Source organism: Henckelia pumila, chromosome 1, assembly GCF_033568475.1.
Source record: "Henckelia pumila isolate YLH828 chromosome 1, ASM3356847v2, whole genome shotgun sequence".
NCBI classification, from domain to species: domain Eukaryota; kingdom Viridiplantae; phylum Streptophyta; class Magnoliopsida; order Lamiales; family Gesneriaceae; genus Henckelia; species Henckelia pumila.
In genome coordinates this window covers 136,477,381-136,538,429 of record NC_133120.1, presented here as the reverse complement: position 1 = coordinate 136,538,429, position 61,049 = coordinate 136,477,381, and the positions used below count along the sequence as shown (strand labels likewise).

General features: G+C 38.0%; 1 protein-coding gene and 1 long non-coding RNA gene across 2 annotated transcripts; both read right to left on the bottom strand.

Moving 5' to 3' along the window:
• Positions 1 to 2,635: 2,635 nt before the first annotated feature.
• Positions 2,636 to 8,933, bottom strand: LOC140876337 (uncharacterized). Its single transcript, XM_073280291.1, has 2 exons — positions 7,841 to 8,933; positions 2,636 to 2,790 (listed from the first exon to the last, which is right to left on the bottom strand). The coding sequence occupies exons 1-2, from the start codon at positions 8,931 to 8,933 to the stop codon at positions 2,735 to 2,737; spliced, it is 1,149 nt and encodes a 382-aa protein (XP_073136392.1). The 3' UTR covers positions 2,636 to 2,734.
• Positions 8,934 to 29,868: 20,935 nt separating this feature from the next.
• Positions 29,869 to 31,130, bottom strand: LOC140874367 (uncharacterized). Its single transcript, XR_012148133.1, has 4 exons — positions 31,026 to 31,130; positions 30,808 to 30,935; positions 30,651 to 30,700; positions 29,869 to 29,933 (listed from the first exon to the last, which is right to left on the bottom strand). It is a non-coding gene; the product is annotated as an uncharacterized lncRNA (long non-coding RNA).
• Between the last annotated feature and the right edge of the window lie 29,919 nt (positions 31,131 to 61,049).

The following is a 61,049-nucleotide window of genomic DNA, read 5'->3' as shown; positions in this document are numbered from 1 at the left end:
AAAATAGCAGGAGCATTAGTCAAACCAAAAGGCATAACTAAAAATTCAAAGTGTCCATATCTAGTGCGAAATGCTGTTTTCGGAACATCTTGTTGTCTAACTCGTACTTGGTGATATCCAGAGCGAAGATCAATTTTGGAATACACCGCCGTACCTTGCAACTGATCAAACAAGTCATCAATTCTTGGAAGCGGATATTTGTTCTTGATGGTTGACTTATTCAATTGTCTGTAATCAATGTACATTCTCATCGTGCCATCTTTCTTTTTAACAAAAAGAACAGGAGCACCCCAAGGTGAAGAACTTGGGCGAATATAACCTTTACTCAACAATTCATGTAACTGTTCTTTCAATTCTTTTAACTCAACAGGAGCTAATAGATATGGTGCTCGAGATATAGGTTCAGTTCCTGGCATAAGTTCTATACTGAACTCAATTTCTCGTTCTGGTGGAAATCCAGGAATTTCCTCAGGAAATACATCAGAAAATTCACAGACAATAGGAATGTCAGATATTGACCGCTCACCTTGAGACAGATCGACAGCATAAACAAGAAAACCTTCATTTCTTGAGTCCAACAGACGAGTCATTTCGATAGAAGAGACTAAAGGAATCTTAGCTCGAGAACCTCGACCATAGAAATTACACTTAGGAGCAAAACTAGGTCTAAATCGAACTACGCCTCTAAAACAATCAACAGTGGCTTTATTAGAAGTCAGAACATCCATACCCACAATACAATCGAAATCATGCATAGGTAGGACTATAAGATTCAGGTACAACACATTATCAGCATAGAGCAACACCGCATTAAACACAGCATTATCAGTTATGATCATTCTTCCCATTGGAGTAGCAACTGATAAATTTCCATTCATACTAGTGGTGCAAAGATCATGCGAAGCGACAAATGCATGAGAGATAAACGAATGTGATGCTCCCGTATCAAAGAGTACTCGTGCTGCAAAACCACATAGAGTGCAATTACCAGTAATTACAGTACCTGGAGCTGCCTGTGCCTCGTCCTCTGTCAAGGCAAATACACGAACTGGTGGCTGATTTTGCTGACCACCTTGACCTCTTGATTGCTGATGTGGCTTGCTCGACTGCTGAGAAGAGGGGGATGGTGCAGAAAATTTGCCACTAGGTGTTCCACTACCTGCCTGCACTGATTTTCCTATCTGACTGGGGCAAACTCGAGCAAAGTGTCCTGGTCTACCACAAACATTGCAAAGTCCTTGAACTCCCACACATTGATTGCTGAAATGTTTCCCACCGCAGTTATCACAATAAGGACCAGTGTAGCGTTGTCCACTCTGCTTTCCAGAACCTTCAGAACTAGTAGAACTAGAGCCAGATTTCTTGAATTGTTTCCCTTTTGGACGTAAAGATGAAGTACTAAAATGACTTGAAGATTGCTTGCCAGATTGGTGCTGGATAGGAGTCTTGTTTCCACTTCTCCTTCGAAAACTTGCCTCAGCCCTTTTTGCCAATTCCACAGCTTTGTGATAATTCATTGGCTTTCCAGTCGAGACAAATGGATGCAAGCGATCATCTAATCCTTCAGTGAAGCTTTCAACAATAGCTCCCTGACTAGCAGCAACATGAGGAGCATACTTCAACAGTTCGTAAAAAGTATCAACATGAGGAGCATACTTCAACAGTTCGTAAAAAGTATCAGCATAGTCTTCAACCGACATATTTCCTTGTTTCAAGTTATGGAATTCAGTTGATTTGGCACTATAGAATGATGGAGGACAATAACTTTTCCTGAACTTGAGCTTGAATACATCCCAAGATGGCGTTACTTTCTGAGATTCCAAAGTCATCAAGGTAGTAGCCCACCACATCTTAGCACGATCCTTCAACTGGTGGAGTGCTAGCTTCAAACGTTGCGCCGACGGATATTCAATCAAATCAAAGAGATCTTCAATCTCGGTAATCCAGATTTCAGCTTTTTCAGGTCCCTCATTACCAAAATAACGAGGTGGATGCATGGTATGGAAACGGGCAACTAACTCATCCATCCTAAGTTGTTCCAATCGTCCAGTAGCTTGATTAACCTCGGTATTAACATCAATGCGAGGTCTCCCACGACCACGCCCACGTTCAACATTATTACCACTTTCAGCCATTCTATAAATATAAATCATAATAAGAATTAGAATGAAAATAAACATATCACATATGCACATAAACATGCTGAAAAGTAGCAACAACAAGCGCAAAAATCAACTTTAGTGTCTAGACTCGAGTGTCCTAGACTCTAGTTTGAGCATATCCCAGTTTATGCTTTGATACCATGTTGTGAGGCCCGGTTACTCTAATTATATTTAATTATCAAACAATTAAGAAATTAATAGACAAAGCAGCGAAAAAAAAGATTTAAAATAAATTTTGGGCCAATAAAAATTTCGGCATGACCTCCCCGTAAGTAGGACATCCCAGAAATACTCAGACAGCAGTTTATATAAAATAACTAAAACTAGGACCTCAACAAACTTAAACATCACACAACCAAGTGCCGGCCAGGCACGAAAACAAATTAAAACAGTTAACACATACATGAGCCGACAAGGCTCGATAACAATTTAAAACATAGCAGGAACTCTCAAATACAACACAAACAATCGGGGCATCTCCCCGGAGAATATAAAAATGACTCTGACATAATACATAATATAACTCCGATAATACATAATATAACTGGGAGACAAGACATGATCCAACCTCCTCAACGAGCTCCGCCAGCGGACCCTCCGCCTGGTGCTGAAAAGTCACTTGGGTAGCCTACCATGGTGCCAAACAGCAGCCACAGTAGCCCCCCATAATTAACTGAGGTTAGGATTCTGGTATGAAACAGTTAGGCAGCAACAACAAAACATATAAACTATGCATAAACACATTATAAAATGTAGTATGCAATGCATCAACTGGGTTCAAAGTAAACGGGATAACAGGAGCCAACAAACGGTACGATAACAACTGGAACAATGCTCGAGCTAGAACACAGGGGAGCTACATCGTTATGTAACTAAACCGCCCTGCCAAGTATGCGAGGTATGTCGTGCTGGGTGAAATTAAACACCCACGACTCGGCCTCTATACAGCTGATAACGATACAACAGATAGGCACAATAACGAATAACATACGATGTCAAGATTCCAAGTGCATATCACACAGAAAATGCATCAAGGAATAGACAATCATAATTTCGGTCTCAGGGATACTAGGCATAAAAAGCCACCAGCTGATTCCCGAAATAACAATACGTGTGCCCAGAGTACAATACAACATGATAACGGGTAACAAAAATGATAGGGCTCAACGTGTGATGTAGTGAATATCATGCCCTATTCTAAATGCCACAAAATATATCAAATAATTTAACATATAAACAACGAGGCATTTAAATTCACATAATCCATATAGTTCACGTAATCAACATAATATCGGCAAAACAATATTTATATTTTTACCGTTGTATGTTACCAACCATAACATACCTATACCAATTCAAACGAAGGTCCTCAACTCTAATTCCCAAAGTTTCGGCCTACAACACAATTTATATTCCATAATATATCAAAACAATGCGATATAACCAACTAATTCAAATTAAATCCAAGAGGGTAAACTCCCAAAGTCGGCAGCCTGTTATACCTCGACTAAACCAGCTGGAATTTGGGTTTAAAAGCTTCAATATTCGAAGCTAGACTGATCTGGAACCGAACAAATATTGTATCACGGCGGTGACACGACGGCAGCTCGCCGGAGGACCCAAAACGCAACTGAAACGAGTCGAAATGGTGAGCTAGCGTTTGGACATGAACTAGGTTCCGAGTCCTACAGTTACTAAGCTTAAAAGGACTGAAACTCACCAGAAATTAGTCCGAGAAGAACCCACGAAGAACAGATCACGAACAGAGCTTCGGCATTGCACAGAAGCAGGTCACGAACTGGAATTGATTTGGGTTCAAACGGGCATCAAATTCAGAGATTCTTAGCTTGAATCGAAGCCACGGATGTAAGGAAGAAAACCCAACAAACGAATCGAATTTTGGACTCCGAACGAGAAAGTTATGAGCGAAATACGCAGTCTGCACAGTTGGTGACGGGAGTGACGGGATTTGGGGTTAGGGATGAACTTTATTTTCTCTTTCTTCCTTTTGTTTTATGCGTGTATATGTATATATGTAAGGGTGTGTGTTTGCCTCTATTTAATTATTATTTGGGCAACTTGACACAGTCCAGATATTTTAACGCTCGTGTATTATTTTAGCTCTAATATGTATTTTATATCGTTTAAATCTCGATATTCAAAAATACATATTTTTAATACACTTACTAATTTATTTGGCATAAATAATTATTTTAATTTAGCATCTCAATAATAATTCTAATTATGCCAAATTACCAGATAATTAACTTCTGGGTCTTACATTTCTCCACCACTAAAAACAAATTTCGTCCTCGAAATTTTAGTTTACACACATACATCTGAAACGCAATACACCACAAATCCATGCTAGGAATCAAACAAATATGGGTAAGAAGTTCTCATCTTCTCCTTTGTCTCCCAAGTTGATTCCTCTACCCCATGCCTCGACCACTGAACTCGAACTAGTGGTACAATTTTGTTGCGAAGTACTTTCTCCTTGCGATCCAAGATACACATAGGATACTCTATATAAGACAATGCTGGATCCAGTTCAACCTCATCAGGCTGAATGACATGAGACGGATCGGGCTCATACTTACGCAACATAGATACATGAAACACATCGTGGATGCCATCCAAAGATTATGGCAACTCCAACCGATAAGCACAAGACCCAATACGTTAAACAATTCTATAGGGACCAATGTATCGAGGTGACAACTTACCTCTCATACCAAAGCGAACAACACCTCTAAACGATGAGATTTTCAGAAATACAAAATCTCCAACTTGAAATTCCAAAGATCGACGACGTTTATTTGCATAGCTTGCTTGTCGATCTTGGGCAGCTTTCATTCTTTGACGGATCAACTGAACTTTGTCATGCATTTCCTGAACAATCTCGGGTCCAGTCAATTGCTTTTCACCGAACTCATCCCAACAGAGAGGTGATCTACATCTACGACCATACAAAGCTTCAAAAGGAGCCATACCTATAGTCACTTGGAAACTGTTATTGTAAGAAAATTCCACTAATGGTAAAGCTTCTTGCCAACTGTCTTTAAAATCCATAATTACAGCTCTAAGCAAATCCTCAAGAGTTTGGATTGTACGCTCAATTTGACCATCGGTCTGAGGATGGTATGCAGTACTCATCGCAAGTCGTGTACCCATTTCTTTTTGAAAGCTAGTCCAAAACTTTGAAGTAAATCTAGGGTCACGATCAGAGACTATTGCAACTGGAACTCCATGCAGTCTCACAATATTCTCAATAAACAAACGAGCCATTTTCTTATACGAGTAAGTCCTTTCATGCGGAATAAAGTGAGCTGACTTGGACAATCTATCAACCACTACCCAAATGGCATCGAAGTGACGAGAAGTACGTGGCAAATGAGTGACAAAATCCATAGCCACATGTTCCCAGTTCCACTGAGGAACTTCAAGACTGTGTAGTAATCCTCCTGGTCTCATACGTTCTGCCTTGACTTGCTGACAGACCATACAACGAGATACAAACTCAGCTACATCCTTCTTCATGTTCTTCCACCAAAATTGAGGTCTGAGAATATGATACATTTTCTTGCCTCCTGGGTGGACGCTATAACGAGTACAATGAGCTTCAATAAGGATGGCTGTGCGCAAGTCAGGAATATCTGGGACAACTAATCTTCCATTCAATCGAAGAGAGTCATCTAAATAAATTGAAAATCCAGATTGATGTCCTTGAGTCACTAAATCATAAGATTTCTGAATCTGGTCATCTGACTTTTGGGCAGCTTTAATAATCTGAATTAACTCAGGTTCAACAGAAATCTGAGAAACACAGATAGCATTCCCTTGGATCTGAAAATTCAAACCAGAAGTGCAGATATCCTCGTGCAACTTAGAAATATAGATTGAGGAGAGTTGAGCATCATTATCGACTTTACGACTCAAAGCATCAGCAATGACATTCACTTTTCCCGGATGATATTGGATCTCACAATCATAATCTTTCAAAAGATCCATCCAACGTCTTTGTCTCATATTCAAATCAGATTGAGAAAATAAATATTTGAGACTCTTATGATCTGAATAAATTACAAATTGTTCTCCAAATAGATAATATCTCCAGATTTTTAGAGCGAAGACAATAGCAGCCAATTCCAAATCATGGACAGGATACCTAGATTCGTGTGTCTTCAACTGACGAGAACCATAAGCCACTACTCGGCCATGTTGCATCAAGACACAACCTAATCCTCGAGACGAAGCATCTGTGCAAACAACAAATCCTCCAGAACCACTTGGAATTGTAAGTACTGGTGCAGAAGTCAATCTCTTCTTCAACTCAACAAAACTTGACTCACATTCATCAGACCAAATAAATTTCTGATTTTTCTGAGTCAACAAAGTGATAGGTTTAGCAATCTTTGAGAATCCTTCAATGAATCTACGATAATAACCAGCTAAACCCATAAAACTCCGAATCTCTGGCACATTCGTCGGTCTTGGCCAATTCAATACTGCTTCTACTTTACTTGGATCAACAGAAATACCATGTTCAGAGATAACATGGCCTAGAAAGACAACTCTGTCTAGCCAGAATTCACACTTGGACAACTTTGCATATAATTGTTTCTTTTGAAGAATTCGAAGAATTAACCTCAAGTGCTTGGCGTGTTCTTCTTCGTACTTAGAATAAATAAGAATATTGTCGATGAAAACAATGACAAACTTATCGAAATATTTTCTGAATACACGATTCATCAAGTCCATAAAAATAGCAGGAGCATTAGTCAAACCAAAAGGCATAACTAAAAATTCAAAGTGTCCATATCTAGTACCTTGCAACTGATCAAACAAGTCATCAATTCTTGGAAGCGGATATTTGTTCTTGATGGTTGACTTATTCAATTGTCTGTAATCAATGTACATTCTCATCGTGCCATCTTTCTTTTTAACAAAAAGAACAGGAGCACCCCAAGGTGAAGAACTTGGGCGAATATAACCTTTACTCAACAATTCATGTAACTGTTCTTTCAATTCTTTTAACTCAACAGGAGCTAATCGATATGGTGCTCGAGATATAGGTTCAGTTCCTGGCATAAGTTCTATACTGAACTCAATTTCTCGTTCTGGTGGAAATCCAGGAATTTCCTCAGGAAATACATCAGAAAATTCACAGACAATAGGAATGTCAGATATTGACCGCTCACCTTGAGACAGATCGACAGCATAAACAAGAAAACCTTCATTTCTTGAGTCCAACAGACGAGTCATTTCGATAGAAGAGACTAAAGGAATCTTAGCTCGAGAACCTCGACCATAGAAATTCCACTTAGGAGCAAAACTAGGTCTAAATCGAACTACGCCTCTAAAACAATCAACAGTGGCTTTATTAGAAGTCAGAACATCCATACCCACAATACAATCGAAATCATGCATAGGTAGGACTATAAGATTCAGGTACAACACATTATCAGCATAGAGCAACACCGCATTAAACACAACATTATCAGTTATGATCATTCTTCCCATTGGAGTAGCAACTGATAAATTTCCATTCATACTAGTGGTGCAAAGATCATGCGAAGCGACAAATGCATGAGAGATAAACGAATGTGATGCTCCCGTATCAAAGAGTACTCGTGCTGCAAAACCACATAGAATGCAATTACCAGTAATTACAGTACCTGGAGCTGCCTGTGCCTCGTCCTCTGTCAAGGCAAATACACGAACTGGTGGCTGATTTTGCTGACCACCTTGACCTCTTGATTGCTGATGTGGCCTGCTCGACTGCTGAGAAGAGTGGGATGGTGCAGAAAATTTGCCACTAGGTGTTCCACTACCTGCCTGCACTGATTTTCCTATCTGACTGGGGCAAACTCGAGCAAAGTGTCCTGGTCTACCACAAACATTGCAAAGTCCTTGAACTCCCACACATTGATTGCTGAAATGTTTCCCACCGCAGTTATCACAATAAGGACCAGTGTAGCGTTGTCCACTCTGCTTTCCAGAACCTTCAGAACTAGTAGAACTAGAGCCAGATTTCTTGAATTGTTTCCCTTTTGGACGTAAAGATGAAGTACTAAAATGACTTGAAGATTGCTTGCCAGATTGGTGCTGGATAGGAGTCTTGTTTCCACTTCTCCTTCGAAAACTTGCCTCAGCCCTTTTTGCCAATTCCACAGCTTCGGGATAATTCATTGGCTTTCCAGTCGAGACAAATGGATGCAAGCGATCATCTAATCCTTCAGTGAAGCTTTCAACAATAGCTCCCTGACTAGCAGCAACATGAGGAGCATACTTCAACAGTTCGTAAAAAGTATCAGCATAGTCTTCAACCGACATATTTCCTTGTTTCAAGTTATGGAATTCAGTTGATTTGGCACTATAGAATGATGGAGGACAATAACTTTTCCTGAACTTGAGCTTGAATACATCCCAAGATGGCGTTACTTTCTGAGATTCCAAAGTCATCAAGGTAGTAGCCCACCACATCTTAGCACGATCCTTCAACTGGTGGAGTGCTAGCTTCAAACGTTGCGCCGACGGATATTCAATCAAATCAAAGAGATCTTCAATCTCGGTAATCCAGATTTCAGCTTTTTCAGGTCCCTCATTACCAAAATAACGAGGTGGATGCATGGTATGGAAACGGGCAACTAACTCATCCATCCTAAGTTGTTCCAATCGTCCAGTAGCTTGATTAACCTCGGTATTAACATCAATGCGAGGTCTCCCACGACCACGCCCACGTTCAACATTATTACCACTTTCAGCCATTCTATAAATATAAATCATAATAAGAATTAGAATGAAAATAAACATATCACATATGCACATAAACATGCTGAAAAGTAGCAACAACAAGCGCAAAAATCAACTTTAGTGTCTAGACTCGAGTGTCCTAGACTCTAGTTTGAGCATATCCCAGTTTATGCTTTGATACCATGTTGTGAGGCCCGGTTACTCTAATTATATTTAATTATCAAACAATTAAGAAATTAATAGACAAAGCAGCGAAAAAAAAGATTTAAAATAAATTTTGGGCCAATAAAAATTTCGGCATGACCTCCCCGTAAGTAGGACATCCCAGAAATACTCAGACAGCAGTTTATATAAAATAACTAAAACTAGGACCTCAACAAACTTAAACATCACACAACCAAGTGCCGGCCAGGCACGAAAACAAATTAAAACAGTTAACACATACATGAGCCGACAAGGCTCGATAACAATTTAAAACATAGCAGGAACTCTCAAATACAACACAAACAATCGGGGCATCTCCCCGGAGAATATAAAAATGACTCTGACATAATACATAATATAACTCCGATAATACATAATATAACTGGGAGACAAGACATGATCCAACCTCCTCAACGAGCTCCGCCAGCGGACCCTCCGCCTGGTGCTGAAAAGTCACTTGGGTAGCCTACCATGGTGCCAAACAGCAGCCACAGTAGCCCCCCATAATTAACTGAGGTTAGGATTCTGGTATGAAACAGTTAGGCAGCAACAACAAAACATATAAACTATGCATAAACACATTATAAAATGTAGTATGCAATGCATCAACTGGGTTCAAAGTAAACGGGATAACAGGAGCCAACAAACGGTACGATAACAACTGGAACAATGCTCGAGCTAGAACACAGGGGAGCTACATCGTTATGTAACTAAACCGCCCTGCCAAGTATGCGAGGTATGTCGTGCTGGGTGAAATTAAACACCCACGACTCGGCCTCTATACAGCTGATAACGATACAACAGATAGGCACAATAACGAACAACATACGATGTCAAGATTCCAAGTGCATATCACACAGAAAATGCATCAAGGAATAGACAATCATAATTTCGGTCTCAGGGATACTAGGCATAAAAAGCCACCAGCTGATTCCCGAAATAACAATACGTGTGCCCAGAGTACAATACAACATGATAACGGGTAACAAAAATGATAGGGCTCAACGTGTGATGTAGTGAATATCATGCCCTATTCTAAATGCCACAAAATATATCAAATAATTTAACATATAAACAACGAGGCATTTAAATTCACATAATCCATATAGTTCACGTAATCAACATAATATCGGCAAAACAATATTTATATTTTTACCGTTGTATGTTACCAACCATAACATACCTATACCAATTCAAACGAAGGTCCTCAACTCTAATTCCCAAAGTTTCGGCCTACAACACAATTTATATTCCATAATATATCAAAACAATGCGATATAACCAACTAATTCAAATTAAATCCAAGAGGGTAAACTCCCAAAGTCGGCAGCCTGTTATACCTCGACTAAACCAGCTGGAATTTGGGTTTAAAAGCTTCAATATTCGAAGCTAGACTGATCTGGAACCGAACAAATATTGTATCACGGCGGTGACACGACGGCAGCTCGCCGGAGGACCCAAAACGCAACTGAAACGAGTCGAAATGGTGAGCTAGCGTTTGGACATGAACTAGGTTCCGAGTCCTACAGTTACTAAGCTTAAAAGGACTGAAACTCACCAGAAATTAGTCCGAGAAGAACCCACGAAGAACAGATCACGAACAGAGCTTCGGCATTGCACAGAAGCAGGTCACGAACTGGAATTGATTTGGGTTCAAACGGGCATCAAATTCAGAGATTCTTAGCTTGAATCGAAGCCACGGATGTAAGGAAGAAAACCCAACAAACGAATCGAATTTTGGACTCCGAACGAGAAAGTTATGAGCGAAATACGCAGTCTGCACAGTTGGTGACGGGAGTGACGGGATTTGGGGTTAGGGATGAACTTTATTTTCTCTTTCTTCCTTTTGTTTTATGCGTGTATATGTATATATGTAAGGGTGTGTGTTTGCCTCTATTTAATTATTATTTGGGCAACTTGACACAGTCCAGATATTTTAACGCTCGTGTATTATTTTAGCTCTAATATGTATTTTATATCGTTTAAATCTCGATATTCAAAAATACATATTTTTAATACACTTACTAATTTATTTGGCATAAATAATTATTTTAATTTAGCATCTCAATAATAATTCTAATTATGCCAAATTACCAGATAATTAACTTCTGGGTCTTACATTTCTCCACCACTAAAAACAAATTTCGTCCTCGAAATTTTAGTTTACACACATACATCTGAAACGCAATACACCACAAATCCATGCTAGGAATCAAACAAATATGGGTAAGAAGTTCTCATCTTCTCCTCTGTCTCCCAAGTTGATTCCTCTACCCCATGCCTCGACCACTGAACTCGAACTAGTGGTACAATTTTGTTGCGAAGTACTTTCTCCTTGCGATCCAAGATACACATAGGATACTCTATATAAGACAATGCTGGATCCAGTTCAACCTCATCAGGCTGAATGACATGAGACGGATCGGGCTCATACTTACGCAACATAGATACATGAAACACATCGTGGATGCCATCCAAAGATTATGGCAACTCCAACCGATAAGCACAAGACCCAATACGTTAAACAATTCTATAGGGACCAATGTATCGAGGTGACAACTTACCTCTCATACCAAAGCGAACAACACCTCTAAACGATGAGATTTTCAGAAATACAAAATCTCCAACTTGAAATTCCAAAGATCGACGACGTTTATTTGCATAGCTTGCTTGTCGATCTTGGGCAGCTTTAATTCTTTGACGGATCAACTGAACTTTGTCATGCATTTCCTGAACAATCTCGGGTCCAGTCAATTGCTTTTCACCGAACTCATCCCAACAGAGAGGTGATCTACATCTACGACCATACAAAGCTTCAAAAGGAGCCATACCTATAGTCACTTGGAAACTGTTATTGTAAGAAAATTCCACTAATGGTAAAGCTTCTTGCCAACTGTCTTTAAAATCCATAATTACAGCTCTAAGCAAATCCTCAAGAGTTTGGATTGTACGCTCAATTTGACCATCGGTCTGAGGATGGTATGCAGTACTCATCGCAAGTCGTGTACCCATTTCTTTTTGAAAGCTAGTCCAAAACTTTGAAGTAAATCTAGGGTCACGATCAGAGACTATTGCAACTGGAACTCCATGCAGTCTCACAATATTCTCAATAAACAAACGAGCCATTTTCTTATACGAGTAAGTCCTTTCATGCGGAATAAAGTGAGCTGACTTGGACAATCTATCAACCACTACCCAAATGGCATCGAAGTGACGAGAAGTACGTGGCAAATGAGTGACAAAATCCATAGCCACATGTTCCCAGTTCCACTGAGGAACTTCAAGACTGTGTAGTAATCCTCCTGGTCTCATACGTTCTGCCTTGACTTGCTGACAGACCATACAACGAGATACAAACTCAGATACATCCTTCTTCATGTTCTTCCACCAAAATTGAGGTCTGAGAATATGATACATTTTCTTGCCTCCTGGGTGGATGCTATAACGAGTGCAATGAGTTTCAATAAGGATGGCTGTGCGCAAGTCAGGAATATCTGGGACAACTAATCTTCCATTCAATCGAAGAGAGTCATCTAAATAAATTGAAAATCCAGATTGATGTCCTTGAGTCACTAAATCATAAGATTTCTGAATCTGGTCATTTGACTTTTGGGCAGCTTTAATAATCTGAATTAACTCAGGTTCAACAGAAATCTGAGAAACACAGATAGCATTCCCTTGGATCTGAAAATTCAAACCAGAAGTGCAGATATCCTCGTGCAACTTAGAAATATAGATTGAGGAGAGTTGAGCATCATTATCGACTTTACGACTCAAAGCATCAGCAATGACATTCACTTTTCCCGGCTGATATTGGATCTCACAATCATAATCTTTCAAAAGATCCATCCAACGTCTTTGTCTCATATTCAAATCAGATTGAGAAAATAAATATTTGAGACTCTTATGATCTGAATAAATTACAAATTGTTCTCCAAATAGATAATGTCTCCAGATTTTTAGAGCGAAGACAATAGCAGCCAATTCCAAATCATGGACAGGATACCTAGATTCGTGTGTCTTCAACTGACGAGAACCATAAGCCACTACTCGGCCATGTTGCATCAAGACACAACCTAATCCTCGAGACGAAGCATCTGTGCAAACAACAAATCCTCCAGAACCACTTGGAATTGTAAGTATTGGTGCAGAAGTCAATCTCTTCTTCAACTCAACAAAACTTGACTCACATTCATCAGACCAAATAAATTTCTGATTTTTCTTAGTCAACAAAGTGATAGGTTTAGCAATCTTTGAGAATCCTTCAATGAATCTACGATAATAACCAGCTAAACCCATAAAACTCCGAATCTCTGGCACATTCGTCGGTCTTGGCCAATTCAATACTGCTTCTACTTTACTTGGATCAACAGAAATACCATGTTCAGAGATAACATGGCCTAGAAAGACAACTCTGTCTAGCCAGAATTCACACTTGGACAACTTTGCATATAATTGTTTCTTTTGAAGAATTCGAAGAATTAACCTCAAGTGCTTGGCGTGTTCTTCTTCGTACTTAGAATAAATAAGAATATTGTCGATGAAAACAATGACAAACTTATCGAAATATTTTCTGAATACACGATTCATCAAGTCCATAAAAATAGCAGGAGCATTAGTCAAACCAAAAGGCATAACTAAAAATTCAAAGTGTCCATATCTAGTACCTTGCAACTGATCAAACAAGTCATCAATTCTTGGAAGCGGATATTTGTTCTTGATGGTTGACTTATTCAATTGTCTGTAATCAATGTACATTCTCATCGTGCCATCTTTCTTTTTAACAAAAAGAACAGGAGCACCCCAAGGTGAAGAACTTGGGCGAATATAACCTTTACTCAACAATTCATGTAACTGTTCTTTCAATTCTTTTAACTCAACAGGAGCTAATCGATATGGTGCTCGAGATATAGGTTCAGTTCCTGGCATAAGTTCTATACTGAACTCAACTTCTCGTTCTGGTGGAAATCCAGGAATTTCCTCAGGAAATACATCAGAAAATTCACAGACAACAGGAATGTCAGATATTGACCGCTCACCTTGAGACAGATCGACAGCATAAACAAGAAAACCTTCATTTCTTGAGTCCAACAGACGAGTCATTTTGATAGAAGAGACTAAAGGAATCTTAGCTCGAGAACCTCGACCATAGAAATTCCACTTAGGAGCAAAACTAGGTCTAAATCGAACTACGCCTCTAAAACAATCAACAGTGGCTTTATTAGAAGTCAAAACATCCATACCCACAATACAATCGAAATCATGCATAGGTAGGACTATAAGATTCAGGTACAACACATTATCAGCATAGAGCAACACCGCATTAAACAACATCATCATTTATGATCATTTTTCCCATTGGAGTAGCAACTGATAAATTTCCATTCATACTAGTGGTGCAAAGATCATGCGAAGCGACAAATGCATGAGAGATAAACGAATGTGATGCTCCCGTATCAAAGAGTACTCGTGCTGCAAAACCACATAGAGTGCAATTACCAGTAATTACAGTACCTGGAGCTGCCTGTGCCTCGTCCTCTGTCAAGGCAAATACACGAACTGGTGGCTGATTTTGCTGACCACCTTGACCTCTTGATTGCTGATGTGGCCTGCTCGACTGCTGAGAAGAGTGGGATGGTGCAGAAAATTTGCCACTAGGTGTTCCACTATCTGCCTGCATTGATTTTCCTATCTGACTGGGGCAAACTCGAGCAAAGTGTCCTGGTCTGCCACAAACATTGCAAAGTCCTTGAACTCCCACACATTGATTGCTGAAATGTTTCCCACCGCAGTTATCACAATAAGGACCAGTGTAGCGTTGTCCCCTCTGCTTTCCAGAACCTTCAGAACTATTAGAACTAGAGCCAGATTTCTTGAATTGTTTCCCTTTTGGACGTAAAGATGAAGTACTAAAATGACTTGAAGATTGCTTGCCAGATTGGTGCTGGATAGGAGTCTTGTTTCCACTTCTCCTTCGAAAACTTGCCTCAGCCCTTTTTGCCAATTCCACAGCTTCGGGATAATTCATTGGCTTTCCAGTCGAGACAAATGGATGCAAGCGATCATCTAATCCTTCAGTGAAGCGTTCAACAATAGCTCCCTGACTAGCAGCAACATGAGGAGCATACTTCAACAGTTCGTAAAAAGTATCAGCATAGTCTTCAACCGACATATTTCCTTGTTTCAAGTTATGGAATTCAGTTGATTTGGCACTATAGAATGATGGAGGACAATAACTTTTCCTGAACTTGAGCTTGAATACATCCCAAGATGGCATTAATTTCTGAGATTCCAAAGTCATCAAGGTAGTAGCCCACCACATCTTAGCACGATCCTTCAACTGGTGGAGTGCTAGCTTCAAACGTTGCGCCGACGGATATTCAATCAAATCAAAGAGATCTTCAATCTCGGTAATCCAGATTTCAGCTTTTTCAGGTCCCTCATTACCAAAATAACGAGGTGGATGCATGGTATGGAAACGGGCAACTAACTCATCCATCCTAAGTTGTTCCAATCGTCCAGTAGTTTGATTAACCTCGGTATTAACATCAATGCGAGGTCTCCCACGACCACGCCCACGTTCAACATTATTACCACTTTCAGTCATTCTATAAATATAAATCATAATAAGAATTAGAATGAAAATAAACATATCACATATGCACATAAACATGCTGAAAAGTAGCAACAACAAGCGCAAAAATCAACTTTAGTGTCTAGACTCGAGTGTCCTAGACTCTAGTTTGAGCATATCCCAGTTTATGCTTTGATACCATGTTGTGAGGCCCGGTTACTCTAATTATATTTAATTATCAAACAATTAAGAAATTAATAGACAAAGCAGCGAAAAAAAAGATTTAAAATAAATTTTGGGCCAATAAAAATTTCGGCATGACCTCCCCGTAAGTAGGACATCCCAGAAATACTCAGACAACAGTTTATATAAAATAACTAAAACTAGGACCTCAACAAACTTAAACATCACACAACCAAGTGCCGGCCAGGCACGAAAACAAATTAAAACAGTTAACACATACATGAGCCGACAAGGCTCGATAACAATTTAAAACATAGCAGGAACTCTCAAATACAACACAAACAATCGGGGCATCTCCCCGGAGAATATAAAAATGACTCTGACATAATACATAATATAACTCCGATAATACATAATATAACTAGGAGACAAGACATGATCCAACCTCCTCAACGAGCTCCGCCAGCGGACCCTCCGCCTGGTGCTGAAAAGTCACTTGGGTAGCCTACCATGGTGCCAAACAGCAGCTACAGTAGCCCCCCAGAATTAACTGAGGTTAGGATTCTGGTATGAAACAGTTAGGCAGCAACAACAAAACATATAAACTATGCATAAACACATTATAAAATGTAGTATGCAATGCATGAACTGGGCTCAAAGTAAACGGGATAACAGGAGCCAACAAACGGTACGATAACAACTGGAACAATGCTCGAGCTAGAACACAGGGGAGCTACATCGTTATGTAACTAAACCGCCCTGCCAAGTATGCGAGGTATGTCGTGCTGGGTGAAATTAAACACCCACGACTCGGCCTCTATACAGCTGATAACGATACAACAGATAGGCACAATAACGAACAACATACGATGTCAAGATTCCAAGTGCATATCACACAGAAAATGCATCAAGGAATAGACAATCATAATTTCGGTCTCAGGGATACTAGGCATAAAAAGCCACCAGCTGATTCCCGAAATAACAATACGTGTGCCCAGAGTACAATACAACATGATAACGGGTAACAAAAATGATAGGGCTCAACGTGTGATGTAGTGAATATCATGCCCTATTCTAAATGCCACAAAATATATCAAATAATTTAACATATAAACAACGAGGCATTTAAATTCACATAATCCATATAGTTCACGTAATCAACATAATATCGGCAAAAAATATTTATATTTTTACCGTTGTATGTTACCAACCATAACATACCTATACCAATTCAAACGAAGGTCCTCAACTCTAATTCCCAAAGTTTCGGCCTACAACACAATTTATATTCCATAATATATCAAAACAATGCGATATAACCAACTAATTCAAATTAAATCCAAGAGGGTAAAATCCCAAAGTCGGCAGCCTGTTATACCTCGACTAAACCAGCTGGAATTTGGGTTTAAAAGCTTCAATATTCGAAGCTAGACTGATCTGGAACCGAACAAATATTGTATCACGGCGGTGACACGACGGCAGCTCGCCGGAGGACCCAAAACGCAACTGAAACGAGTCGAAATGGTGAGCTAGCGTTTGGACATGAAACTAGGTTCCGAGTCCTACAGTTACTAAGCTTAAAAGGACTGAAACTCACCAGAAATTAGTCCGAGAAGAACCCACGAAGAACAGATCACGAACAGAGCTTCGGCATTGCACAGAAGCAGGTCACGAACTGGAATTGATTTGGGTTCAAACGGGCATCAAATTCAGAGATTCTTAGCTTGAATCGAAGCCACGGATGTAAGGAAGAAAACCCAACAAACGAATCGAATTTTGGACTCCGAACGAGAAAGTTATGAGCGAAATACGCAGTCTGCACAGTTGGTGACGGGAGTGACGGGATTTGGGGTTAGGGATGAACTTTATTTTCTCTTTCTTCCTTTTGTTTTATGCGTGTATATGTATATATGTAAGGGTGTGTGTTTGCCTCTATTTAATTATTATTTGGGCAACTTGACACAGTCCAGATATTTTAACGCTCGTGTATTATTTTAGCTCTAATATGTATTTTATATCGTTTAAATCTCGATATTCAAAAATACATATTTTTAATACACTTACTAATTTATTTGGCATAAATAATTATTTTAATTTAGCATCTCAATAATAATTCTAATTATGCCAAATTACCAGATAATTAACTTCTGGGTCTTACATTTCTCCACCACTAAAAACAAATTTCGTCCTCGAAATTTTAGTTTACACACATACATCTGAAACGCAATACACCACAAATCCATGCTAGGAATCAAACAAATATGGGTAAGAAGTTCTCATCTTCTCCTCTGTCTCCCAAGTTGATTCCTCTACCCCATGCCTCGACCACTGAACTCGAACTAGTGGTACAATTTTGTTGCGAAGTACTTTCTCCTTGCGATCCAAGATACACATAGGATACTCTATATAAGACAATGCTGGATCCAGTTCAACCTCATCAGGCTGAATGACATGAGACGGATCGGGCTCATACTTACGCAACATAGATACATGAAACACATCGTGGATGCCATCCAAAGATTATGGCAACTCCAACCGATAAGCACAAGACCCAATACGTTAAACAATTCTATAGGGACCAATGTATCGAGGTGACAACTTACCTCTCATACCAAAGCGAACAACACCTCTAAACGATGAGATTTTCAGAAATACAAAATCTCCAACTTGAAATTCCAAAGATCGACGACGTTTATTTGCATAGCTTGCTTGTCGATCTTGGGCAGCTTTAATTCTTTGACGGATCAACTGAACTTTGTCATGCATTTCCTGAACAATCTCGGGTCCAGTCAATTGCTTTTCACCGAACTCATCCCAACAGAGAGGTGATCTACATCTACGACCATACAAAGCTTCAAAAGGAGCCATACCTATAGTCACTTGGAAACTGTTATTGTAAGAAAATTCCACTAATGGTAAAGCTTCTTGCCAACTGTCTTTAAAATCCATAATTACAGCTCTAAGCAAATCCTCAAGAGTTTGGATTGTACGCTCAATTTGACCATCGGTCTGAGGATGGTATGCAGTACTCATCGCAAGTCGTGTACCCATTTCTTTTTGAAAGCTAGTCCAAAACTTTGAAGTAAATCTAGGGTCACGATCAGAGACTATTGCAACTGGAACTCCATGCAGTCTCACAATATTCTCAATAAACAAACGAGCCATTTTCTTATACGAGTAAGTCCTTTCATGCGGAATAAAGTGAGCTGACTTGGACAATCTATCAACCACTACCCAAATGGCATCGAAGTGACGAGAAGTACGTGGCAAATGAGTGACAAAATCCATAGCCACATGTTCCCAGTTCCACTGAGGAACTTCAAGACTGTGTAGTAATCCTCCTGGTCTCATACGTTCTGCCTTGACTTGCTGACAGACCATACAACGAGATACAAACTCAGATACATCCTTCTTCATGTTCTTCCACCAAAATTGAGGTCTGAGAATATGATACATTTTCTTGCCTCCTGGGTGGATGCTATAACGAGTGCAATGAGTTTCAATAAGGATGGCTGTGCGCAAGTCAGGAATATCTGGGACAACTAATCTTCCATTCAATCGAAGAGAGTCATCTAAATAAATTGAAAATCCAGATTGATGTCCTTGAGTCACTAAATCATAAGATTTCTGAATCTGGTCATTTGACTTTTGGGCAGCTTTAATAATCTGAATTAACTCAGGTTCAACAGAAATCTGAGAAACACAGATAGCATTCCCTTGGATCTGAAAATTCAAACCAGAAGTGCAGATATCCTCGTGCAACTTAGAAATATAGATTGAGGAGAGTTGAGCATCATTATCGACTTTACGACTCAAAGCATCAGCAATGACATTCACTTTTCCCGGCTGATATTGGATCTCACAATCATAATCTTTCAAAAGATCCATCCAACGTCTTTGTCTCATATTCAAATCAGATTGAGAAAATAAATATTTGAGACTCTTATGATCTGAATAAATTACAAATTGTTCTCCAAATAGATAATGTCTCCAGATTTTTAGAGCGAAGACAATAGCAGCCAATTCCAAATCATGGACAGGATACCTAGATTCGTGTGTCTTCAACTGACGAGAACCATAAGCCACTACTCGGCCATGTTGCATCAAGACACAACCTAATCCTCGAGACGAAGCATCTGTGCAAACAACAAATCCTCCAGAACCACTTGGAATTGTAAGTATTGGTGCAGAAGTCAATCTCTTCTTCAACTCAACAAAACTTGACTCACATTCATCAGACCAAATAAATTTCTGATTTTTTAGTCAACAAAGTGATAGGTTTAGCAATCTTTGAGAATCCTTCAATGAATCTACGATAATAACCAGCTAAACCCATAAAACTCCGAATCTCTGGCACATTCGTCGGTCTTGGCCAATTCAATACTGCTTCTACTTTACTTGGATCAACAGAAATACCATGTTCAGAGATAACATGGCCTAGAAAGACAACTCTGTCTAGCCAGAATTCACACTTGGACAACTTTGCATATAATTGTTTCTTTTGAAGAATTCGAAGAATTAACCTCAAGTGCTTGGCGTGTTCTTCTTCGTACTTAGAATAAATAAGAATATTGTCGATGAAAACAATGACAAACTTATCGAAATATTTTCTGAATACACGATTCATCAAGTCCATAAAAATAGCAGGAGCATTAGTCAAACCAAAAGGCATAACTAAAAATTCAAAGTGTCCATATCTAGTACCTTGCAACTGATCAAACAAGTCATCAATTCTTGGAAGCGGATATTTGTTCTTGATGGTTGACTTATTCAATTGTCTGTAATCAATGTACATTCTCATCGTGCCATCTTTCTTTTTAACAAAAAGAACAGGAGCACCCCAAGGTGAAGAACTTGGGCGAATATAACCTTTACTCAACAATTCATGTAACTGTTCTTTCAATTCTTTTAACTCAACAGGAGCTAATCGATATGGTGCTCGAGATATAGGTTCAGTTCCTGGCATAAGTTCTATACTGAACTCAACTTCTCGTTCTGGTGGAAATCCAGGAATTTCCTCAGGAAATACATCAGAAAATTCACAGACAACAGGAATGTCAGATATTGACCGCTCACCTTGAGACAGATCGACAGCATAAACAAGAAAACCTTCATTTCTTGAGTCCAACAGACGAGTCATTTTGATAGAAGAGACTAAAGGAATCTTAGCTCGAGAACCTCGACCATAGAAATTCCACTTAGGAGCAAAACTAGGTCTAAATCGAACTACGCCTCTAAAACAATCAACAGTGGCTTTATTAGAAGTCAAAACATCCATACCCACAATACAATCGAAATCATGCATAGGTAGGACTATAAGATTCAGGTACAACACATTATCAGCATAGAGCAACACCGCATTAAACACAGCATTATCAGTTATGATCATTCTTCCCATTGGAGTAGCAACTGATAAATTTCCATTCATACTAGTGGTGCAAAGATCATGCGAAGCGACAAATGCATGAGAGATAAACGAATGTGATGCTCCCGTATCAAAGAGTACTCGTGCTGCAAAACCACATAGAGTGCAATTACCAGTAATTACAGTACCTGGAGCTGCCTGTGCCTCGTCCTCTGTCAAGGCAAATACACGAACTGGTGGCTGATTTTGCTGACCACCTTGACCTCTTGATTGCTGATGTGGCCTGCTCGACTGCTGAGAAGAGTGGGATGGTGCAGAAAATTTGCCACTAGGTGTTCCACTATCTGCCTGCATTGATTTTCCTATCTGACTGGGGCAAACTCGAGCAAAGTGTCCTGGTCTGCCACAAACATTGCAAAGTCCTTGAACTCCCACACATTGATTGCTGAAATGTTTCCCACCGCAGTTATCACAATAAGGACCAGTGTAGCGTTGTCCCCTCTGCTTTCCAGAACCTTCAGAACTATTAGAACTAGAGCCAGATTTCTTGAATTGTTTCCCTTTTGGACGTAAAGATGAAGTACTAAAATGACTTGAAGATTGCTTGCCAGATTGGTGCTGGATAGGAGTCTTGTTTCCACTTCTCCTTCGAAAACTTGCCTCAGCCCTTTTTGCCAATTCCACAGCTTCGGGATAATTCATTGGCTTTCCAGTCGAGACAAATGGATGCAAGCGATCATCTAATCCTTCAGTGAAGCGTTCAACAATAGCTCCCTGACTAGCAGCAACATGAGGAGCATACTTCAACAGTTCGTAAAAAGTATCAGCATAGTCTTCAACCGACATATTTCCTTGTTTCAAGTTATGGAATTCAGTTGATTTGGCACTATAGAATGATGGAGGAGAATAACTTTTCCTGAACTTGAGCTTGAATACATCCCAAGATGGCATTAATTTCTGAGATTCCAAAGTCATCAAGGTAGTAGCCCACCACATCTTAGCACGATCCTTCAACTGGTGGAGTGCTAGCTTCAAACGTTGCGCCGACGGATATTCAATCAAATCAAAGAGATCTTCAATCTCGGTAATCCAGATTTCAGCTTTTTCAGGTCCCTCATTACCAAATTAACGAGGTGGACGCATGGTATGGAAACGGGCAACTAACTCATCCATCCTAAGTTGTTCCAATCGTCCAGTAGTTTGATTAACCTCGGTATTAACATCAATGCGAGGTCTCCCACGACCACGCCCACGTTCAACATTATTACCACTTTCAGTCATTCTATAAATATAAATCATAATAAGAATTAGAATGAAAATAAACATATCACATATGCACATAAACATGCTGAAAAGTAGCAACAACAAGCGCAAAAATCAACTTTAGTGTCTAGACTCGAGTGTCCTAGACTCTAGTTTGAGCATATCCCAGTTTATGCTTTGATGCCATGTTGTGAGGTCCGGTTACTCTAATTATATTTAATTATCAAACAATTAAGAAATTAATAGACAAAGCAGCGAAAAAAAAGATTTAAAATAAATTTTGGGCCAATAAAAATTTTGGCATGACCTCCCTGTAAGTAGGACATCCCAGAAATACTCAGACAACAGTTTATATAAAATAACTAAAACTAGGACCTCAACAAACTTAAACATCACACAACCAAGTGCCGGCCAGGCACGAAAACAAATTAAAACAGTTAACACATACATGAGCCGACAAGGCTCGATAACAATTTAAAACATAGCAGGAACTCTCAAATACAACACAAACAATCGGGGCATCTCCCCGGAGAATATAAAAATGACTCTGACATAATACATAATATAACTCCGATAATACATAATATAACTAGGAGACAAGACATGATCCAACCTCCTCAACGAGCTCCGCCAGCGGACCCTCCGCCTGGTGCTGAAAAGTCACTTGGGTAGCCTACCATGGTGCCAAACAGCAGCTACAGTAGCCCCCCAGAATTAACTGAGGTTAGGATTCTGGTATGAAACAGTTAGGCAGCAACAACAAAACATATAAACTATGCATAAACACATTATAAAATGTAGTATGCAATGCATGAACTGGGCTCAAAGTAAACGGGATAACAGGAGCCAACAAACGGTACGATAACAACTGGAACAATGCTCGAGCTAGAACACAGGGGAGCTACATCGTCATGTAACTAAACCGCCCTGCCAAGTATGCGAGGTATGTCGTGCTGGGTGAAATTAAACACCCACGACTCGGCCTCCATACAGCTGATAACGATACAACAGATAGGCACAATAACGAACAACATACGATGTCAAGATTTCAAGTGCATATCACACAGAAAATGCATCAAGGAATAGACAATCATAATTTCGGTCTCAGGGATACTAGGCATAAAAAGCCACCAGCTGATTCCCGAAATAACAATACGTGTGCCCAGAGTACAATACAACATGATAACGGGTAACAAGAATGATAGGGCTCAACGTGTGATGTAGTGAATATCATGCCCTATTCTAAATGCCACAAAATATATCAAATAATTTAACATATAAACAACGAGGTATTTAAATTCACATAATCCATATAGTTCACGTAATCAACATAATATCGGCAAAAAAATATTTATATTTTTACCGTTGTATGTTACCAACCATAACATACCTATACCAATTCAAACGAAGGTCCTCAACTCTAATTCCCAAAGTTTCGGCCTACAACACAATTTATATTCCATAATATATCAAAACAATGCGATATAACCAACTAATTCAAATTAAATCCAAGAGGGTAAAATCCCAAAGTCGGCAGCCTGTTATACCTCGACTAAACCAGCTGGAATTTGGGTTTAAAAGCTTCAATATTCGAAGCTAGACTGATCTGGAACCGAACAAATATTGTATCACGGCGGTGACACGACGGCAGCTCGCCGGAGGACCCAAAACGCAACTGAAACGAGTCGAAATGGTGAGCTACCGTTTGGACATGAACTAGGTTCCGAGTCCTACAGTTACTAAGCTTAAAAGGACTGAAACTTACCAGGAATTAGTCCGAGAAGAACCCACGAAGAACAGATCACGAACAGAGCTTCGGCATTGCACAGAAGCAGGTCACGAACTGGAATTGATTTGGGTTCAAACGGGCATCAAATTCAGAGATTCTTAGCTTGAATCGAAGCCACGGATGTAAGGAAGAAAACCCAACAAACGAATCGAATTTTGGACTCCGAACGAGAAAGTTATGAGCGAAATACGCAGTCTGCACAGTTGGTGACGGGAGTGACGGGATTTGGGGTTAGGGATGAACTTTATTTTCTCTTTCTTCCTTTTGTTTTATGCGTGAATATGTATATATGTAAGGGTGTGTGTTTGCCTCTATTTAATTATTATTTGGGCAACTTGACACAGTCCAGATATTTTAACGCTCGTTTAAATCTCGATATTCAAAAATACATATTTTTAATACACTTACTAATTTATTTGGCATAAATAATTATTTTAATTTAGCATCTCAATAATAATTCTAATTATGCCAAATTACCAGATAATTAACTTCTGGGTCTTACATTTCTCCACCACTAAAAACAAATTTCGTCCTCGAAAATTTAGTTTACACACATACATCTGAAATGCAATACACCACAAATCCATGCTAGGAATCAAACAAATATGGGTAAGAAGTTCTCATTTTCTCCTCTGTCTCCCAAGTAGATTCCTCTACCCCATGCCTCGACCACTGAACTCGAACTAGTGGTACCATTTTGTTGCGAAGTACTTTCTCCTTGCGATCCAAGATACACATAGGATACTCTATATAAGACAATGCTGGATCCAGTTCAACCTCATCAGGCTGAATGACATGAGATGGATCGGGCTCATACTTACGCAACATAGATACATGAAACACATCGTGGATGCCATCCAAAGATTGTGGCAACTCCAACCGATAAGCACAAGACCCAATACGTTCAACAATTCTATAGGGACCAATGTATCGAGGTGACAACTTACCTCTCATACCAAAGCGAACAACACCTCTAAACGGTGAGATTTTCAGAAATACAAAATCTCCAACTTGAAATTCCAAAGATCGACGACGTTTATTTGCATAGCTTGCTTGTCGATCTTGGGCAGCTTTCATTCTTTGACGGATCAACTGAACTTTGTCATGCATTTCCTGAACAATCTCGGGTCCAGTCAATTGCTTTTCACCGAACTCATCCCAACAGAGAGGTGATCTACATCTATGACCATACAAAGCTTCAAAAGGAGCCATACCTATAGTCACTTGGAAACTGTTATTATAAGAAAATTCCACTAATGGTAAAGCTTCTTGCCAACTGTCTTTAAAATCCATAATTACAACTCTAAGCAAATCCTCAAGAGTTTGGATTGTACGCTCAATTTGACCATCGGTCTGAGGAGTATTCATCGCAAGTCGTGTACCCATTTCTTTTTGAAAGCTAGTCCAAAAGTTTGAAGTAAATCTAGGGTCACGATCAGAGACTATTGCAACTGGAACTCCATGCAGTCTCACAATATTCTCAATAAACAAACGAGCCATTTTCTTATACGAGTAAGTCCTTTCATACGGAATAAAGTGAGCTGACTTGGACAATCTATCAACCACTACCCAAATGGCATCGAAGTGACGAGAAGTACATGGCAAATGAGTGACAAAATCCATAGCCACATGTTCCCAGTTCCACTGAGGAACTTCAAGACTGTGTAGTAATCCTCCTGGTCTCATACGTTCTGCCTTGACTTGCTGACAGACCATACAACGAGATACAAACTCAGCTACATCCTTCTTCATGTTCTTCCACCAAAATTGAGGTCTGAGAATATGATACATTTTCTTGCCTCCTGGGTGGATGCTATAACGAGTGCAATGAGTTTCAATAAGGATGGCTGTGCGCAAGTCAGGAATATCTGGGACAACTAATCTTCCATTCAATCGAAGAGAGTCATCTAAATAAATTGAAAATCCAGATTGATGTCCTTGAGTCACTAAATCATAAGATTTCTGAATCTGGTCATCTGACTTTTGGGCAGCTTTAATAATTGAATTAACTCAGGTTCAACAGAAATCTGAGAAACACAGATAGCATTCCCTTGGATCTGAAAATTCAAACCAGAAGTGCAGATATCCTCGTGCAACTTAGAAATATAGATTGAGGAGAGTTGAGCATCATTATCGACTTTACGACTCAAAGCATCAGCAATGACATTCACTTTTCCCGGCTGATATTGGATCTCACAATCATAATCTTTCAAAAGATCCATCCAACGTCTTTGTCTCATATTCAAATCAGATTGAGAAAATAAATATTTGAGACTCTTATGATCTGAATAAATTAAAAATTGTTCTCCAAATAGATAATGTCTCCAGATTTTTAGAGCGAAGACAATAGCAGCCAATTCCAAATCATGGACAGGATACCTAGATTCGTGTGTCTTCAACTGACGAGAACCATAAGCCACTACTCGGCCATATTGCATCAAGACACAACCTAATCCTCGAGACGAAGCATCTGTGCAAACAACAAATCCTCCAGAACCACTTGGAATTGTAAGTACTGGTGCAGAAGTCAATCTCTTCTTCAACTCAACAAAACTTGACTCACATTCATCAGACCAAATAAATTTCTGATTTTTCTGAGTCAACAAAGTGATAGGTTTAGCAATCTTTGAGAATCCTTTAATGAATCTACGATAATAACCAGCTAAACCCATAAAACTCCGAATCTCTGGCACATTCGTCGGTCTTGGCCAATTCAATACTGCTTCTACTTTACTTGGATCAACAGAAATACCATGTTCAGAGATAACATGGCCTAGAAAGACAACTCTGTCTAGCCAGAATTCACACTTGGACAACTTTGCATATAATTGTTTCTTTTGAAGAATTCGAAGAATTAACCTCAAGTGCTTGGCGTGTTCTTCTTCGTACTTAGAATAAATAAGAATATTGTGGATGAAAACAATGACAAAATTATCGAAATATTTTCTGAATACACGATTCATCAAGTCCATAAAAATAGCAGGAGCATTAGTCAAACCAAAAGGCATAACTAAAAATTCAAAGTGTCCATATCTAGTACCTTGCAACTGATCAAACAAGTCATCAATTCTTGGAAGCGGATATTTGTTCTTGATGGTTGACTTATTCAATTGTCTGTAATCAATGTACATTCTCATCGTGCCATCTTTCTTTTTAACAAAAAGAACAGGAGCACCCCAAGGTGAAGAACTTGGGCGAATATAACCTTTACTCAACAATTCATGTAACTGTTCTTTCAATTCTTTTAACTCAACAGGAGCTAATCGATATGGTGCTCGAGATATAGGTTCAGTTCCTGGCATAAGTTCTATACTGAACTCAACTTCTCGTTCTGGTGGAAATCCAGGAATTTTCTCAGGAAACACATCAGAAAATTCACAGACAACAGGAATGTCAGATATTGACCGCTCACCTTGAGACAGATCGACAGCATAAACAAGAAAACCTTCATTTCTTGAGTCCAACAGACGAGTCATTTCGATAGAAGAGACTAAAGGAATCTTAGCTCGAGAACCTCGACCATAGAAATTCCACTTAGGAGCAAAACTAGGTCTAAATCGAACTACGCCTCTAAAACAATCAACAGTGGCTTTATTAGAAGTCAGAACATCCATACCCACAATACAATCGAAATCATGCATAGGTAGGACTATAAGATTTAGGTACAACACATTATCAGCATAGAGCAACACCGCATTAAACACAGCATTATCAGTTATGATCATTCTTCCCATTGGAGTAGCAACTGATAAATTTCCATTCATACTAGTGGTGCAAAGATCATGCGAAGCGACAAATGCATGAGAGATAAACGAATGTGATGCTCCCGTATCAAAGAGTACTCGTGCTGCAAAACCACATAGAGTGCAATTACCAGTAATTACAGTACCTGGAGCTGCCTGTGCCTCGTCCTCTGTCAAGGCAAATACACGAACTGATGGCTGATTTTGCTGACCACCTTGACCTCTTGATTGCTGATGTGGCCTGCTCGACTGCTGAGAAGAGTGGGATGGTGCAGAAAATTTGCCACTAGGTGTTCCACTACCTGCCTGCATTGATTTTCCTATCTGACTGGGGCAAACTCGAGCAAAGTGTCCTGGTCTGCCACAAACATTGCAAAGTCCTTGAACTCCCACACATTGATTGCTGAAATGTTTCCCACCGCAGTTATCACAATAAGGACCAGTGTAGCGTTGTCCACTCTGCTTTCCAGAACCTTCAGAACTAGTAGAACTAGAGCCAGATTTCTTGACTTTTTTCCCTTTTGGACGTAAAGATGGAGTACTAAAATGACTTGAAGATTTCTTGCCAGATTGGTGCTGGATAGGAGTCTTGTTTCCACTTCTCCTTCGAAAACTTGCCTCAGCCCTTTTTGCCAATTCCACAGCTTCGGGATAATTCATTGGCTTTCCAATCGAGACAAATGGATGCAAGCGATCATCTAATCCTTCAGTGAAGCTTTCAACAATTGCTCCCTGACTAGCAGCAACATGAGGAGCATACTTCAACAGTTCGTAAAAAGTATCAGCATAGTCTTCAACCGACATATTTCCTTGTTTCAAGTTATGGAATTCAGTTGATTTGGCACTATAGAATGATGGAGGACAATAACTTTTCCTGAACTTGAGCTTGAATACATCCCAAGATGGCGTTACTTTCTGAGATTCCAAAGTCATCAAGGTAGTAGCCCACCACATATTAGCACGATCCTTTAACTGGTGGAGTGCTAGCTTCAAACGTTGCGCCGACGGATATTCAATCAAATCAAAGAGATCTTCAATCTCGGTAATCCAGATTTCAGCTTTTTCAGGTCCCTCATTACCAAAATAACGAGGTGGATGCATGGTATGGAAACGGGCAACTAACTCATCCATCCTAAGTTGTTCCAATCGTCCAGTAGCTTGATTAACCTCGGTATTAACATCAATGCGAGGTCTCCCACGACCACGCCCACGTTCAGCATTATTACCACTTTCAGTCATTCTATAAATATAAATCATAATAAGAATTAGAATGAAAATAAACATATCACATATGCACATAAACATGCTGAAAAGTAGCAACAACAAGCGCAAAAATCAACTTTAGTGTCTAGACTCGAGTGTCCTAGACTCTAGTTTGAGCATATCCCAGTTTATGCTTTGATGCCATGTTGTGAGGCCCGGTTACTCTAATTATATTTAATTATCAAACAATTAAGAAATTAATAGACAAAGCAGCGAAAAAAAAGATTTAAAATAAATTTTGGGCCAATAAAAATTTTGGCATGACCTCCCCGTAAGTAGGACATCCCAGAAATACTCAGACAACAGTTTATATAAAATAACTAAAACTAGGACCTCAACAAACTTAAACATCACACAACCAAGTGCCGGCCAGACACGAAAACAAATTAAAACAGTTAACACATACATGAGCCGACAAGGCTCGATAACAATTTAAAACATAGCAGGAACTCTCAAATACAACACAAACAATCGGGGCATCTCCCCGGAGAATATAAAAATGACTCTAACATAGTACATAATATAACTCCGATAATACATAATATAACTGGGAGACAAGACATGATCCAACCTCCTCAACGAGCTCCGCCAGCGGACCCTCCGCCTGGTGCTGAAAAGTCATTTGGGTAGCCTACCATGGTGCCAAACAGCAGCCACAGTAGCCCCCCAGAATTAACTGAGGTTAGGATTCTGGTATGAAACAGTTAGGCAGCAACAACAAAACATATAAACTATGCATAAACACATTATAAAATGTAGTATGCAATGCATGAACTGGGCTCAAAGTAAACGTGATAACAGGAGCCAAAAAACGGTACGATAACAACTGGAACAATGCTCGAGCTAGAACACAGGGGAGCTACATCGTCATGTAACTAAACCGCCCTGCCAAGTATGCGAGGTATGTCGTGCTGGGTGAAATTAAACACCCACGACTCGGCCTCCATACAGCTGATAACGATACAACAGATAGGCACAATAACGAACGACATACGATGTCAAGATTCCAAGTGCATATCACACAAAAAATGCATCAAGGAATAGACAATCATAATTTCGGTCTCAGAGATACTAGGCATAAAAAGCCACCAGCTGATTCCCGAAATAACAATACGTTTGCCCAGAGTACAATACAACATGATAACGGGTAACAAGAATGATAGGGCTCAACGTGTGATGTAGTGAATATCATGCCCTATTCTAAATGCCACAAAATATATCAAATAATTTAACATATAAACAACGAGGCATTTAAATTCACATAATCCATATAGTTCACATAATCAACATAATATCGGCAAAAAAATATTTATATTTTTACCGTTGTATGTTACCAACCATAACATACCTATACCAATTCAAACGAAGGTCCTCAACTCTAATTCCCAAAGTTTCGGCCTACAACACAATTTATATTCCATAATATATCAAAACAATGCGATATAACCAACTAATTCAAATTAAATCCAAGAGGGTAAAATCCCAAAGTCGGCAGCCTGTTATACCTCGACTAAACCAGCTGGAATTTGGGTTTAAAAGCTTCAATATTCGAAGCTAGACTGATCTGGAACCGAACAAATATTGTATCACGGCGGTGACACGACGGCAGCTCGCCGGAGGACCCAAAATGCAACTGAAACGAGTCGAAATGGTGAGCTAGCGTTTGGACATGAACTAGGTTCTGAGTCCTACAGTTACTAAGCTTAAAAGGACTGAAACTTACCAGGAATTAGTCCGAGAAGAACCCACGAAGAACAGATCACGAACAGAGCTTCGGCATTGCACAGAAGCAGGTCACGAACTGGAATTGATTTGGGTTCAAACGGGCATCAAATTCAGAGATTCTTAGCTTGAATCGAAGCCACGGATGTAAGGAAGAAAACCCAACAAACGAATCGAATTTTGGACTCCAAACGAGAAAGTTATGAGCGAAATACGCAGTCTGCACAGTTGGTGACGGGAGTGACGGGATTTGGGGTTAGGGATGAACTTTATTTTCTCTTTCTTCCTTTTGTTTTATGCGTGAATATGTATATATGTAAGGGTGTGTGTTTGCCTCTATTTAATTATTATTTGGGCAACTTGACACAGTCCAGATATTTTAACGCTCGTGTATTATTTTAGCTCTAATATGTATTTTATATTGTTTAAATCTCGATATTCAAAAATACATATTTTTAATACACTTACTAATTTATTTGGCATAAATAATTATTTTAATTTAGCATCTCAATAATAATTCTAATTATGCCAAATTACCAGATAATTAACTTCTGGGTCTTACAAATGTGAATAAAAAAGGTAAAATTTTATCATTGTGAAATCTATCTATCTATTAACTATCTAAAAGTGTGAATAAAAGGGTAAAGTTTTATCATTATAAAATAACAAATTTGCAATTTTATTTACACAAGGCCATATAAAAATATATAGAAATATAATACAAGTTAAATGAAAAATAATAAAAATAATTTTTCAAGTTACATGACTATAAATGAAAATTTATATACCAAAAGAGAACAAAAAAAATATGCGAGTTAAATGATCAAAATAAAAACAATATACAAGTGAAATGATTAAAAATAAAAATGCATAGTAAAATGACTAAAAATGAAAACATTCACGTTACATGATTGAAAATACAAATTCACCATTAACATGACTAAAAATGAAAAAAAAATGATCATTGTATTATTTTAGTTGATTTTAATAATAAATAATTAAAGTTTTTATGATTTTTATTATAAAGCCGTGAAAATCTCAATAATTATAAAAAATAATAAATAGATATATTATATAAACAAAGTGTCACCACGTGCATCGCACATGCTGTTTACTAGTATATATATAAAGGCATATGTAATAGTATATATAATGTTATTTTTGTTATGATTTTTAATCATATGGAGATATACTATTACATATTTCCTCAACCCCAATTGTCTTTCTAGTTTTGTCTGACTTGGATGAGACACAAATTAAGACACCAACACACCCCTCTCACGTTCAGGAATGAAACGACTGGAGCGTGGAGATATTAACGGGTGAGGCCAACTATGGGCCGTCCAATACATAACGGTGGAACCTTGGTTCTGATACCATGTTAAAAATTGACTTAGATCTAACTCACCTCAAAAGCTAACTCAAGAGGGGAGGTTTGTCATTGTCTATATAAAGGGTTCCCAGGTTATTTAGTCAACCGATGTGTGACACAAATTAAGACACCAACATTAGTTTTGGTCCCTTTAACGCTGAATTTGAATTTTCAGTCATCTAACTTGCATGGTTATTTTTTTTATTTTTTATTTTTCATTTTTGGTCCGATTATGGTGATTTTTTATTTCTAATCCTATGATGCAATGTCTCAATCGCTTTCTCGTTTCTATTTTTCATCTGGTTGAACAGCATGATTTATTTCCTCATCAAAACTCAGCGTTGGGATGTCACTAAGTGCAACTTTTGCCAGCCCAATTACAACTCTATCAGTTGGAATGTGCTTGTCCCACTCATGCATGTCATCTCAAGTTGTCCTACGTTTTATGCACATTGAGTGTGTGGATGAGTTGGACTTGTATTGTTCTGATATCACACATGGTTTGTTTCAATGGGATCTTCGGGAATCCGTTCGTTGCAATGGTTTGACATGCGTAGAGGAAGTAGTTAATTAACTTTAACTTGAAGCATTCACAATGGTTTTAAGCTTGCACCATAATATTATTAGCTGATGGTCCTAGCTCTCAGGATCTTGAAAAAGATCGGTGACAATGTATACAAAGTCGAGTTGCCTCGTGATTATGGTGTTTCAGTAACTTTTGATGTTGCAGACCTTTCTCTTTATGTTAATGGTGAACCAAATACGGATTCGAGGGCGAATCTTTTCTAACCGGGAGAGAACGACCTAGGAAAATTCCAAATAAAAGAAGCCAGATTTCAGTAAAAATTTCAAGGATTAAACTTTTTTTATTAGAAATGAATTACAGGTCAAGCCATGTATCCTTTGAAAGCCACGGATGTCTAGTTTCAACAAAAAAAAACGGTACTAAAAAATAATATTTATACAGAAAATTATGGCCAATTTACTGAAGTCTGCCAGGATGTGCTGCTACTTAAGATTTTGGATTGATCAACCAACTTTTGATATTCTTGTTGATTTTTTCTTAGTACTTAATTTTGTATCAGATTTTATATTGATAGAATCATTTTTCATTCTCAAAGCCTTGGGAAACATCATATCTCATTTAATTCTTTTGACTTATCTTGGAGGGTTGTTCCAAGTTTTGCTTATAAAAGGCCATCCTTTCTATTATTGAAGAAGATATATATTTTTTAGATTATAACATATTTGAGCTCTTAAGCTTGTTAGAAGATTTATCTTCTTGTTATTTCTCTAAACTCTTTGGTGGATTCCCTAGAGTGGTGAGTTTTGAGTCTTGCTTTGTGCTACCTCCTATTTCTCCTTCACTTTCCGGTGTCAATAAATCTTTGTATGGCCTCAAGAAAGCCTCAAGAAAATGGTCCTCCAAGTTTTCATGATCTTCATTGATAAGTCATGGTTTTGTTCAATCACATGCTGCTAATTCTTTGTTTAAGCGTACTCAAGGTTCTGTGTTACTTGCCCTTTTGGTATATGTTGACGACATCGTTGTGGCGACAAATGATGTTAAAGCAGCATCATATTTACAAGAATTTCTCCAAAATCATTTTGATTTAAAAGACTTGGGAGCACTCAAATATTTTTTGGGCACTGAGGTTGCTCGTTCTTCACTAGGCGTCTCTATTTGCCAGTGTCACTATGCGATTCAATTGCTGACGGATGCAGATTTTCTTGTAAAAGTGATTAAAAATTTATAGATTATAAAAAAGTTAAGAAAAAATCAAAAGTACGTTGGTAGTATTTGACATTTCTATTAGAATCATTTTGAAGAATCACAATCACCATATAACTAGCTTTTGGATTTCAATTAATTTAAGCATAAGCTAACACATAATCTGGATTTAAAAAACACACAAAAGTGATTTTTTTAAAGTCAAAATCTAACAATCACTTTTTTTTAGTGATTGCAAGCACTCCCAAAGTTACACAGGAAAAACCATTAGCACTTGTGTTCTTGTGAACGTAATTTGAACAAAGATTTAGACTCAGAGCAATCAGTTCTATTGAAGAGAACGTGAGGAAAATTGTGAAAAAGTGCAAGAGAAAACTGCCCAACTGAATAAAAAAGAAATCAAATGAGAGAACAAGATCAACATCTCAACACTCAACAATACTCGCAAAAAACTGTAAATTCCCTACAGTCAAATTTTCAGCATTCCAGTTTCTTAGTGTTTGGTCTAGTTCTCCTGTAATTTGAATTCTCAAGTAATTCCCAGTTTTATCTCATATAAAGCCATAGGTAAGGGATCATTTTTAAATTTTGATGTTATCATTCAAGTAGTTTATGCATTTTTCTTTGTTTTTGGCATTGTATTTACTTAGGAGACCATAATTAACGACCAAGTTAGAATTCACAATTATTTAGTGTTTCGAGAAGTTACGTTTCATAATTATTTTTACTCACTACGGTTGTGGTAACCTGCACCGGAATCACCTTCTAGACAAATATTTAAGCATGCAATTAAACTTAAACAGAAAATCATAATCAGAGTTACTGTTGAAACTTAAATAAATACTAACTCAGTAGAATACAACCAGTAAACAACTGGAAACACAAAGCGCGCAAAATAATTATACAACCCAATCGAAAGACTAAAGATACCATAATCCACCGGAGACCCCTGCTACCAAGCCCTGGTCACCTGACTAACCAACAATCTTGCTCCTGGTCGACCTTCAAACATGTCCCGTGGAATGGGGTGTCCGAGATAAAAACAGAGGCGCGAGCGCTAACGCCAAGTACGGAAGTATGAGGACACAAGTCTATATGATACGTGCAATATGAAATATCGATGCTTTGGTGAACTGGGATCATACTCTGGAATAACATGTTCAGAACTTAGGCACCTCCAGTATGCGCACGCTGCTCTCGCAAGATTTAGTTGCTGCCACACATACTGAACTCGATCTTGGACTATCAGCTGGGTAAATCGTTCAAGCAGTTCCATTGGTTCAGTGGGTGTCACACGGTACCCGATCGTACAAAAAAAAATTAGGTTTGAGCGACCCTAGAACAACTAGCTATCTCGAAAAGATAACAGGCTCAACATTGTATGACAATGCCGCATACAAATTCTGAACAATATAATAATGCATCACATTTCATATAATAATACAACACATAAACTTGCATATTCAGCTGAAAATCTCAATCTGTACTTAAGTACTTCAAATACTGGTCTAATAGCACAACTGTGTACCAATGTTTTCATAGCCGGACCGGTGATCGAACCGGTCTACCTTGAAAAACGATCCAACCAATCGGACCATTTTAACTGGACGGTCGGACCGGAAAATCATTTGTATAATATAATATAATTAATAATATATTTTAAATTTTAAAAAACTAAAAGATGTATATAAATAGAAAAAATATATATTTATCATTGTTTGAAAAATAAATAACTACATAAATATATTCAAAAGATTAATTATAGTTATATAGATTTAAAATAAATTAATTAATTAAAAAACTCTAATATTACTAAAATAATATTTTTAACGAAGTAAAAATTCCAAATAATCATGTATATATATAATAAAATATTAAATTAACGTTTTAAAATTTTAAAAAAAACTAGTTTTTCAAAAAAAATTAAAAAATTCAAAAAATCGATTGAACCGGTTCTTGACCTGTTCGGCCGGTTTTTGCTCGGTTTTTTTATCGGTTCTGAGTGGTTCAACCGTTAAAACGATTTTGGAAGTATTTCAGACAGGACCAGTGATCGGTTCCCGGTCGAACCATCTGATCCGGTCCGGTTTTGAAAATATGGTTGTACGTCTACAATCCAAGCCTACAAGTCACGACAATATCATATCACTATAACTTATCTAAAAGTCTTTACCAGACTAATAGCTACTCTCAATAGCTACTAAAAGTCTAGACTTATGTCTGCGTCCGTCATCAAACCCGCTGATGTCGAAGGCTTTGATACAAGCACAACTCGGCTACAAGCCCCGTAGCACCTTGCTATCGCCCGACCCTCGAGAAGACAACTGGAAACCCTAAGATTATTCACTGAATCAGGTCAACATCTTAAACACTCACTAAAATGAGAGAATTCTTGGCCTAGTTATAGGCATGGGTTCGGAAGCTCTAATCCTAGGTTTGGAAGCTCCGAACCTGCATGAATGTCACGTCTCAGAACACCATTGATCGGAAGCTCCGATCTTGACTTCGGAAGCTCCGATACTCTTCGGAGCTCCGAACTCCCACTTCGGACGTTCCGATCTCATGCATACATCTACTTGTCAAAACACTGTTGACACCTCACTAGTGCACATGGCCTAACCTTCGGAAGCTCCGGTCTCAAGTTCGAACCTTCCGAACTGCACCCTCTGCTTCCGAACTCCATCTCTTGTTCCAAATAGTTCCGACCTTACAAACTCCCCTTGGTCCACGTTCGGAACTTCCGAACTGCTCGAGCCAACTTTGTCCAATGGGTCATTTTCGGACATCCCGGCTGATGTAGTAAAAAATTAATATTACCCGATTGGAGAGAATCTGGGTAATTTGTGGAGATCTAGATAGCCAGATAATCGAACTATTCCAAAGACCGAACTTTGTGGGTTGTTACCTGCATCACAAAGCAAAGTGAGTGGCGCCGGAGGTTGCTCGGAAAAAACACTCCGACGCTCAAATCAGTATTTGCCCAATAAAAGTTCTAGAGAACTAGAACATGTGATTATAGAGAGCGTACCTTAAGAATGAGAGAACTTGAGTTATTTATAGATAGTCGGAGAGTTTCATGGGCTTGAGACTCTGATGGGCTTTTAGTAATTTATGGGCCTTGAAAAAGTGTCCAAATAAATATAATATGAGACCCAAATAGATTGAGTCACTGGGCTTGGGCCTGAGAAAAAGTCAAATTGGGTAATAACCCATCATAAGCCCCCTACTCTCGGGCATGTCGCATGCTTCGGGATGACCGAGAGTAGAAAATTTGGAGATACCGTTATGAAGTAATTGTAGTAAGAATGTGTTGCAATTGAATCGCATATAGTAGGAAGAAAAGTCCTAGTTGAATTAAAAATTGTTGTATTTACAGTCCTGTATGAATAATGATCGTAGAATTGCAGTAGGATTGTGGTGCAATATGATAGGAATCAAAGTCCTACTAGAATAATAATTGTAGAAAATTAGTAGAACTCTAGCTGGATTACCATTATAAATTCAACACCGTAGTGTTTTCATCATGACTTACTAACTCAATATTGTTTCTGAATTTTTTATTGCAGTATTTTCTTGAGAACGCCCCAAAAATAAAGGAGATACAATTAACTTTTTTTCTCATGACAGGTATTAATTGTTTTCCCTTTATTTGTGTTTGACTTTTGGTAAAATTTAGAAAGTTGCACTTTCTCTTTCCCCTTGGAAACGTGTTGTTCCCATGTTTTCCTGTTTCTTCTGCTTCTTATATCATGCGTGAGATTTTGTGCATATGTATTTATGTGTCGCTGTGCATCTATCTTCCCCTACTCCATGTTTCTACGATTCCACACCCATTCAAGGCTAACGGCGCGGCGGCGGTGGCAAGGTGTGATCCGACGATGGTTTCCGTCAACTTCCAGCCATGGTTAGCTCTTAAGCTTTCCGATCTGGCCCGACAGAGCTGTGTCGTGGCTGCTCAAGAGAGGGAACTGTCCGAGGATGGTGGTTTCGGTGAGGGATCGACTGCGCTAGGAGATGGAGAAAAAACAGTGCCCGAAGTCGACTTCCATCATGGAACGTCCATCGCCGGCAGATGCTCCATTTTTTTGCTCGATCTGGGTACGGTGGTTGCGGCGCGATGGAGGCCATGGTACGACGGCGATGATAGTGCAACGGCAATGGCACGGCGACAAAGCGGCGATGGCACGACAATGAATTTCTTGGGTCGTGCTAGGGATGGATAGATGCATATATATACACACATATGTATATATACATATTTGGCTTCTTTTAATTTATAATTATTGTTTGAAATAATTATTTTATTTTTGTTCAAATGCATGCACTGACTTGGTATAAAATCTTGAGAATCCTAATTTTCTCACTCTTACAACTTTTGTCTAATATTTGAAAAATATTATGACTTGGTTAGTTGCATTGAGTGGTAGTGAAAAGGATATATTATATGTATATTTTTAAAATATATATATTTGGTGGGGTGTCTGTTTCGAGGCAAGGTATTATCCTTGTTGAGGAAGAACCGAAATACCAACCTGTTTGTTGATCTAGCGGAACCTAGCGATAATAGTGAATGCAATGAGTGAATTTTCATTATTTTCAAAAATTGGACCGTGAGGTACAACCACGGTTATCGCTTTTGCCCACATATGGGAGTTGGACCATAACTGCTATTCCGGCGGATGCGTTAGGACCGCGACTTATTATATTTTCGACGGAGAGTTTTTCTAACGCCCTGGAGATTTTTGTCTTCATGAAATCTCTTTAAGGAATGCATCTTCTGCAATCTCTTGGAATAGTATCTTCGATCAAAACATTTGGGTTAGTGTATTTCATGTAGCCCTTTAGGTTGATGCATTCGATGTAACCCCATGAGTTTATGATTTTTTAAACTCTCTAAGACTTGGCGAATTTTTTTTGTAGTCATCATAACTTGTTGGATTTTTTTTATAGTCACTACGACTTGCTATATTTTTTATAGTTATTACGACTTGATAAATTATTTATACTCGCTATGACTTCTTCTAAAAAAAATTTATAGTCGATATGACTTCTTTCGAAAAAAATTTTATAGTCTCTATGACTTCTTCTTAAAATTTTTTAATAATCGCTATGATTTCTTCTAAAAAAATTTTATAGTCGCTTTGACTTCATGAATTATTTATAGTCTCTATAACTTTTTTTGAAATTTTTTTAATAGTCGCTATGACTTCTTCTAAAAAAATTTTTATATTCACTATAACTTTATGAATTATTTATAATCGCTATGTCTTTTTTTGAAATTTTTATAGTCGCTATGACTTTTTTTGAAATTTTTTTTATAGTCAATATGACTTCTTCTGAAATTTTTTTTTATAGTCGCTATGACTTCTTCTTAAAATTCTTTTATAATTGCTATGGCTTCTTATAATTTTTTTTTTATAGTCGATATGATTTCATGAATTTGTTTATAGTCGCTATGACTTCTTCTAAAAAATTTTTTATAGTCGCTATAACTTCATGAATTATTTATAGTCGCTATGACTTTTTTGAATTGTTTATAGTCAAAATGACTTCTTCTGAAAAAAATTTTATAGTCGCTATGACTTCTTCTAAAAAATTTTTATATAGTCGCTATGAATTTTTTGAATTGTTTATAGTCGCTATGACTTCATGATTTTTTTTATAGTCGCTATGACTTTTTATTGCGCTCTAGGAGAAATAATGTAGTGCTTAACATGGAGTACTTAGGAATGGATCAAGTTCCCAAGATTTTCTCTCATGGGGAAGTCCTAAACCCACTCTATTAGGTGGTGAGGTATCCCGGAACTTTATTTTTGTCGTCTTGACCTCTTATAGAATCGTGGCGTAGGTAATCCTACAGGGATGGCCAAACCAGTGTTGGATGGGTAGCGTGAATGATTGCATGGATCGTGATATATAAGTTAAGCATTCTTTGATGGAGGTGAGTTCCTTCCTATATAATTAAATAGAAAAATAATCAAATAAACGTAAGTTTATTATTAAACATAAAATAAATGAGACAAAAAATTATCGGTAGGGCAAATAAAGTAGCAGCAAGCAATATATTTTAGCTTACAGGTGTTTGCCCTATGAGTGTAGAGTTTCTGTAGATTGACATGATTCTCTGTCTTGCGCTATATTTCGTCATATATTTCTTCTCGTTTTCTTTTTTCCGAGGAGTACAACTCATTAGTTTTCTTGATGCGTATTTATTTTTTGACTCTAGACAATAGCTCCTCCAAGGTGCTCAGGGATTTTCCTGCTATAGATTCCTTGAACCTTTCAGAGCGCAAGTTTTGCTGCATTATTCCAGACAGCAAATCGTGGTTCACGTGTGGGATTTCGTGAACCGCGTGAGTAAAACGTCAAACATATTCTCTCAAGATTTTTCCTTTTTTCTGAATAATTGTGAATAAGTATGCTACTGTTTTCGGGTATTTTTTGTTAATTAAGAATTGCTGCATGAAACACTAGGTGAGTTGGACCAATTTTGCAATAGATCCAAACGACGGCTTATTGAACCATGTGAGATCTCGCCTTGAAAACATTGTTCGGAATATCTTGCATTAAGCAGCATCTGTGATGTCATACAAATATGCTATTGTGTAGAATTTGTTAATATGATCTTCAGGATCACTAGTTCCATCGAATTCAGGTAGGCTGGGGATTTGGAATCCTGTAGGCAATGCTTCAGATAGAATGACGTTAGTGAACGGGCTCCGACGTGCAGGCAAGATTGCTGACGAATTCTCGTTAGTTATATATGTGTGAGATCCATCTCCACGGGTTAGATTAGTGGTTTTGTTTCGTCAGAAACGTCGTGAACTGTGTGAGCACTTGCTTCACCTTCTTTAGGAGTACTATTTTTCTCGCTCCCCTCAGGATCTTTGCCATTCACTTTAGACTTAGTTTTCTTTGGGTCTTTATGATAACTGTGTTTTATTTGCATATTTTGATGTCGTTTTACATGCATTCATGTGTCAATGTTTAGGTTTTTATTCAAGTTTGATCATATTTCATGCATCATATCTACATAACATTCTCCCAGGTCTTTTGTATAGGAATTGGCAAATTAAAGAAAAGTTGGATCAGAATGTTTCTTACTCAAGCTGCAGGTTTTAACCGATCGAACGAGAGACGAGTGAAGTGAGAGACAGAAGTATCTCCGATCGAGCGGTAACTTTTTACCGATCGAGCGGAGGAAAGATAAGTTGCGGAACAGAGCAAGGCTCGCTCGAGCGGGAGATTTTCACCGATCGAGCGCGACGAAAGTTCGGGAAATTTTTATTTAAAAAGAAAACTAGCTTGTGGAGGACTCTAGCCTTAATTATGATATTTATTTTGAATTTTAGGGTCTCTTAATCAGTTTTAGACGGCTGAACACAGGAAATACCCTCGGCCGCTAGGTTTTCATCTTTTCTCCTTAGAATTAATTTTCTTTCTTCAGTTTTTCTGAAGAATTCATGAATATTATTGGCTAGGTTTTATTATTGGTTGAGGAAGACGAATCCTTGGAGTTTTATTTATCTCGTGAGATTTTGATTTTCATTGTTTGATTTTTATTTGTGTATCAAGAGTTGTTTGGAATCGATTGATATGCTTGTGTGTTTGATTATTGGTTTGATCACCCAATAATTTTTTCATACAAGCTAAGGCTAAATTGGATATCAAATCCGTAATTGTTTGATCCATCTAATTTGTGAAGCAACTATGATTAATGATTTTCGCTTGTGAATTTGTTAATTCGTAGGAACAACAATTGACTAGATTAAATACAACCGATTGTGTTTGTATTGTTTAGCTTCATCAATTTCACTAGTTTGAATGATACCTTGGGTTTAAACCTTAATCGCTTGTATTTGAGTTAATTTATTGGTAAGGGTTGATTTAGAACGCTTGTGTCTAATTAACTAAAATTAAGGTGAGATGAGAATTAAACTTCCAATTATGAATATTCAATGAGAATTAATTATTTTTAGAGAATCGATGATCGAGTGAATAACTTCAAGGGTGTAGTCGACCGATACCAAGGCATGTTTTTAATTGATAACTTGTTAAAATTTCTTATCTTGCATGCTCGTTGATAAAATTTATTTTAATTGATTTTGATTTTTAGTAGTTAATATTTAAAATTTCAAAAACCCCTTTTATTTATTTTTAGTACTTTTAAGAACACAAATAATTTCACTTTCCTCGTGTGAACGATCCCTACTCTCACTACTACATTTTATGCACTGAGTTAAGTTGGGTTAATTTGGACGCGATACAACTAAGCGTTATCAAATTTTGGCTCCGTTGATGTGGAAGACGTTTAATTTATTTGTGTTTTGTTTTGTTTTTATTTTATTTATATATATACATATATTTTTTCTCCTAGTGCTTCTCTGGATTGTTCATGCTTGCATGTGAATCTTCATAAGAAGAATTCTCTTACGATTCTGAGATAGACAGGACTTTCCATCGATGGCATAGGGAATCTCAAAAGATATTTGAAGAGGAGGAAGAAGTTCCATTTGAAAAGCCTAGAGAAGAGATGGCTGCGAATCTAAGCTTGAGACAACTTGGGACTTCTGATCTAAATCAGCAGCCCTTATGCATTATCTTCCCTACTTTAGAAGCTAATGTTACTTTTGAGCTAAAATCTGGGCTAATACACTTGTTGCCTTCTTTTCATGGTCTTGAAGGTGAGGATCCCAACAAACATCTGATGGAATTCCATATGGTATGCACAAGCATGAAACCACAAGGAGTAGCAGAGGAGCATATTCAATTGAGAGATTTTCCTTTTTTCCTTGAAGAATGCTGCAAAGGAATGACTATACTATCTATCTCCTGGATCTATTACAACCTGGACAGAGATGAAGAGGATCTTTCTGGAGAAGTATTTCCCAGCTTTGAGAGCAGTGAATATTAGAAAAGATATTTACGACATCAAGAAACATATGGGGGATTCACTTCATGAGTATTGAGAGCGGTTTAAAAAGCTTTGTGCTAGCTGTCCGCAACATCGGATAAGTGAAAACCTTTTGATTCAATATTGATATGAAGGTTTTTTTGCCTCATGACAGGAGCATGGTGGATGCGGGTAGTGGATGAGTCTTTGTGGACAAAACACCCCGAGATTCAAAGAACTTAATCGAGAACATGGCTGTCAATTCTCAGCAATTTGGCACCAACAGAAGTGATCCAGCACCCAGAAGGAATAACAAGGTAAATGTTTCTTCCCTTGAGCAAAAAAAAACTGATTGAACCGACATCTCTTGTACGTCAAATGGTTGTAGGGAATGGACATAATGTAAATGTATGTAGAATTTGTACTGCAGTGGGGCATGCAACTGATATGTGTCCCACACTTCAAGAGGAATCGGTCGAACAAGTGAATGTAACTGGAGGATTTCCTGGACCACCACAGAGAAATTATGATCCTTTCTCGAATACGTACAATCCAGGTTGGAGGGATCATCCCAACCTCAGATATGGCAACCCTCCGGTGAATCAGCCTGCACCTCAAGTGCAGCCGAATAATCAAGAATATAGGCCGCCATACCCTCCACAACCATAGAGTCCTCAAATTCCAACCCCTGGTGAGTTTTTAGAAAATATTGTTAAGGATTTTGCCACTAATACTTTGAATTTTCAACAGGAACATAGAAAGTATCCAAAACTTGAACACTCACGTGGGACAGTTGGCAACAACAATAAACAGGTTGGAGGCACAAAACTCTAGCAGTTTACCATCTCAGACAATGCCAAATCCAAAAGAGAATGTAAGTGCAACCACCTTGAGGAGTGGAAGGGAGTTGAAGGTTCAAGAGGAAGTGGTACAAGCACCAGTAAAGAATGAAGATGGCAAGGAATCTAAGGTGGAGGAAAATGAGCCTATTCAAACAGACACACCAAAAGGTAAGTTTCCTCCCTTTTCTGAGTATAAACCTGTAGCCCATTTCCCCTTGGAATTGAAAGAGTTTAGGAAAGATTAAAGCATCAAAGAATTGTATGATACTTTTCGTAGATGTGAGGTAAATATCCCTTTGTTAGATGCTATTAAACAAGTACCTCGCTATGCAAAATTTTTGAAAGAATTATGTACAGCGAAGAGAAAACAAAAATTGAAGGGATGCCATAAATTAGAATTAGGAGAATAGGTTTCTGTTGTGCTTCAAAGAAAGATACCCGCAAAATTCAAGGATCAGGTATGTTTTTGATTCCTTGTAAGATAAAAGATGTTCAGCTTGAAACAACCATGTTCGATTTAGGAGCATCAATTAATGTCATGTCATATTCTATGTATGCTTCCTTAAAACTAGGGCCCTTGAAGGAAACTGCAATTTTAATTCAAATGGCTTATAGGTCTACTATTTATCCTAGGGGTGTGATTGAGGATGTTCTTGTGAAATTTGATAATTTGATTTTTCTAGCGGACTTTTATGTGCTTGACATGAAACTAATGATTTGAACAGTCCAATTTTTCTAGGAAGACCATTTTTAAAAACATCAAAGTCTGTCATAGATATTAATAATGGTACTCTCACTATGGAATTTGATGGAGATGTGGTTATGTTTAATATTTTTGATACCCCGAAAATTCCTAGTTGTGAAAGTGTTGTTAATATTCTTGATGTCAATGATCACTTGTCACAAGAAAACAAAAAATTTGTGAGTGATAATAAGTTGAAGAAATTATTGCAAGACCTGCTGAGAATTCTATTGCTAAAATTTTTCTTTTTGATTTGCAGACATCTAAAACTGAGCCAAAACTTTCTCCAGATCGATCAAAAGGAGTAAACATGAGAAAAGGAAGAAGTCATCAAGAGACGGGGATCGGCCAGAAATCAAAGCAAAGCAAGCATAAACAGAAATTAACTGTGAAAATGCACAAATGGATGAAGGTAGAAAAAGTAACCAGATATGAACCACCATGAGCAACAAGGAAGCATGTAGTCGGGCCGACGACAGTAAAAAGAGGTGCTGACTTGGAGAAAACCTAGTGTTTTTTTTTCCTTTATTTTTATTGTTATTTTTATGTTTATTTTTTATTATCCTTTTCTAATCCCCATTCCCACCGCCTTTTCAGTTTCAATTCGCCACTCCTGTGACTCCACCAGAAGTAGAAGAGGATGAGCAAGCAGACACATGAACCAGGGGAGTTTTGTTTTGCATTTTCATTTAGTGTTCATTTTTGTTTATTGCGTCTTTATCTTCATGTTTGTGTTTATGTTTCTAGAGCATTGAGGGCAATGCTTTAGATAAGTGGGGGGTACATTCATTGTTTGTCATTTTGTTTTGCATTCGTATTGTTGAGTGATATGCATATAGTTCGTTTGCATATCAATTGTCAATTTGTTTAGTGTTTGTTTTGTATTGCATGAGTATGATGGAGATTGATAGTCAATGATGATATGAAGTTGGAAAAATTAAATTTTTGTGAATTTTTTTTTTACTCTTGATTGGATATGAGAAACCGTAGGTTAAGTAGTGAATATGTTTAAGCACACATGTTAGACCAGTGAAATGTAGCGATATATTGGATAATGTGTGTGTCTGTTGGACCATTGCACGACAATAGGTGTTTGTGGAGCATGATAGTGTTTTTGAATCCTAATGATATTTTTGACATTGCATATACGATCTTAGGCGCACCTGTTAAAATATTTTTTATCAAAATTTTGGGAAAATAAAATTAACTCCATCCAGTTATGAGCAAAAGATTTAAATCCTACTCATCTTGTTCTTGGCTAAGTTTGGGAATTAAATGGGGTAAAAATTTTGAAAACTTTTAAAATAATAATTTCATCCGGGTGTGGGAAGTGTTTGAAATTCTATTCACTGTTCCATGGCTAAGTATGCGGATTCAATGGGATTGTAGCTCCATCCGGGCTATAGACGAAGGGATTGAAATTCGAATCCTATCTTAGTTATAGCTAAGTTTGCGGGTAATTATTGGGGCTTAAGAAAAATCGGGTGCAAAATCCGGAGGTGTGTAATTATATCTCAAGAGAGTTGTGTTTTGTTTAAGGATTGTTGGGAGGAAGGGGTTCTTAATGGTTATACTTAAACTGATGTGTCATAGGTCGATGAACAGACTTAAAACTATGTCTTTTGAAGTTGCATGTAGCTGAAATAATATGACACACACACGTTCACACTTGACTGGAGGTGTATTGTGGAAAATCAAAATTATTCGTAAGTTTGTTCTTGTATGTTGGAACTTCTCTGAGGCTATGATGTTCATGATTTGTCCTTGCATATGTTTTTGTATATTTGCATATTATTTTTGCATGACTTGCTCGAGGGTGCGAGCAAGGTTTAAGTATGGGGGAATTTGATAACTGTGTTTTATTTTCATATTTTGATGTCGTTTTACTGTTGTTTTACATGCATTCATGTGTCAAAGTTTAGGTTTTTATTCAAGTTTGATCATATTTCATGCATCATACCTACATAACATTCTCCCGGGTCTTTTGTATAGGAATTGGCAATTTAAAGAAAAGTTGGATCAGAATGTTTCTCGCTCGAGCTGCAGGTTTTAACCGATTGAGCAAGAGACGAGTGAAGTGCGAGACAGAAGTATCTCCGATCGAGCAATAACTTTTTAACGATCAAGCGGAGGAAAGAAAAGTTGCGGAACAGAGCAAGGCTCGCTTGAGCGGGAGATTTTCACCAATCGAGCGCGACGGATGTTTGGGAAATTTTTATTTAAAAAGAAAGCTTGCTTGTGGAGGACTTTAGCCTTTATTATGATATTTATTTCGAATTTTAGGGTATCTTATTCAGTTCTAGACGTTTGAACACAGGAAATACCTTGGGCGGCAAGGTTTTCATCTTTTCTCCTTAGAATTAATTTTCTTTCTTCAGTTTTTCTGAAGAATTCATGAATTTTAGTGGCTAGGTTTTATTCTTGGTTGAGGAAAACGAATCCTTGAACTTTTATTTATCTCGTGAGATTTTGATTTTTATTGTTTGATTTTTATTTGAGTATCAAGAGTTGTTTGAAATCGATTGATATGCTTGTGTGTTTGATTATTGGCTTGATCACCTAATAATTTTCTCATACAAGCTAAGACTAAATTAAATATCAAATTCGTAATTGTTTGATCTCTCTAATTTATGAAGAAACTATGATTAATGATTTCCGCTTGTGAATTTGTTAATTCGTAAGAACAACAATTGACTAGATTAAATACAACCGCTTGTGTTTGTATTGTTTAGCTTCATCAATTTCACTAGTTTGAATGCTACCTTGTGTTTAAACCTTAATCGCTTGTATTTGGGTTAATTCATTGATAAGGGTTGATTTAGAACGCTTGTGTCTAATTAACTAAAATTAAGGTGAGATAGAAATTAAATTTCCAATGATGAATATTCAATGAGAATTAATTTTTTTTGGAGAATCGATGATCGAGTAAATAACTTCAAGGGTGTAGTCGACCAATACCAAGGCTTGTTTTTTAATTGATTAGTTGTTAAAATTTCTTATCTTGCATGCTAGTTAATAAAATTTATTTTAATTGCTTTTGATTTTTAGTAGTTAATTTTTAAAATTTCAAAAACCCCTTTTATTTATTTTTAGTACTTTTAAGAACACAAATAATTTTACTTTCCTCGTGGGAACGATCCCTACTCGCACTACTACATTTTATGCACCTGAGTTGAGTTGGGTTGATTTGGACGCGATACGACTAAGCGTTACCACTTTGTTACTGGGATCAAGTTATGAGAGCCCTCTTCTATGAGCTCTCTTGTCAGTGCTTCGGCGTTGACAGGACTCCACGAACTGAGCGATCGCTTCAGTCGTTACGTGTGTTGCTATTCCTTCCATTAAGGTTGTCAACGTTTCTTTTCTGAAACTAAATCCAGACGGTGGTTTGGAGATTGTAAGTGGGTCTCTATCGCGATTATTTCCTTGAGATGTTTGTGGTGGAGTATGTTGGAAAACGGTGATCAGATCAATCAGAATTGATATCCGGTGCAGCGGAAGTTTAAAAATTTTATATGGAACGATTCCATATCATGGGTATCAAAACTTTATGATTAAATTGTGCGTGTAAAAATTAAATAACAATTATAAATTTTTACCTTGAATCTCGAAACGAGATTATGGACACCAACAGATTACTCTGCTCTTGTTGTATATCCCAGGAACTGATGGACGAACAATTCTTCAATCAGGTCCACGAACAGAAGTTTAATCCCTCTGATAGATTGCACTAGAAAATCTATCAGAAGTTTCTACGAAGAGAATTAACGAATTTGATCCGTTAAACCAGACTGCAAATTCAAAATTCACAGGCTGGGATTTTTCTCGAGCAGAGAGGGAGGGAGCGGCGGCCACAGTAGGGAAAAATAGGGTTTTCAAAAATATTTTGTGACCTCTGTTATGTAATTTCTGTACTGCAATAACTTATTTATAATGTGGGCTGCTAACAGCTTAGGGCCCATTAGTCATAAGTTCAAGCCTGACAAGCAAAGCCCGCATGTTCAGAAATTAATATAAAATTCATCGTGACTCAGATTGATAAACCAATTTCACCAATGTGTACAGAAACCATTTCTGCATCTTTTAAAGTCAAGATAAATTTTCTAAATCCGAATTCAGTGATTTCCAAAAATGCCCATCCCTATGTCATTTTAGGAAATCTTACTCCCTCTACTCTTAAATAAGAAGTCCCACTTTTTTATTCATTAAATTTAACTCTTTAAATTTAACTATCTCAACGGGGATTAAAAATCCATTACTTGTGTGACCCTCAATGGTTCAGGGATACAGCTAGCCGTGGGCTCACAACTCCTTGTGACTCGGAACAACAATTTCCGACTTGCCCATCGAATCATGGTAAGAGCGCCTAGCAACATCGCCCCATGATTCCCTAGGTATCACTGATAGTGCCTGCAAGAACCAATAGATTTTGGTTAGCGTACAGTACGGTCCCTTCAACCATATATCCCGATCGAATCAACAACCATTGGTAAATCGAGAGTCGTTCGAGATTCGATAACTATGCAATGCATCTTGAAGATCAAATAGTGACATCGCATGTGCTACTAAGAAACCATTTCTTAAAACACATCATGTACTCTGGCTAGAGATTCGTCACACTAATATCTCCTCAGATTGCATAGGATATCCACACTAGCAAGTATGTGGTGAATCCTTGACAAAAAAGCATCGACTCCTATATGTGTCGTAACTGCACCCAATCCCGACACCTGATGACCCCAATAGAGTCGGTAAACGAGTCAAAGTACAGTACTAGCATATAGAGTCTCAATGATGTTTCAAGTAGTAAGGACTAATTGTGTACAACCAAAACCGCGGACTTTATCCACTCGATAAGTGATAACCACTTGGAAAGTCCGGATAGGGTAGTTCGATCATTCATCGTATGAATATCAATTTGCATGCTTTCAACATCTCTATGTTCCATACCAATGAAACGTGATACTCGGCATCGCAAATGCTAGTCTCAATATCGAGCGATCCTTATCCTTATTAACGGACGGCTCAATCGACTAAGAACTGTTTAGAATATACAGTGACTATAAGATGTGTTTCATGATAGCCATCCCCATGTGCCACCACATCTTACATACACTATAGTATATTCAAGGTCTTCATCTAAACATCTTATAGTATGTCACAACATAATAATATGATAAAAGATAAAGTAAACGCCATTATAAAAGTGTAAATTATATTAAACAAAAGATTGTTTGTACATAGAGTCATCAAAGCCCTTAGACACAAGTTGGCTCACCAGGCACCCACTCTTTCAATCTCCCACTTGCCCTAAAGCCAACTAGTCATACTACGCAGTCCCATTGCTTCGCGATGTTTGTCAAATAATGGTCCTGGCAAGGGCTTAGTAAGTGGATCAGCGATATTGTCTGCAGAGGCCACTCTCTCGACAGTGATGTCTCCTCTTTCCACGATCTCCCGGATGATGTGGTATTTCCTCAGTACGTGTTTGGATCTTTGATGAGACCTTGGTTCCTTTGCCTGAGCAATGGCACCCGTGTTGTCACAGTACACCGGGACTGGACCAACAACTTCAGGAATGACGCCCAACTCTTGGACGAAATTCCTCATCCAAACGTCCTCTTTAGCAGCAGCTGATGCCGCAATGTATTCTGCCTCAGTGGTGGAATCCGCTGTGGTGTCCTGCTTGGAACTCTTCCAAGAGACAGCACCGCTATTGAGCATGAACACAAATCCAGAGGTTGACTTCGAGTCATCCACGTCACTTTGGAAGCTAGAGTCGGTATAGCCTTCCAATTTCAGTTCTCTTCCTCCATATACCATGAACATATTCTTAGTCCTTTGTAAGTACTTAAGAATGTCCTTCATGGTTTTCCAATGTATTTGACCGGGATTAGCTTGATATTTGCTCGTGACACTCAGAGCAAATGCTACATCCGGTCTGGTAGATATCATCCCATACATGATACTACCTATGGCTGACGCATATGGTACATGTGTCATTTTCTCTATCTCTTCATCAGTCTTGGGACACATGGACTTGGATAGAGAAACTCCATGACACATAGGTAGATGTCCTCTCTTGGACCCATCCATTGAAAAACTTTTCAATATGGTTTCGATGTAAGTTGATTGAGTGAGTCCTATCATTCTCTTAGATCTATCTCTATAGATCTGTATCCCTAGAATATAGGATGCCTCACCCAAATCCTTCATCTAGAATCTACCTGATAACCATATCTTTGTTGACTGCAACATCCCCACGTCATTCCCAATGAGTAGGATGTCATCAACATAAAGTACTAAGAATGTCACAGCATCCTTAATTACTTTCTTGTACACGCACGGTTCCTCCGGGTTCTTGATGAAACCAAAATCCTTTATTGTTTCATCAAATTTCTGGTTCCAACTTCTTGATGCTTGTTTGAGACCATAGATCGATCTCTGAAGCTTGCATACCTTATGCTCGCTTCCCATGGATGTGTATCCCTCAGGCTGCGTCATATAGATCTCTTCCTTAATGTTTCCATTAAGAAATGCAGTCTTCACATCCATTTGTCATATCTCATATTCATACCAAGCAGCTATGGCAATAAGGATTCTTATGGACTTGAACATTGCAACTGGTGAAAAGGTTTCATCATAGTCAACTCCTTGTCTTTGAGTATAACCTTTCGCCACCAATCGTGCCTTGTAGGTTAATACCTTACCATCAGGCCCAAGCTTTCTTTTGTAGATCCATTTACACCCTATTGGAACAATTCCATCGGGAGGATCTACTAAAGACCAAACTTGGTTTGTATGCATCGAATCTATTTCCGACTGCATAGCTTCAAGCCATAAATTTGAATCCGCATCAGAAATTGCTTCTTTGAAGTTTCTTGGATCACATCCAACATCGGGTTCATCTTGATCCCCTTCAAGAAGAAGACCATATCGAATAGGAGGTCTAGAAGTCCTCTCGGATCTTTTAGGTATAGGCGTGTCCATCATTGGTTCCTGAGGTGTAGGATCATTATTTTGTATTTCGGGTTCTTCTCGAATTTCTTCGAGTTCCATCATCTCGCCTTTCTTATCCAATAAGAACTCCTTCTCCAAGAAGGTGGCATTCCTTGAAACAAACACTTTTGTTTCAGTAGGATGATAGAAATAATATCCGATTGAATTCTTCGGATACCCTACAAAATAACATAAGGTGGATCGACTATCCAACTTATCTCTCACTGTCTGCTTCACGTAAGCAGGACATCCCCAAATCCTCAAGTACGAATACTTAGGAGCTTTTCCATTCCATAACTCGTATGGTGTTTTATCCACTGCTTTGGTGTGGACGTTGTTCAACAACAATACCGCCGTTTCAAGCGCATAGCCCCAAAACGAAGGTGGAAGCTCAGTGAAGCTCATCATGGATCGAACCATGTCCAACAAAGTTCGATTACGACGCTTCGATACACCATTCAGCTGAGGTTTCATAGGAGGAGTCCACTGAGAGAGAATCCCATTCTCTTTCAGATAGTCCAAAAACTCGGTACTTAAGTATTCTCCACCTCGATCCGATCGAAGTGCTTTAATACTTTTACCTAGCTTGTTTTCTACTTCAGCCTTGAATTCTTTGAACTTTTCAAATGCTTCAGACTTATATTTCATTAAATATAAATACCCATACCTTGAATAATCATCAGTAAAGGTAATGAAGTAGGTGTGGCCAAATTGAGTACCAATTCTAAATGGACCACAAACATCTGTATGGATCAATTCCAACAGATTTTGACTACGCTCAGGTTTCCCCTTAAAAGGAGATTTAGTCATTTTTACTTTCAGGCAGGACTCACAAGTAGGTAGAGAGTTAATATCAGACATATCAAACATGCCCTCTCCCACTAGCTTGTTCATCCTCCTTGAGGAAATATGACCTAGCCTAGCATGCCAAAGGTTTGCCGGGTTTTGACTATCGATTTTCCTTTTGTTCGTTGTTACCGGTTTATCAACATAATTTATTGGAACGTCTTTTAATTTTAAGTTATATAGATCGTTTTCAAGTTGTCCATTTCCAATCAAACATTCATTCTTGTAAATATTGCAAATCCCATTCACAAAATTGCAAGAAAAACCATCTCTATCAAGCATAGAAACAGAAATAATGTTTTTAATCAAATCTGGAACAAATAAAAATCTCTCAGAAGTAACTTATAATCGTTCTGCAAAATTAAATAAATATCTCCCACATCTTTGGCTTCAACTCTAGAACCATTTCTGAGTCTCAGCTGGGTCTTACCCATTCTAAGATTGCGACTTCTTGTCATCACCTGAAAATCATTGCAAATGTGAGATCCACATCCGGTATCCAATACCCAAGAAGTAGTATTAAGTGAAACATTTATTTCAATATAAAACATACCCTTCGTAGTTCGAAACTGCTCTAGATATTCCTTGCAGTTACGTTTCCAATGACCGGGTTTCTTGCAGTGATGGAAAACATCCTTGGACTTTTCCATGTTTGAAGCCTTTGTCTTGTTCTTCTTCTCGGGTCCGGTTTTCTTGGGTGGGGCAGAACGTTTCTTACCCTTTGTACTTGGCCCCTTCTTAGCAGAAGAAGAGGAGCCCACCAAGAGAACTGGTTTATCCTTCTTTAAAGTGGCTTCATATGTTACAAGCATATTGACCATCTCTTCAAGGGAGGCCTCTATCTTGTTCATATTGAAATTCACCACAAAACCGTCAAACGAAGAAGGAAGAGAGAGAAGTAATAAGTCCACGTTGAGTTCATGCTCCAACACCAAATCAAGCGTTACCAACTTCTGAATGAGCCAAATCACTCGTACCTCATGATCACGGACCAAAGTCCCTTCACGCATGCTACACGTCATTAGCTCTTTTACAGTAGCGAACCTTTCAGCTCTCGATTGAGCCCCAAAAAGTTCCTTGAGTTGTACGTGAATGTCAGCAGCATTCACGGTATCCTCAAATCGCCTCTGGAGTTCATCAGACATCGAGGCTTGCATATAGCATTTGGCCTTGATATCATGGTCCCACCATGTATCAAGTTTGGCCAACTCTTCCGGACTTATGTCAGCTGGTGCTTCCTTCGGAGGAGATTTTTCTAACACGTAGAGCATCTTCTCCGAGGTCAAGACAATCTTCAACTTACGGAACCATTCCGTATAGTTTGCGCCAGTCAGTTTATTTTGTTCGAGAATAGAGAATAGTGGATTGCGCGAATTCATCTTAATGAAATACTGAAAAGAAACAGACAATAATCAGTGATTGTTTAATTAATTTACTAAGACATAAAATAGGCGAAATTTATTTTATAAATCTCACTCCCACTATTTTAACGATTTCACTACCCTCTAGTGAAAACGGGAAACTGTTTTTCTTAGTGGGAACATGGATTCCAATTGACAAACTATGGTCCCGAATAATATCAGCCAACCATAATTTTCAAAAGGTAGAGCCCAATTGCTTCCAAAGCAACCTCCACGTTTTTACCTCATGTCCAATAAGGGCCCAATAATATGACGCCGTTTATTGTGACATGTCAAGATGACCCATCAATATTAAGTTGTGATGGACGGTCGCCATGTGGATCCCCCAATAATATGAGCCGATCACATGGGAGTTCCACCCAACTTACAACATGTGTCGATCCAATGTACAGCTTTCCGACGAACGGGCCCCCCTAATAATATGAGCCGGATCGTATCCGCGGGTAGCATCTCATACATTGATCGTTGATGGAAGGTAGGAACATTTAAACAATATTTAAATTTCCTTTTAATCTTGATATCAATTTTAAATCATATTTAAAATGAGGGATTTTAATTTTGAAAATTTGTCTCATCATTTAAAATTTGTATGCTTGCGGGATTCATACAATTTAGTCTAAAACATGCATACAACGATAATATCATATATTATATAGGATGATCGATTCCATTTCTATTCGACCCGTGGTTGCCAATCACGAGTCTAAGTCCAATCCTAGGTAATATGCAGGTATGCAATGCAATCCTATTACATTGAGCTTCCAATTTACATTTTTTCAGTCTTTATTGTCTGCTGGGCCCACCTTCGTCTTCAAATCGTGATTGGCAACCACGGGTCGAATAGAAATGGAATCGATCATCCTATATAATATGCAGCTATGCAATGCAATCCTATTACATTGAGCTTCCAATTTACATTTCTTCAGTCTTTATTGTCTGCTGGGCCCACCTCCGTCTTCAAATCTTCATCTCCCACTAAATCTAATGTATTTATAATAAATAACTATGACAAGTAGGGGATACATTTTAAGGGGTGGGAACGGGTCATAAACCAGGCCCACTTTTATTACATATGACAATTCATATTGGGCCATAAACCAGGCCCATTAATAAATCCAACAACAATAAAAACAAATGTAAATTCCTAACATACACCTACAAAATTGGTCATGGCAATCGATCATCCTTATCCAATAACATTTAATTCAAAATTAATTTATTGGATAACATGCAATGGCAATTAAATTTAAAAAGGATAAAATCATATTCCATATATAAAATCTTATTTTACATACAAAATCATATTTTATCTTTTTATCAAATAAAATCATATTTTACATATAAAATCCAATTTTATACATAAAATCATATTTTACTCAATATTTCCATAAGATAATATCTTATCATCAATTGTACCAAAAATAATTAATTTCATAAAATCTGATTTAACGGATAAAATCTATAAATTTTCCAAAAATTCAAATTTATCCAAAAATCAATTTTAAAATTTTCGGACTCGAACAATTCGATCCGACGCATCGTGGACCAATCAAAAACGATTTTCGATCGGACCAAAAATAGAATTTTAACATATTAAAATTTTAATTAAAAAATTAAAAATAAATTTTCCCGGGCCGCCCGGGACGATCCCGGGCAGCCCGCGCCCCAAAAGGGGCTCGGGCCGGGCAGCCTGTCGCTGCCCCTTGGGCAGCGACGATCGCTGCCCTTTGCAGCGCCCATCGCTGCGCTGGGCAACAACCATCGCTGCCCGTGTTTTGCCCGGAAAAAAATTTTATTTTAAAAATTTTATTTTGTTTCAAAAACCGAGGCTTAAAAATTTTTGTACAATCGATTAATTTAATCGCTTGATCTGAGCAACCTGGCTCTGATACCACTGTTGGAAAACGGTGATCAGATCAATCAGAATTGATACCCGGTGCAGCGGAAGTTTAAAAATTTTATATGGAACGATTCCATATCATGGGTATCAAAACTTTACGATTAAATTGTGCGTGTAAAAATTAAATAACAATTATAAATTTTTACCTTGAATCTCGAAACGAGATTATGGACACCAACAGATTACTCTGCTCTTGTTGTATATCCCAGGAACTGATGGACGAACAATTCTTCAATCAGGTCCACGAACAGAAGTTTAATCCCTCTGATAGATTGCACTAGAAAATCTATCAGAAGTTTCTACGAAGAGAATTAACGAATTTGATCCGTTAAACCAGACTGCAAATTCAAAATTCACAGGCTGGGATTTTTCTCGAGCAGAGAGGAAGGGGGCGGCGGCCACAGTAGGGAAAAATAGGGTTTTCGAAAATATTTTGTGACCTCTGTTATGTAATTTCTGTACTGCAATAACTTATTTATAATGTGGGCTGCTAACAGCTTAGGGCCCATTAGTCATAAGTTCAAGCCTGACAAGCAAAGCCCGCATGTTCAAAAATTAATATAAAATTTATCGTGACTCAGATTGATAAACCAATTTCACCAATGTGTACAGAAACCATTTCTGCATCTTTTAAAGTCAAGATAAATTTTCTGAATCCGAATTCAGTGATTTTCAAAAATTTCCATCCCTATGTCATTTTAGGAAATCTTACTCCCTCTACTCTTAAATAAGAAGTCTCACTTCTTTATTCATTAAATTTAACTCTTTAAATTTAACTATCTCAACGGGGATTAAAAATTCATTACTTGTGTGACCCTCAATGGTTCAGGGATACAGCTAGCCGTGGGCTCACAACTCCTTGTAACTCGGAACAACAATTTCCGACTTGCCCATCGAATCATGGTAAGAGCGCCTAGCAACATCGCCCCATGATTCCCTAGGTATCACTGATAGTGCCTGCAAGAACCAATAGATTTTGGTTAGCGTACAGTACGGTCCCTTCAACCATATATCCCGATCGAATCAACAACCATTGGTAAATCGAGAGTCGTTCGAGATTCGATAACTATGCAATGCATCTTGAAGATCAAATAGTGACATCGCATGTGCTACTAAGAAACCATTTCTTAAAACACATCATGTACTCTGACCAGAGATTCGTCACATTAATATCTCCTCAGATTGCATAGAATATCCACACTAGCAAGTATGTGGTGAATCCTTGACAACAAAGCATCGACTCCTATATGTGTCGTAACTGCACCCAATCCCGACACCTGATGACCCCAATAGAGTCGGTAAACGAGTCAAAGTACAGTACTAGCATATAGAGTCTCAATGATGTTTCAAGTAGTAAGGACTAATTGTGTACAACCAAAACCGCGGACTTTATCCACTCGATAAGTGATAACCACTTGGAAAGTTCGGATAGGGTAGTTCGATCATTCATCGTATGAATATCCATTTGCATGCTTTGAACATCTCTATGTTCCATACCAATGAAACATGGTACTCGGCATCGCAAATGCTAGTCTCAATCTCGAGCGATCCTTATCCTTATTAACGGACGGCTCAATCGACTAGGAACTGTTTAGAATATACAGTGACTATAAGATGTGTTTCATGATAGTCATCCCCATGTGCCACCACATCTTACATACACTATAGTATATTCAAGGTCTTCATCTAAACATCTTATAGTATGTCACAACATAATAATATGATAAAAGATAAAGTAAACGCCATTATAAAAGTGTAAATTATATTAAACAAAAGATTGTTTGTACATAGAGTCATCAAAGCCCTTAGCCACAAGTTGGCTCACCGGGCACCCACTCTTTCAGAGTATGCATTCTCAATGATGCCGTGAACAAGTTTTCACAGACGGCACCAAGCTGATGTAGCAAAAAATTGATATTACCCGATTGGAGAGAATCTGGGTAATTTGTGGTGATCTGGATACCCAGATTAATACTCGAACTGTTACAAATACCGAACTTTTGTGGGTTGTTACCTGCATCATAAAGCAAAGTGAGTGGCGCTGGGGGTTGCCCGACAAAAACAATCCGACGCTCAAGTCAGTATTTTCCCAATAAAATTTCTAGAGAACTAGAGCATGTGACTATAGAGAGCGTAACTTAAGAATGAGAGAACTTGAGCTATTTATAAATAGTCGGAGAGTTTCATGGGCTTGAGACTCTTATGGGAATTTAGGAATTTATGGGCCTTGATAAAGTGTCCAAATAAATATAATATGGGACCCAAATGGATTGAGTCATTGGGCTTAGGCCCGGGAAAAAGTCTAATTGGGTAATAACCCATCACCGGCTGTAAGGCCCGAAATTATTGAACTTTAATCCGAGAATATTTAATTTGGAAATATTTAGAGTTTAGAATTAAATTCTAATATTCTTAAATTATTTAGGATTGAAATTGAATTAAAATGCTTGTTTGGGGACTGAATTGAAAATCTATCTAAGTTCAAGGACTAAACTTTAAATATGCTAATATATCTAAATTCCACGTGATTTATATCATTTCACACGTGAATTATCAGAAACAAAAGGGAAGAAATCAGAAACCCCTTTGAACGCCATTTTTGTCCTTTTAAAGCTCCGATAATTTGTGATCCGGCCGTCAGAATTCCGAGTTGATTATATATCTGCGATCACCACTCCAAGAGCTACGTTCTGGTATATATTTTATTGAGTTCTCTTATACTTGATTTTTAAGTTGAATATGGAATTTAATTATTCTTGATTATACATGTATATGAGATAGCATCGATTGCGTATTCGCAGACGGATCGAAGAAATAACGCCGATTGAATTTGTTATGAATTTTCTTAGAAATTTCGAAATCATTCCATTTTGAACATTGCTGGTTTTTATGTTATTGAGCTGATATGATGGATTTTATGGTTGATATGGCTTAGTATATTGATTGTGATATTGATTTGGTTGTCGATTTTGTATCGTTACGCCGTCGGTTTATGATTTAAAGCCGTTTTGATGGCTTGTGATTGAGCTGAGTATTATTTGAGTTGTTGCTGATATTTATAGCATATGTATCATTCATTTTCAGAATTGTATTGAAGTTATCGACTGGAGAACTTTGACTTTGATCGGTGAAGCGTTGAGCGAGGTTTGAAGTTGTTTTGTATTAAAGATTGAGTTGGGAACTTGAATAGCTTTTGATGTGTGTTCTTGATGATATATTTCAGATTTGAAGCATTTCAAGAATAAGAAATAAGAAGGTATAAGATGACATCGAGGGTCGGGAATTTGATACTCGAGAATGATGATTCTAGAGTTATCCCGTTAAATCACATACTTGTTGATTATTGTTCTTGATTTAGAACTTGTTGTTATTGATCCATTTTAGGTAGTGGATCTTTGATTTATATATGATATGATAGTTGAATTGATTCTAATGCCAAGGTCTGATATGATCTTTATTTTCGAGTCGGATACGAACTACGATAGATGGATATCCATGTCAAGATCGGATACGAATCTTGATGGCAGAGATTACTATTGAATCAATTCTTGATATATGCGCGCTATTTACTTGAAGTTTTGAATTGAGATTTTTACAATTTATTTGATATTAATCTTGCATGTATATGTCTTTTATAATGAGAATTATGTTCTCACCGGATGTTTTCGGTTGTTGTGTTGTTTTGTATGTGTGCATAAAAACAGATGGGGCAGGAGCTAGCCAGAGTCGACGTGGGTAGCTCGTGAGAGAGTTGTAGATGTGGGAACTCGGTTTGTAGCTGAAGTTGTGTATTCTGAATCCTTGACAAGCATGTTAGAATACATAGAACTTGTTGTATTTGAAGAACATGTTAAGAACCTTGTATAGTTTAGTGCTTTTGGTGTCTTTGATCTACTTGTTTGGTGTAAGGATTTTATGAGATGTTTCTTAACACTTGATACATGGTTGTGTATATAGTTCAGACTTAATATAGTATGGTTTGAGCTAATTTAGAATACTTGTTCTTGCTTTTTCTGAATTGTACAGCCTTTGCCAAATTTCTGATTTTTAGCAGGGCACGGACCCTGTGCATGCCTCCATGCATGGGTCTGTGTCTTCTCGCATTTCGAAATAAAATTGTTTTGGCTGTGCGCGGACCCCGGACATGCATCCATGCATGGGTCCGTGTGGTCTTGAAGTGAGGCAGTAACATCCATAATTTGAAATGATGAGCACAGACCTGGACACGGATGGGGGCACGGAGTCCGTGTATATTTAAACTTTGATTTTTCCGCTTCAAAGTAATGCACGGACCTGGGTCCGGACCTCGGCACGGGGTCCGTGTATACTTAAAAAAAACTTTGGTTGTTTCAAATGATCTTGGATGTTATTGTTGAACTTCTATTTATTGCCCTAAAATGAGATTGGCAAACCAAGGCCCCACAATAGGTGGTATCAGAGCAAAGTTTGCTCTTGGACCAAATAGAAGTGAGTGAGCGGGGTAGATCGAGTCTGTTTGATTTATTTATCTCGCATGATACTGATTTCTCTACTTGATTACATGATTATCTTGTATGAGAATATGATTTACAGCTTTGAGTGTTGCATACTTGCCTGAATATCTGATTGATTGACAACATGTATTGACTGAATATGAATGAGAATTGGTTCTTGAATCAGAACTCAATATCTTGAGAATGCATGATAATGCTGATCAAAGGAGGATTGAACAGGATTGTTGTATATGAGAAATTGATGAATCTGTGTACTACTCTGTTTGAATATCATATATGTCTTCCCGTAAAACACTGATCACTCGACAGACTGTGGCTATTCCTCAGCCAGAACAACCGAATGTACCACAGCTAATAGCCGAGCCTCAGAATGCTCATGGTAGTACATCTGCTGATCTGATGGATGTGACTGCCAAACCTATGGAAACGCTGTTGAAAAGATTCCAATCGTTTAAACCGCCAATATTGAAGGGGACTGAAAATTCTGTGGAATGTGAGAGATGGTTAGAGGATATTAATTAGCTATTCGATTTTCTAGATTATTCTGATGACCGCAAAATTCGACTTGTTATTCATCAACTGCATGAAGTGGCAAAGAGTTGGTGGATTACAACAAAGAAGGCATTGGAGAATCGAGGTATGATTGTTACCTGGTTTGTGTTTGAAACTACATTTTATCAACGGTTCTTTCCAGTTTCTTATAGAAAGGACAAGGGAGCAGAATTTGCTAGTTTACAGCAGGGACAATTGAATATCAAAGAGTGGCTAAATTTACAAGTCTGCTG

Coding starts and splice junctions, on each gene's coding strand:
- LOC140876337 (XM_073280291.1), bottom strand. CDS start 8,933: ATGGCTGAAAGTGGTAATAATGTTGAACGTGGGCGTGGTCGTGGGAGA. Junction 2,791..7,840: donor CGAGGCACAGGCAGCTCCAG/GTACTGTAATTA, acceptor GCACCATGGTAG/GCTACCCAAGTGACTTTTCA.